A 72,089-nucleotide genomic window follows, 5' to 3' on the forward strand; every position below is an offset into this window, starting at 1 on the left:
AAATTCATTATCTTTATTAGCAATAAGATTCATTACTCATGATGAAATATTTAAAACCATTAAAATAGTGACAAGAACTACACTACATGAGATATCTAATGTCAATAGAGAAGTTTCAAAAATTAAAAAAATAAAAAAATAAAAAAAATACAAACCTATAATTAAGTGCTTGACCACCAGTGAAGTCTGAACTAATATTCCATATAGTATGCTGTCTTGGAATCGGAGTACTCTCTTCATAGAATGAAGGGGGCCTATTAAGCTGAAAAAAATTCATCAGTTTCAAATCAATTGAGACTCAGGAAAATATCACAATTCACTAACCCTATATTTCATTAAAAATTATGAAATTAAGAATGAGAAACTAACCTCAATTTCTAGAACTCCAGTACCATCTTCCATAATTTTAGCTCTAATCGCTAAAATATCAGACCACTTTATTTCAATTTTTTTCTTCAAAGATTGCTTTCGAGAAATTTCCCAAGCCAGTTTTTCCTTTGCAAAGTAACACCTTACAATCAACCCTTCTACCTGTTCAGCAACTTCCTGCACATTTTTAATCAAAATTAATTATGATTTGTTTTTCTTCATCATCATAATATTTATTATTGCTATTCAGATTATGGATATTACCTCCCATATGCCAATTTTGAGTAATGATGCTCGAAAGTTTAAAGCCTTCAACTTCTTAGAAACCTTTCTAACTTCGGCTTGAGCTTCATTATGATTAGTCTCATCAATACATTTAGTGTTTTTTTCAAATCTTAGAATCGCCTCCATCAAATCATTGAAAGTGTCGGACTTTGTAATTGCTATGTGATCAAAACAACCCTTGTTCGTAACAGTTTCACCATTTGAATCATTCTGCAAATTAGGTATTGACAAAGAAGAAAAAAAAAATCAACATTAACTAATGCATGCATCATAAAAAACATAGAAGATCACATACATATATAGGCCTTAAACCGATACACCGAAAAAGTGGAAATAATTTTAAATCAATGCTTTAATGTCTAAACTTTTGAAAGTTATAACACACAGTCACGCACATTGTTTAAAGCCTTCAACTTCTTAGAGACCTTTCTAACTTCGGCTTGAGCTTCACTATGATCAGTCTCATCAATACATTTAGTGTTTTTTTTTTTTTTTTTTTTTTTTTAAGATCTTAAAATCGCCTCCTTCAATTCATAGAAAGAGTCGGTTTTTGTAATTGTTAAATGATCAAAACGACCATTGTTCGTAACAGTTTCACCATTCGAATCGTTCTGCAAATTAGGTATTGAAAAAAAAAGAAAAAAAAATCAACATTAATTAATGCATGCATCAAAAAAAACATAGAAGATCACATAGATTGGCCTTAAACCGATAAACTGAAAAAGTGGAAGTAATTTTTAAAATAAATACATTAATATCTAAACTCTTGAAAGTTATAACGCACAGTTACACACATCGTACTAAAATATTCATGCACATACAGGAAACAAAAATTCATTCAATAACATCAATCGCTCTAGCTAAAATATACAATAAGAAGGACTGACATCCTGACATTACCCAACAGAGAGAGAGAGAGAGAGAGATTATGGCTACTACTTATATGTACTTAAACGGTTAAAACCCCAGGCAAACACCAAAAATCAATAATGCAAGCACTTCTCTAATATATATATATATATATATATATATATATATATTGGAGAAGTAAATATAAAATAAGGTAGTAGGTACGTGATAGGGAGACATATGTATATCAAAGAGTTGACACAGTACATACCTCCAAATCAATAATCTCTATAGGTTGTTGTATTTGTATGTCACTGTTATTAGTGGCTTCTAAGATTTGAAGCCCATGATAAAAGGCATAGCCTCCCTGAAACTGAGAAGTAGAGACACCACCACCACCGCCACTGCTCAACCACAAAACCTGCTCGAGCTCCATTGCCAATTGTTTTCTCTGTTTATTATTTGCTGTTTTGTTTGTTTAATTGTCTGAATGTTAGAAAACCTTAAACTTGGGTCCTTTTTATATATGGAAAGGGAAACAGTAACACTAAAAATTAATAACATTTGACACATAAAGTGATAGACCAATGACTTAACCAAAATTTAACCTTCTTAGCTATTATGTTGTTTATCCTATCTACTACTAGTGGGATTCGGATTCAGTACTCCGTAGTGTCATTGGGTTGGTTTATATGGTTTTGACAGACTTAGATTATGCCGGCGTATAACCCTTTTTTTTTTTTTTTTTGAAGTGTATAAACCGCCCAAAATCTCTCACGTTTGTTTATGTATAATTGTATAAAATTTGTCCATAATTATTATGGTAATTATGTAAATTTACACTAGCACTGTTATTATGCTATTATTTTTTATTATTTCTTTATGTATTTTGAGAATAAAAGAAAAAAAAATGATGGTTATTATGTGTGAAAAAATAAATAGTTTAAAAATTCAAGAAAAATCGATATTTTAATGAAATAGAGTTAAAAATAGGTAATTTGTTGTGAGGTTTTTTGGAAAGTGATTATCTAAAATAGAAATAGAAAGAGTAGATATTTATACTAAGATAAATATGAATTTTTGGAAGATTTAATGTGAGTGCTCTAAGCCTTTTACACTCTGATGTTTCACATGTATAATTATCAATAACTATTCAATATAATTATCAATAACTATTCAATAAATCTCTGTTTTGTAATATTTTTACAAACTGTTATTGTGGCTAACTTCTTATTAATTCTCATTTTGGCCTACTAATAACATCATTTTTTTATTTACCAATAATCACTCACCACATTAGAGTATCCACATCAGTGGAGCCAAATCTTTAGCTTTCTAGCACCACAAAAAATCACTTTATCTATTTTACTTTCTTATATCCAACAACAATGGTTTTATTTTAACTTTTAACACAATAAAATAATATTTCATTCAACCATCAAAACACAACCACAACCACAACCACTATCAAAGCCATAGAAATCATTGCACAGAGACACGGAGAGAGGAAAAGTAGTGTGAACGCAAAATAAAATGTAGAAGAAAGAATAAAAAAAATAAGAAAAGTAGTGTGAATGCAAAATAAAAAATATATATATATATATTTATATATTTTACCTTTCAGCTACCGTACACAACCAAAAATAGTTGTGCACTGTAGTTGTGGAGCCAAAAAATATTGCTTTGGCTCCACTATTGTAGGGTATATTTTGAGTTTTAGTGGTGCTAAAAATATTTATATGCCTATTTAGCACTACTATCACTCACCACATTAGAGCATCCATAGCAGTGGAGCCAAATTTTTAGCTTTTTAGCACCACAAAAAATCACTTTATCTATTTTACTTTCTTACATCCAACAACAGTGGTTTTATTTTAACTTTTAACACAATAAAATAATATTTCATTCAACCATCAAAACACAACCACAACCACAACCACCATCAAGGCCATAGAAATCATTTCACAGATAAGAAAAGTAGTGTGAACGCAAAATAAAATGTAGAAGAAAGAATAAAAAAAATAAGAAAAGTAGTGTGAACACAAAATAAATTTTTTTTTACCTTGCACAGCCAAAAATAGCTGTGCACTGTAGTTGTGGAGCCAAAAAATATTGCTTTGGCTCCACTATTGCAGGGTATATTTTGAGTTTTAGTGGTGCTAAAAATAGTTAAATGCCTATTTAGCACCACTATTGCTAGTGCTCTTAGTTGTTTGTAAAAAAGTTTGTAGTTCTAGCATTTTCAAAAAAAAAAAAAAAAAATTGTGAAAATTTGACAATGTTCATGCTTCATCGATATTGTCATAATAACTTCATAATTCCCTAAAAAAAAGGGTGGTATGATTAGGATTATTTCGAGTGGTAACATGGTTTAATCAAAACATTAATTGAATTGGATATCTAATATTTAGAATGTGAATATCATGGAAGAACATTTTATTCTTATTTGATGGGGGAAAATCCATAAGAGAGGCTTCAAGTTCAAGAACAAATCTTTTCCCCTGGAAATCTGTCTCTATGGACCTTTTCCTCATCATGTCATGCCAGTTATGGATGCACAAGAATGGAAAACCAATGGGATAAAAGCAGCTACAACCAGCCACTCTGGTAAGCTGTCACACTCACAAGACAAAAAAATTTGGTAGCCAAGTTCATATATGAGTTTCTGTAGAAAACATATAGTCCATCATTGAAGCCTCCCCCAATTACCAAGTCTATTGTTGCTGTCCAAAAACTTCAAGATGACTCTGGTTATGGGATAGGTGCAGTGATCTAAGATGTTAAAGGTAATTTTATAGCAGCAAGAGTGGATTTGATACAGGTGCTAGTGCTGGTTGGAAGCTCACTTTGCAGTTTTTTTTGGCATGTCCTACACTTCTGTCATCAGCAAGGACTTCAGGAACTGCAGATTTAGAGCAATTACAGTGTCGCAATTGCTGCTTTGGACTCGGATTCCCACCAAAATGTGAACTACAATCATCTTTTCAATGAAGTGAAATATACTGCTTTTAGTTTTAGATGTTGTAAATTTATTCTTGTGGAGATAGGATGTAACAATGCTGCCTTAGTTTTAGTAGAGCTAGCATTCTTGTAAGACTGTTATTTTGGATTGAGGAAAGAAAAATCAAACTCTCAGAGATTGGCAAGCGAAATCTTCATCTTGAGGAAGTCGGGCAATTCTTATTAAACCAATTGCATAAGTTGTGCCAATATACACAGTGGCTGCCATTAAATGTAAAAAGCATTTATGTGATAACCTGCATTCTATAGTACGTGAGGAGATTTTAGTGGCAAGCTAAACATAAATAGAGGCATCATCTTGCCAACCAAAAGAAGAGAAGTGATTTGGTATAGTGTGGTTGTGTCTGTTCAATTCTTGAAGGGATATATGACTCATTCGATGACAATCTTTTATGTATAACATTAGAGCGTGTTCCTTCAATCTTCATAATTCATATGATCTCCCCCAACAAACTCAATATCATTTTTTTTTTTTTAAAGTACTATGGTGATTGGTGAAGCATAACACAACGTTACAAAGCTCCATTGAGGAACATTTTTACTACACTAGCCTCTCTTTTTTGAGCTACGCTACACTAGCCTTTGGTTTGGCTTTTTTGGTGTAACTTATAAGTTTATGGATCCAATTAACGAGTGTTTTAGGGCATTCAATAAATAAGCATTTAATGCAACATAATGTAGTTTTACTAACTACTGTTACTTTTCTATATTTTTATGACACAAGTGTGCACTAGCCACTCTTTTTTCCTCAATCTCATAAAAAGTAAGAGTATTTTAGTATATTTAATGCAATTTAACAACTTTAAGTATATGTTAACATATGTCTTAAAAGGTTTGGTTAATAGATATCTTAAGACATTTTAATAAGAATGCATTTAATGCAACTTGCTCTAGTATTGCCAGAGACACTTTTCTATGCTTTTGTAACATGTACACTTGCTACTCTGTTTTCTCCATCCCATAATAATTAAGAATAGTTTAGAATGTTTAAAACACCCTTAACACCCTTTGGTACCCATTTAACAAATGGCTTAGTTTATAAACAACTTTTTAAAACTTCAGTTTTTGTTTTAGGTACAATGTTACTTCTATTCACTTTTAGTAAATTAATAAAAAGCTAATCCAAAACATCATACTCGATAGTAAAGTGATTGTATTCAAAGTTTAGGAAGAAAAAAAAAGAGAGGTCATACTCATACCATCAACACTTAAGGGCTTCAAAGGGATGAATTTGAAAGGCCGCCTCATTAATTTAGTCAAGAATTAACAATAAGTACCAACCTATCCTGCCCTACTTTTCCAACTTATAATTAAGATGTTTCCTAATTTGACTCTACGTGTTCGGTAGAATTCAAAGTTGGCAGGAATGAAATATAATAATTCACATATAATATAATAATAAACTAGTTAATCATGACATGTTGTCCATGTGTCATGAATAGGCAGTATGACTTTTCTTCATTGTAGACGACAAACTAGTCTTACCGATAAATGCATTCAATGAAGGCAGATTTTCACTATGCATTGCCTGCCATGCCAGTACATTGTACTCAATTTTTGCAAACGTGTGCAAATACCATATGAACATTAAGAACCACAAGCCGCAGCATAATAAAGCAGTGTGATGTTAGATTTGCCAGTACTGGGACTGTTATATATTCTGCTTACATGGAGATTTAATACTTTCGATTCACATCGCTTTAATGCTGATCTCTAAAATACAAATGGACCATACACAGGTTGAATAGAAGAAGATTCGAAAGAGCATTGGGTTTCAGCCAAAAAAGAAAAGAATAAACACTGGAGAGCAATAATTGTTTCTTGCATGTATGCATTTTCCTTTTGTGAGTCGCATGCTATGAGAAGAACGATATATATGCCCTGCATGAGATGATTTCTTATTTGGGCAGGGGAAAAGAAGTAAAGAACATACAAATTTCTATAAATATAATTTGCATTCTGGATTAGAGAAAACTAATTGAACTCAGTCAGACTGGGCTTTCACTATCTACAAAAGAGCATCCTCTCTTCCATCATGTTGAGGGATGTGTAGGTGGAAGGACCACATGTTTATCTTCTATATATTGTGTTGAATCACCAACAAAAAAATGAAGAAAAAAAGCACCAAAAAAAAAAAAAAAATTTAAAAGAGAAAAAGATGCACATTATAGACAATCAAAAACCTTCAACACTAGCTCTCCGGATAGATGATGATGATGATTTTCGGCTTTCCTGTCGTTCAAGCTCCTCCAACGAAAGGGTGGAGGAACACGCACGTGGAGGAAGAGACAATGGCAGAGCTGGTCGTCTAGTAGGGGAAATCGATGGTTGGGCTCTTGATGGCGGAGATGGCGAGAAACTTGACCTGGGAGCTGGCATAATGATTCCATTGAGACTCGGTGACCTTGACATTTGCTTTCCAGCAATGGTTGCAGGTTCTTGTAGAGGAAAACGACAGGAATACTTCATGTCTTGTATGATTTTGAGGTGTTCAACGATGGCTCTCATGGTGGGTCTTTCTGATGGATCCTTCAGAAGACATCTTTGAGCTATGTCAGCGACTGTCCTGGCTGCTTTGGTTGGGAAACGGCCTTTCAAATGAGGGTCCATGATCAGTGATAGTCGACAGTCATCAGCTAGGAAAGGCCGGCTCCATTTGACTAAATTCCTCTCTTCCTTGGGATGACGGCTATCAAGATTCTTCCGGCCAGTAAGTATTTCTAGAAGAACAACTCCAAAACTCCAAACATTGCTTTTTGGGGTGAGCAATCCTTTCTCCACTGTTTCCACTGAAAGGTTTGCCACTGCCTGTACACATGAGAAAGAAGAATGTTAATTAACAACCTATTGGCCCAAACAGGGCATGCAAAAAAGGAGGATTTGTAGAGAACGTGCATGTGACTACAGCACATATTATTTAGCTATGAGTCTTTCTTTGAAGGTTAACACAAATAAGATGAACTTAGATATGGAAAAGGGACGTTATCACAAAGCAACTTAAAAGAACTTACAACAGAATTATTAGAGATCTCCATCTCAGGAATGTGGCCAACACAACCATATCCTGAAAGCTTTGCACTAAAATCTTTGTCAATCTGTATGTTGGAAGTTGAAAATTCATTGTACATGGCCTGTATAAGTACAAGGGAAGCTTTTAGCAAACGCAGAAGGCGTAGTACCCTTAAATTTTCTAAGGTTCAAATAACTGAAATATTAATTTTCTTGTCCAAAGAAAAAATAAAGCCCTGCTAATGCGGTCGAATTATGATTACCTGGAAAGGCCCTTCTTCATGCAAGAAAGTAAGACCTTGTGCAGCGCATAAAGCAATTTTCATTCTTGTATTCCAATCAATGGGAGGACCATCTGATCTCCCATAGAGTAGCCGATCCAATCCTCCATGAAAGAGCCTCTCATATACTAACATTCTTTGTTCGGAACCATCACGTGCATGGTAACCAAGCAATTTACAAAGATTAGGATGATGCAAAGATGCAATTGTATTTACCTCGTTAATAAAATCCTTTAAACCCTGGAGGAAAACAAACACAAGGACACCATATTACAAAGCGGTCCAGCATTTCTAATATTTACAAAGCAAAATATCTAAGGCGTAAAGTTCTCCTACATAGGTGAAACCATAATTTGTATGCCTTGTTTGATGTCATGATATACATTTAAACATGCAACCAATATGGACAACAAAAGGAAGAATGTGTACTTAAAGAAAGGCAGTTACAATTCCACCCCAAGAGCAAGATTCACAGATAGGTAAACTTTCATTTACTGCATCTATGGCTGAATTCACTTTACTAGCTTTTAACACCAACCTAGAGATATCCTAAATTCCAATTACTATAAAATTTTGAATTCTAGGAGTTGTCTAAAAAATCACATGTTTCTTTTAGACTTTGTTATGTTTGTTATAAGAAAATTATATAGCCATACCATTGCACACTGGGGTAATTCAGAAAGGGGATGCAAGATTAAAACACTAACAATTATGTAGAGCAGCAAAACAACACAGTTTTCCATACAACTGTAAAAATAACAAAATGATGATGGTGGAATTCATCCACTTTTTTAAAAGTTAGCTAAGTGCCAACAATTATTGGCCTGGGAGATACCAAGAAAATGAAAAAAAAAAAAAAAAAGGTTCACTCTATGCATCCTAATAATCGTGATATGCATAAGTTACCTGAGTGGATGGGTGAAGGCGAGTAATAGTTGCTTCGAACTTTTTTGAACCATCATCTCCAAATGAAGCTTTATAGATAAAGGAAGAAAGACCTTCTGAAACACATCGATCTGACGAGAAATGATGGCAAGCAGCAGCAATTTCATCAAATGAAAAGTTCCTCAGAGTTCCTGTAGGAGGCAGTGGCAATGGTCCAGAAAAGAGAGGGCCACTACTAGTAACTGACTTGAAGCTTCCGGTAGTTTTTAGTGCAGCAGTGCGTTGCGATGGTAGAGGAAGAGGTTGAGGACTTGGTGAACGTTGTTCCTTTATTGATCCAGTTCGATACTTGGACTCATCCTGTTCATCATATTCAACTGATGAAAGAGCATCTTGCTCTGCAGCATCAAGAGTCGACGGAGCAGATAATGCCCTTGTTCTATTACTGGTGATTTTGTTAACTGGTTGAATTGGTTTCACTCTGGTCCTAAAACTTGGGGGTGCAGACTGTAGGGACCGGGTTTGGATTTGGGGTTCCGGCAACACAGTGGGCGAATGATCGTTATGGCTAGCACGTTTCATATAAACATTGTGCTCAGACTTTTTCTTCTTACTCTTCAAAACTGTGAAACACCCCATCTTACTATACAAGTATCTAAGGATGTTATATGGTTTTCTGTCTTTCTGCAAAGAAAAATAAAGAGCAACTATCAATTAAAACCCTTAAACTTGGTAAGGTCTTAGAACTTCATTAAGACCAAAAGTTAAAATAAAACGATAAGAATTTCATGTGGTGACACACCTTAGAATTCATTTGATCGGATTGGAAAATATCACCACCACATGAATAAAAACTTATAAAAGAAAAAGGAACAAGAAATTGCCTAATGACCAACTCTAAGTATCAACAGTTAACCCCCTCCAACATCCTTTTATAGAAGATTTCAAACAGTTGCTCATACATGTTATTTTCAATAGATGTATCTCAGGAAACCTCTGAAATCAGTGCCAATCTCAATTCCCCTTATCACAACAATACCACCTAAATTTTGGGTGGGTCATGGTCCACCTTTTCATCACTTGAGGGATTGATATTCCACCTAAAATTTGATAATTCATTTCCATACAATGAACCTTTCTGCAACCAAATTGCTAATCAATCAGTGAAAGACCACCCTCCAATCCCCTCCCACATCATCTACTACACAAATCTATCAAACTTCCAACTTGGCAACAATACCTTAGTAATGAACTATACCATAAATCCTAGCTACTAAAGGATCAAAATTTATTTATACATATTAAAAAAAAAAAAAAACCCATATCCACTAATGCCTCTTCCTTAAAAAGCCACGAACCCCATGAATCAGAATCCATTAAACTTGAATAAAAAGCAACCCAGATCCATGACACCCCCAAATTTTGCCAAAAGAAAAATAACCATTAATTTACAAGGCCTAAAATATCATTATAGGATAATCTTCTATCCCATAAATCACTGCAATTAGACAATACCCATATAAGTGCAACTGAAAGCACAACAAACCATTAAAAATCAAAAAAAGAAAAAAAAGAAAAAAATCCCACAAATCTCTCGAGAAAATCTGAATCTTTGAATGCCCACCACGAATTATCCCAAGAATCCAATTAGAAAAATTAAAACTTTATAAAAAAACAAAACAAAAAAGAAGAAAAACTAATCAAACCTGGAAAATTGCAGCTCATGAAACTCTGAAGAGATTGCCCAAATGGGTCTAATTTGAATCTGTGGTCTTGATTTGATGACAGGAAAAAAAAAAAAACCCTTCTCAAGTCAAAGAAAGCAGATGGTAAAGGCTGGGGAAGTGAGAAAGATTTTATCTTTGTGAGAGAGAGAGAGAGAGAAAGAGAGAAAGTAGACAAAAATGAAGGAATACTAAGAATAATAGGGAGAGATAGAGAGAGAGAGAGAGAGTCCCAAAGAGGAATGGAGCCCAATGAGCAGTGGTCAAACCTACCAAAAACCCAGATTTAATTAACCATTGAAAGTATCATTATTATTATCATATAAAAACAACAGAAAAATTGTTTCTTTTTTCACTTTCTGACATCTCTACCCTCAATATTTTTCTCTATTACAATTCAGTTTCTTCTTTTTTTATTCATCAATGTCAGGTTCTCTTATCCTGAAAATGACTTAGAATGCCCTTTTGTACTTATGTTTGAACATGGAATCTTCTGTGTCTTGAGACTCCCCAACCCAACCGTGTACAAGCTGGATTTGAATTATTAGTTCCATTTTGACTAGTAATCCTTAAAAAAAAAAAAAAAAAAAAAGAGTTTGTTTGTGTTTTACATTTTTTAGTAAGAGATTTGTGTACTCTAATCCGAAAATTTTGGTCAAAGAATAAAAATTTGACCCCAGATAATTTCATTCAAGCAACATGCCTACAAGATTATAGAGTTGTATAAATTTTTGTTGATATTGGAAATTTGAACTATATAATGTATTTATTGAGTGTTTATATAGGGTGTGTGTGTGTGTGTTTTTTTTTTGGGAATAAAATATAGGGTGTATATTGTGCAAGAACATTTGATTTTGGTTTTATTAAGAATATCTTGATTTCTAAGATTTGTAATGTTGAGACTTGAGAGACAAGTTTTATAAACCAACATATAAAAATAAAAAAAAAAAGCCAACTTTTTTATTTTCCTTACATGCTACGTAAGGGAAAGCTATAAAATAAAAGAAAGAAAAGTACAAACACATAGTTCATATTTTTAATTTTAAATTATTTGATATGAATTCAAATCATGAACATAATATAAGCAAAACCAATGAACAATAAAGTTGAATTATTATCTTTGAAAAATTTAGTATCAATTTTTTATTGGTCAACACAATCATCTAGTATCAGCATGGGAAATGCCCACGTCTTGTCGTAAGGCTCATTTTGAATTGTGGAGTTTAATTCAATTGAAAATTTTAGTATACACACTTAAAGAATCATGCTTTTTTTTTTTAAAAAAAATGGTAAATACTAGATAATAGATGAGGGGAGAGGTAAAGTATGAACCACACCATTAGAGCACCTCAAAGAATACCATTACTATTTGGATATCTATTAGATCTCAACTATACTTAAAATTTTCCCCACTTAACAAAGTGCAATGAGATCAAAATGTTCAATTTGGATAGGTTTATATCAAATAATTAAATATCTTTGCAAAATGAACCATAATTTTATCTAAAGAGGGAAATTAAAAAGTCAAGAATAAATTAATCTATTTTGGGAGGTCCAAGTATGAATGTATCCATTTGAGGAAAGCTTCATCTTCAATTTGCTAATATAGAAGTCATAGGTCCTTGAAGTTACGGTTGGCAATAAGGGAATGGATGAAATTTTCATATTGTGAATTTTTAAATAAATAAATAAATTTGGCCGGTGGATAAGAGGGACATTTTGGACATTGAGGAGTAGATAAATAAAAAGGCAAAAATAAAATGGGTTGATGACCAAAATGGTAAATTCAAAAGGGCACCTCGATTTTCAACGAAGAGCGCCTTGATTGAGGTGACAAGCCAGTCAAAGTTTGGAAAATTAATATTTTAAAAAAGATTAAATCATGTTTCCAGTGTGGTCAAAGAGACCTATCAAGACAGGTATTTGACTCTCAATCTACACCGTCAGATTTGCGCGTGGCCAAGTGATGGACGGCCCTGATTTTGCCATTCAAAACCTTCGTGGGACCCAACAAACATCAACAATTTTGTCTTCATAAGTTATTATACTCGAAATACTATTGACAATAAGTAGTCGGTCCTTCACGCGCCATCTGAGAGTGGACAGAATTTCCCATCATCAGCAGCAACCGTGGGTCCTATTCACCTCTCACTTTATACTGTTCAATTTTGAGTGCTTTTTTTTTTTTGGTTGTGGATAAGAAAACAAAGAGAAGAAAAACTATATAATATGTGCGTTTTTGCCTTTGGTTATAAACAAATATACAAGGTTGTTGAGGATGTATTCCTTTTTTTTATTTTTCTGCTTTAGCTTAATCATATGGATTTACCTTTTTTCTCAAAAAAAAAAAAAAGTTGTTGAGTTTTTTTATTTTTATGGTAAATAGGGTGTGCATATGTCAGGTTTGGATCCACAAATATAAGTGTTTGTAAAGTGTAGGGAGTAAGGATCGAGATTCAAGTCTCTAGGAAGGAGTTTCACATACATATATATTTAGATTAGAGTAGACTAAAATTTCTATCTTGTATTAAAAAAAAAAAAAGATCTCAACCCAAGAATGGAGTTTCACATACATATATATTTAGATTAGAGTAGACTAGAATTTCTATCTTGTATTAAAAAAAAAAAAAAAGATTTCGACCCAATTTTGTTGGTTGACAAAGACAAGACCTATTGTCAATTGGAGAACAACAATAAATCGAATCGAGTAAGAATTCCACAAGTGGAGTTGGTTTAAGTCGAATCAAGAGAAGTGGTGGCGGCCGTGGCAATCAAGATTTCGGTGGATCTTCCTCGAAATCTAATTGTAAAGTATAAGGTTAAAGTGTAATGTTTTATTTATAAACTAGGCCAGATGACCCAGATCAAGGTCTAGACTGGTCAGCCCAAATTTGAACTTAGTTCTTCTCCCAATTGGATATTTAAACTCAATTTAAGGTAGTACCCGAAATTGGGCCTAAAAACAAAAAGGACTTATCTGGGCTGTGACTCTCCCTATCTCAGACAATCCAAAATTTCTTCTTCCATGTGTCATTTGCTGCAAAGATTCAAAAAAAAAAAAAAAAAAATCTTCCATGTGTCATTTGCAGCAAAGATTGCTACACTTCATGGATTTAACCTAAGAGCACAATCTTACCTTGCCAATATAGTTGAGTTATCCCGACTTTGAGGTATAAAACTTAAATACTATGGAGTGGGCCCAAAATTCCAACATATTGAATGGGTTTATGCAACATTGCATATGAGGTGCCCTATGTCACCAATTTCAGGGTACTTGCCTAGTAACTTGTTAGGTAAAATTTCTTTTCCTCTCAAAAAAAGAAAAAAAAAAAAAATCTGCAAGACGTTTCAAGCACTAATAATTTGCTCAAATGGGTGCGTATCTCACTTTTCTTTTCAAGATAAATATTTGAGGCCTAAATTGGACCTTTTGATTTGTGATCTACACACAAAATCCAACAGGTCACATGGAGAGCCAGACTGGTGCTCTGTTAAATCTTTTCATGTACCAAAAAGAGAAAAGCCCATTTCAAGAAGTGGAGCAAACCAAGTACAAAAATATTCATCAATGCAAGTACATAACTACATATTGAGTCATTGACCTACTTGTCCTAGGTTCCTAGCATCAACACGAACATCTTGGGTCTTGATTACAGACCTACGTACCTCCCAATAATACTAAAGGCCTGTCTGTTTGGATGGGCCAATAATTGCTGTAAGGGGATTAAAAACTCTTTTTGTTGAAATTGTTAAGCGTTTTTGATAATTTACCGAAAAGTTTTATGACTAAACTAAAAATTCGAATCTCTAGAAAAAAGTTCTACCATTCATTGTTCATACTTTGTAAATCTATAATTCTAATGTACCATTTACTATAATTTTTCCTAACACTCATAAGACTAAAAATTCAGCTAAACTTTATAGTTAAAGCCCTATCAAAAAAAAAAAAAAAAAAGTTCTATTTTCGTAAGGTGGCAAAATTGGATACGACCCGCGAACCTGACACGACACGACATAAAATTAGTAGGTTATAGGTTTAGACTTAACATGTTCGTGTCATATTTGGATTGATAAGACTGACCCGTTTAATAAATGGGTTGAGTTAGTGTTGAACATATAGAACTCATTTGACTCATCTGACACGTTTAATTAAATGACATTTTACCAATATACCTTTCAAACTCTAGGCATATAAACTTATTAATTGTTGTGGTTTATGTTTTTTGACATATTGTGATTGATTATTTGTGATATTGTGATGTGTTTTAGTTTTGAATGATTTTTTTAATTTTTTTATTTTTTGGTAAAGAGGCGATATATTAAAGCTCAAAGAGAAACAACAGAATCATGACAGATCCTATTAACATACAATCCATTCCTATCCTCCTGAAGAATTTGCAAAAAATCCACAGGTGGACTCAAATAATTAAGAAAATCTATCTCCTGCTCCACTCTTATTTTGGCCAACAAGTCTGCACATCTGTTAGCTTGCCGATAACAATGCTTGATCTGAATTTGCTGAAAACAAGATACCAGCTTCCTACAATCATTCATTATAGGAGATATAATAGTGTTATCATAGTTGTAGTTCCTTAAGACAACAACCACTGCTTTAGCATCCAACTCTACAACAAGGCATGAAATATTTAGAGAAAGGCACAAGCTAAGACCATCCCTTAAACCCCAAAGTTCAGCTGCAAAACAATTAGTAGTCCCTATATGCCTTGTGAAACCCGCTATCCAACTCCCATTATCATCTCTAACAACACCACCGCAGCTTACTTGTCCAAGTCTACCCAAAACCGATCCATCCGTGTTCAATTTCTTCCATCCCATTGCTGGCTTCTCCCATCTGATGCTTCTTGTCACTACTTGGGTTGGGCTCCTAGGAGAAGCTACATAACACAGAAACTCCACAGCTTGGTTCACAATTTCATTGGAAAGATTCAGGTTTTGGCTCTTCCTCTTAAAAATAAGCATGTTTCTGCTCATCCATAAGTTCCAAACCGCTACTGGAAATAAAATATTCCATGGAGGATTACCTTGAAAATAGCTTCCCCTATCTTTGCTATTGATCTTGATCCAATCTTGTAAGTTGCTAGTCCAAAAAACTCAGTCAGTCCTTTGAATTCCCAGCTGCCGCCATACTTCTTTTACCTTATGGCAGTCCCTAAGAGCATGAAGTATTGTTTTCGAGGCCCTTTGGCAGATTAGGCATGACTCCTCCTCAACTACTCTTCTTTGCACAAGACAAACCTTAACCCCTATACTTTCATGAGCACATATCCACAAGAAGGTCTTGATGCGGGGCAAAGTGTTCAACTTCCAAATCCACCCAAAATCATGCACACCCAAGTCAGCTTCCGCTCCCATGGCAATAGAGTAAGCACTCCTTAAATCAAAGGTGCCTCTTGGATTGCCCATCCAAGAGATTCTCTCCCTTCCTTTACTAGTGAAGGGTGTAGGTATGGCTTGAGTCAAGGATTTTACATCCAAAGGCAATTCAAAAGGAATTTTTCTCCAATCCCACCTCGTATCTGTAAGAACATCCTTAACTTTCAAGTGAGTTGCACCTTGAGTTAGAGGCCCTTGAATCAAATTCCGAAGAGGGCCTTTACTTAGCCAATTGCCCCTCCAAAAACTAACATTACTATCCCTGCTGATCATCATCAAACTACCCTTCTTAAAGGTCTCCCTACCTCTTTTTATGGTTGTCCAGACCTGGGAGCATGGTAATCTGTCATTGCAATTACTTGTCAGTTTTGAATTTTATATTAAAAAAATTTATTTGTTTGTTTTTTCATAAATTTTTTTTTTCATTTTGATAAAATGTGATAAATAGGTCAACACGACTGACTCATTTAATAAATGGGTCATGTTAGGGTTGAGGAATCTTGACCCGTTTAATAAACATGTCGGGTTAGTGTTAACCTATATCGTTGAATACTCACGAGTTGACACGATACAAACCCAATCGACATGCGAACACAAATTGTCACCCTTACTATTTCCTACAAAAATGCCAAATGTGCATTGGAGTTCTAACTCTAAATAGGCACTATAGTTAAAGCTCCATAGTAAGGCTTATCACTATGGACATAAATAGGGATGGCAATTTCTACCCGACTCGCAAGTACCCGGCTCGGCCCAATAAAGAATAGGGTCGGGTTTGGGTTTAAAAAAAAAATCCAAAACGGATCCGGGTCGGGTTTTGTTAAAACCCAGACCCAAACCTGACCTGATTATATACTTATATCCTAAATTATTAAAATACTCCAATCCCCATATATATATATATATATATATATATATATATATATCTATTAACCCTAAAACTAAAAGTTCAACTCACACTCACTCACAGCCACCTCTCTCTCTCATTTCACTCGGACTCAGTTTCATCTCACAGCAGCCTCTCTTCTCTCCCACTCTCACTCACTAACAATCGTACCACCGGCCCAACTGCCTAAGCTCTCACTGTCGGTCTATTCTATTATCTACTTCTTCTTCTTCTTCTTCTTCTTCTTCTTTTTTTTGATATTGATGTATTTGGTATTGGCTACATGTACCATACACGTACCAGGACGTGTCCAGTGATGAGTTAGACCGTGACTCGGGGTCGATTCAGTAGCAATTGGTTCATTTTTGGCCCACTCAATCTGTTGAATTTTGTTTGTTTTGTATTGGGTTTATGGTATTTGTTGGGTTTGGCAATGTTTGGATGGTTGGCCATTTTGCTTTGGAAGCAGAAAATTTTGTTGACTTTTGCTTTTGAATGAAAGAGAAGAAATATCTTTGTGAAGTGTATGTATTTGAGTGTATGTATTTCTTTTTAATAGCTATAAATAAATCATGAATTTTTGGTAACTAAACAGGGCCCAAGAGGCCCGGCAGGGCGAGTCTGGGCCTCGAAAAAAAAATCTGTTTAATAATCGGGCTGGGTTTAGGTCGCAGGTTTGGACCCATGGGTCGAGTCCAGGTATAAAAAACCCAACCCAAACTCAGCCCATTGCCATGCCTAGACATAAATCAATAAGCCAAACTACATAAATTCTCTCTCTCTCTCTCTCTCTCTCTCTCTCTCTCATTTTATTTTTCTGCTTTTTACTTTAACACTAAGGATCTGTTTGGATACCGATTATTGCTAAAAATTAAAAACTGAAAACACTGTAGTAAAATAATTTTTAAATGTGTGAATAGTGCCGTGAGACCCATTTTTAAAATAAAAGATGTGCTTTTTTGTACTTGCAGGTCCCGTGAACAGTACACATGACCCACATAAAAACACTAGACGTGCATTGAAATTCCTTTTTAATGCAATCCAAACAGAGGCTAAGTATTATACAAAAGAGTTGCTTCACCACTAATTTCATCTTTGTTACTCAAAAGTTAAATGAACCCTTCAGCTTTTTCTTCATCTTCTTCTTTAATAAAAGCAACATGCATATTGTATTTTATTATACATCCATAGCCCAAAAAAAAAAAGAAAAAAGAAAAAGAAAACAAAACAAAAACAAGAAGTTAACACAAGCATATCCTTCCAAGCTAAGCCAATCCAACAAAGAGTTCCTCGTTCCGTCAAAGTAAAATCCCTCCCACCTCTTTCAAGTTTCAAGTGTACAAACTGATATACCAACCGGGAAAGAGGCGCCCAAACATATATGAAAATCTGTACCATCTCATAGCATCTTTGTCAAAATCTCTCTTGGAGGAAAAAATTGACGACCAGCACAAAAGATTTTATAACACAATTGCAATCAATCCTATTGTTTTCAACAATTTGAACAGTCGAATAGATGGAATAAGAAGGTACAAATAATTTTTACAATGTGTTTCATATCCCAAATCTTGGTTTGGTTAAATAGTTAAGATGTTTAGCAATCCAATAAAAAGCCTCACCTGGACCCCCACAGTTTGATAAAACCTTGAAACATACCTGAAAATGGCAATTTATTTTCTTAAGAACCCTATTATCATTCATGTTGACATTTGAAATAACAAACAAACAAACAAAAACAACCACAACAATGTTTTTACCTGGCAAGCTGGAGGAAACAACATAGTTCCATGGCATCTGAATATAACCAATTTTCAAATATTTGTCTAAATCAAACGCTAGTGAACAAACCACTGATGTACCCATTAGAAGTATGCAGAAATTACTGATTTTTCCTGTCATATATTTCTTGAATAACAAAACAAAGTATAACATGATAACACAACCATGAATGGTAATTCCCCACCAATCTTTGTTGCATATTGTTTGAGACAGAAATGCAAAAATCCCAACCACCAAAGAGCCCATACAGATTAGCTCCTACAAATATATACACAAAATCACTCTAGTAAGTTCAAAGCAATAATTATCTTATCCAGCAAAATAACAAATATATGTATTACCCCTCTCACAATGTGTGAGCTGAAAGGCGTGTGAGATTCACACCCTGTAAGAAAAATGTGCATATATCCAATATGCAAGATACCTTTTCAGTTCATAGAGTTTAAAAAGAGACAGTAGTAACTGGAAGCGAAAAATATACTATACAAGAGTAACATGACCAATCAAAGAGTAAAATCATATTTATACCTTATAAGCAAGCCGTCCCAGATGATATTTTCGAAATCTAGCTTCTGGGTGTGGGAGATCTGATTTGTGCTTAAAGCCAATGGCTCGGTTCTTGCTCCTTCGAAACCGAAACTTTTTAAGAAATCCAATAAACTTGGGTCTCAAAGTTTTGCATTGTGGTTGCTTGGGATTAATGGGTGTTCCATATTCGGACTTCAGTCTAAGAATACATTTGCCAAGCTTTAGTAAAATGGAGCAGTGATGGAACTCCCAAGTGGGTATGATACTTGTTGCTTTGAGCTTGAAATGAAAACTTTTGGCCTTGGCATGAATGTAGATTTTCCATGATTTTTGCTTTTCTGCTTGCATTGTGCACAGATTTATGGGCCAAAAAAAATAAAATAAAATAAATAAGGCACACTGTTCAGCAGAATATGATAAATGTAGTTACGGCTTATGCGGACCCAAGATGAAGTAGCCGTTGAGTTCCGAAGGGATTGCCTCATTGACCAGAATTTTGAAATAAAGAAATCGTCTTTTTTGAGATGTGAAGAGCTAGACTGTAACCATGCCACGCCACGCCACGTGTTCAAAATGTGCAGTTAAAAGTGGGAAAAAAAAGGTGCAAAATATGATTTATTATATACTAGTATCATGCCTGTGTGATGCACGGTTTAATAAAAAAATCACATGTGAATTAAATGTCTTAGATAAAAAATCATATATAAATTAAAAAATATATTTTGATGTTAAATATAGATTATAAAAAATGAAAACTTATTTTAATTAGAATTGAATGTAAAAAAATGGGGGTTTATTTATGAAATACTCTACTAATTAAGTAGTAAGAAACTTGAAACTCTAAATTAATTATCCTAATACATAATAAATATAGTGTGTTTGAATAAATTATATTGTACATCATTAGGTAACCACCACAACATGTGTGTATCTCTCTCTCTCTCTCTCTCTCTCTCTCTCTCTCTCTCTCTCTCTCTCTATATATATATATATATGAGAATTATTTATCAAAAGAGAATAACTCATGATTTAGAAAGTAAGCCAACATATGAATCTACATTTCTTAAAAGAGTTTAAAAATTTGTCCTTCCAAACTCATAAAATGCAAATTCTAGGTTTCTAGCTCATAATAAGAGTAAGACAACACAAAGTATAGAAAACAAAAGGTCCTATAAACAATATAAGATGCAATATATGTATACACGTACCAAAGACATACACCCATAGAAAATAACATTTATAGATTTACCAAAATGCTCTATTTATTATTATCATTGAATTTATTGCTCCTTACTCATGAATTAGAATGCAGCTTTGTGAAAAAAAAAATGGAAAAGAAAAGAAAAGAAATACATACTTTTGTAGCTAGAGGAAGAGGCGTTTCCTTGGGGATTCGGGGATTCACAATTTGGCATGATTTTTATTTCACAAAGAAGAAGATATATTACAAAAGGAGAAGATAAGAATAAAGAAAAACCTAAAAAATTTCATATCTACAATTAAGCTTTTGTATTTATCTAAAAAATTAATAAAACAATAGAGAAAAAGTTGATAAGAATAACTATATAATTTTTTTTGAGAAAGTTGATAAAAATAATTAGGTTGTGTTGTTTCTATCTAAAAAAATATATTTTTTGATAATATAATAAAATCTATTAAAAAAAATAGTAAAAATATTTTAAAAAATTAAGTTGCATGGAAAATGTATATTATGTAACTTTTTTTTTTTTGCAAAAAAGATATTATAAAATATTTTTAAAAATTATGATAAGTTTTAAATTTCTAAAAGCTCTTAGTAGTAAAATTGTAATTATATATATATATATATATATATATAGCACTTGAAAATATTTCCATTATACTTGCTAACATGTATGCATAGTAGCAGAAGTGCTAATCATATATAAATTTCTTGTATAAATGACCAAAAACAAATTCCATAAATTACAAAAATGTAAGTATTTAGATTGCAATGTAAATGTTTACCTATAAATTACCAGTTATAGTCATTTTAATGTGGCCATAAGTGAGGAAATAATCTGCCTAGTCAATTAAGAACACCAAATCAAAAAATTATATCAATAATCAAGTTGAATTGCATTATCTAAATTTTTTAAAAATCATATAATTTAAGAAATTATTAAATAGATACTAAAAAAAAAAAAATGAAGATATACCTTCTCACATAAATCTCCTAATTTCATATGGTAGATGAGTTCCATCTCAAATAGATTCAATGAAAAAATTTTGACCAAAATAAAAATTCCATAAATTAAAAGATATTCATCATTATTGATGCCAGGAGATAGCATACTGGATGTTGCTTTCTGTGGAAGTACTGCAAATCTAAAAGAATCTAATATACATTACCATGAGACGATGACATACTCTCTAATGACAGCCAAAAATCAAGCTTCAAATCATTTACAAAAACACCTCCAGTACTATAGATGCGTGTGACTAAAGATTTCAAAAGTAAATACATCATCCACTGGGGCTTCCGTTTAACAAATACAAATAATACTAATAATTAATTCTTAAATAGTAGAGTAGAGTAGACTTAGTAGAGTTTTAGTTTAACTTAATTTCTCTTGGATTCAAACTTAATTTGTGGAGGTATAAAAATAATCATGTTAACTCAATTAAGAGGCCGTTTGGATTCAGCGTTTTCCGCTGAATCCAAGCTGCGTTTTGCCCCTTTTTTTTTTTTTTTTTTCTTTTTTCCTCACTTCACGTGTTCAGGGACAATAAGCACTGTAGTGCACTGTAGCGGTACTGTAGCAACACTGTTTGTTACTGTTTACGTACTAAAAAATATTAAAAATGGGTCCCACGGTACTTTTTACACATTTAAAAATTATTTTGCTACAGTGTTTTCAGTTTTCAGTTTTCAGTTTTCAGTTTTCAGTTTCAGTAACAATAAGCTCAATCCAAACGGACCCTAAATATCACGTTGCAGTTTTAGTTATTTATTTATTTATATATACGTGTAGCAATAGATGTAGTAATTTAAAAGAAAAAAAAAGGATTAGATGAAGATGAAGATTTTGGATTGTAATCAAATTAAAAGAAATAGAGATAAAGAAAAGAATTTGGATTGTAGTTAAATTAAGATTTTTATCAACTTAGAAATAATAAGAGAAAAAGATAAGGAAAAAAAATTATATCCATTTAGTAGACTTAGAGTTTTAGCTTATCTCAATTTCTCTTGGATTTAACTTTTCAATATCACGTTTTTGTTTTTGTTTCTTTTTTTTTTTTACGTGTAGCAAATAGGTGTATTAATTTAAATGAAAAAAAAAAAAAAAGGATTAGATGAAGATAAAGATTTTGGATTGTAATCAAATTAAGAAGCTTTTCAATATCACGTTGTTGTTGTTGTTTTTTTTTTTTTTTTTTTTTTTTTTTTTTTTTTTTTTTTTTTTTTTTTTTTTTTTTTTTACGTGTAGCAATAGGTGTAGTAATTAAAAAGAAAAAAAGGATTAGATGAAGATGAAGATTTTGGATTGTAATCAAATTAAGAAGAAATAGATGAAGAAAAGAATTTGGTTTGTAATTAAATTAAGATTTTTATCAACTTAGAAATTTTAGAATAAGAAGATAAGAAAAAAAAAATTATATCCATTTTTTCTTTTTAAAATCTAAAAATCTAACAAAATTTCTTCAGTTTGGTGCTGTCACTTGGCGCAACCACGGCGTCTAAGCCCAACTTTTATTATATATGATATGATTTTGTGAAACATGTGCATTGATTCTTGAATTTTTTTTGGGGTACAGTACAATATTGTATTGTAAGAGTTAATTAAATATAAATCATTTATACCACTTTTATGTTTCACTCTTCAAATCACAATTTGTTAGATATATTTTTAAGTTTAAAATTGAAAAAAAACAAAAACAAAAAAACACATAGCATGCTACAAAGCCTACAATTGAAATTCACCAATAAAGTTTGTATACACTATACCATGGCTTGGAAAGCTTTGTGTAAGGACTTAAATATCAATCAGCCTAAGCCCCCTTAGAATAGTGAGGTTGGAACAGTTCAACTAGGCCCAAATCAATATATATTTGTAAGAGAGTGGATTAAACAAAAAGCAGGGGTTAACCCGAAGATAAAAACAGGGAAAAAAGACTAAGGATTACAAATTGAGTAGATAAATGGCATATTACAGGTTCGCCCAAGGAGGCTAATGATACTCAGAATAATATACTGTTCATGCGCTTCTCTTAATGTTCTTGTTCTAATGCCTCTCCCCCTTTTATCTGGAAGTTTCCTTCCCTTATATACTTCTTAGCACTTCAAATCTTGACCCCTCATCTCCACCTACCCTCTTAAGCTTTTGATGAAGGTGATAGAAGGAGTTGCTTAGCTGTGAAATCTATTGTTCAGGTCACTTCCTCATCAATGCAGTTAATAAAGCTGTTGCCAACCATTTAATATGGAGGCAGTAAACTACTTCTTACTGGAAACTTCCCCTATCCCCTATGATTCTCTTTCCACACTCCATCCTTCCCCATCGAAGCTCCCAAAAGTCTTTTGTCTCTTTTCCTCCTCTCCTTGTGCGGGTGGATTCCCTCTTCGGGCTTATGATGCCTCAATGATCATATTAACAGCTCAACGACCCCTTTCTTGGTCCTTGGGCCTCTACACTTTGTTACATTCATTATTATTTAGATTACAACTAACAACATTTATTACATTTAGTGATATGGTTCGTGTTCACGTGCTTATAACCATGGTTGTGAGTATTATAATTTGCTCCACATGCTCTTAACAATTACTGTGATTTTTTAGTGGAGTTTGCATGTGTATTTGTTTCTCCAATATATATATATATATATATATATATATATATATATAGTGAGCTAAAGATAGAAATGATTCTTTTATATTTGTGTTAAAGTATAATAGTATTTTTAAAAAGGTAAAGTTAAAAAAAAAATTGTATGTCCAATTTATTATGCGGGTGTAAAGAGGCTAATTTTATTTAAAGTGTTTATTGTGTAAAAATATAGTTGAATCTATAAAAATGAGACTTAAAAAGATTTGTTCCTTCTATTTATCTCAATTTAATAAAAAATAAATAAAAAGGTAACACCTTAACAATTCGTAAATAGTTGTCTTTTTGGCATTCCTCTTAATTTGAAGTTTTGAAAAAAGAAGAAAGGAAATAGGTTTGATTTAGGCTGACCCTACTTGATTGTGGGTCTCTTATTCGGTAGGCTTAATATATTGGTTGAAGTTTGAACTCGGACTTTATTTTTGAACTTTCGTTTGCTTATCGTTTTCTGAAATGAAAGTAACATAAGCCTTTGGCTTATGAAAAAAGATAAAAAATGTAACATAAACCTTTGTCTAGAGTATAAAAGTCGGCAACATTTTGTGCGGTGAGATTGTCTTTTATCTTATATTTCAATTATTACATAAGAAAATCGATTTAAAAAAACATTGTAAGATTAGCTTTTACGCAAAATCGACTTGCTTGATATTGTGATTTATGTGCAATTATTGAGTGTGCAAAACTATGTTTTAAGTTTAAAATGAGCGTTTGTAAAAAGTTATTGTTAGAAATACAAAATGATTATATTGTATTTCGTAATCAAAGAATATACATGTGTGCCTTTATATAAGAGGCATATGTGTGTAATACAAGTAAGCCTATGTGTGCAATACAAGTAAGCCTATGTGTGCAGTACAAATAAAGTGTAGTACAAGTACAAGTGTGCTAAACAAGTAAACTAGCTGGGCCTAAAGCCCATAACATAATATACATTAACAGCCTCCCTCAAACTCAAGGTGGATGTGAGACTAGCTTGAAGTTGTCAACCAAATTACGAGTGTGTCCCTTAGGAAGTGACTTGGTGAAGATATCTGCAAGTTGATCTTTGGAGAATACAGAGAACAGCTTGAGAGCACTATGAACAAGATGATAACAGATAAAATGACAATCAATTTCAATGTGTTTAGTCCGTTCATGGAAGACATTATTGTGAGCAATATGAATGACATTCTGGTTGTCACAATAAATGGGAGTAGCAGAGGATGTGGACACACCCAAATCCTTAAGAAGCCATCGTAGCCAAAGGAGCTCAAATGTGGTATCAGCAAGAGCACGATATTCTGCTTCAGTACTGGAGCGGACCACGAAAGTTTATTTCTTACTTCGCCAAGAAATCAAGGAAGAACCAAGGAGAAAGCAATAACCTATAGTGGACCTGCGATCAATGGGATCTCCTGCCCAATCAGCATCAGAGAATGCACGAAGTACAAGAGGAGACTGAGTTGAGGAGACTGGGACTCAGCTGAAATGGAAGCCATCGGTGGAGTAGACTCAATATTAGCAACAGCAACAGTAGATTTGTTGCGACGGTAACAAGTCTCAATGGTATGGCCAGGACGTTTGCAATAGTTGCAGAACTTTTTGTTGGTTTGCTTGCGACGATTGCTAGAGTCAGAGGAGTCACCTGAGTGCTGAGGTTGCTCTATGGGCAAAGCAGAAGGAGTAAGAGCCAAAACATTGAGCTTATTCTAAGCTTGAAGGGTTGCAAGACGAGCTTCTTCTCTAACAAACTCATTCACAGTAGTATCAAGAGAGGGAGCAGGATTGCGATTTAGAAGTTAATCTCGAATGGGCTCAAAGTCCTTGTGAAGGGACATCAGGAATTCATAGAGGCGAAATTCATCTCTGATGAAAGCATATTGCTGAGCATCCTTTGAGCATGCCCAAGTTGGATCAGAAAGGTCAATTTAGTCCCAAATGAAGCGAAGCTGATCATAGTAGTCATTGATGGATTGCCCTGGTTCTTGCCTGAGTTGATGTAATTCAACCACTAACTGATATTTCATGGAGCCGTGAGTAGTGGAGTACCTTTTGGCCAACATATCCCATGTTGATTTTGCATCATCAAAGCTGCTCAACAGATTGGAGATGGACGGAATGGAAGTGTTCCGAATCCATGTGAGGATCATGTGGTTGTGACTATCCCATTCAATCATGCGACCAAGGAAGACAGCATCTTCTTCACTTGCTCCTTTGACAGGAATGGTGACTGCACCAGTACAGTAATGCCAGAGCATGTGACCCTTAAGAAAACTACGCATAGCTTGAGACCAAGATAAGGAATTCTTGTTCCCCTCCAATATAGTATTGATGGGGCGAGGAAGAAAAACATCCTTTTTGTCCATTTAGAGACACAATATGCAAAAACAGACTGCAAAAATGAAATATACGCGAAAAACTGGGTAAGGAGAACCTAGACAGCAAAAGTCAACCCTGGAGAAAAGTCAACAGTCAAAGTCAACAATCAGTCAAAGTCAACGGTCAGCAAATGACGTCACATGATGACGTGGCGCTGACATCAGCAGATGAGTGGATGCTGACGTAGCTAGGGCTGACGTGGCACTGATGATAACGTTAGCGGACCGAGTTCTGGTGCGTGGAAGCGCATGGAGGCGCGTGACGGAGAGGGGAGGCGCGTGACGGCACGTGTAGGCGCGTGCCAGTAACGCCGAGAATTATAGTGGCGCGTGGAGGGTCCGATGAAGACGATATTTCACAGAAAGGCAGATCGGAGAGATTACTTTCCGATGGTGCAATCTGTGGTCTGATCGGAGAAGCGGAAGCGGTTGTGGCGGCAAGGCAATGGTCTTTGATGTACTGAAGTCGCGGTGAAGGCAGCGATGCTGCTTACAACAACGGCTGCAGATGACACCCAAGAAGACAAGACTGCTTAAGAGCGGCATACCAAAGGATTAGAGCAGTGGCTCTGATACCATGTTAGAAATACAGAATAATTGTCTTGTATTTCGTAATCAAAGAATATACATGTGTGCCTTTATATAAGAGGCATATGTGTGTAGTACAAGTAAGTCTATGTGTGCGGTACAAGGAAAGTGTAGTACAAATACAAATATGCTAAACAAGTAAACTAGCTGGGCCTAAAGCCCATAACATAATATACATTAACAGTTATGAAGAGTTATTGTTATGAAATGGAGTTTTGAGTTTAAAAAACACACTTTTAACTCCCAAAATGTCTAATCAAACAGACATATTGTCTCTATATTCCATGTTATCAACATATCATACACTTAAAGTTAAAATCTTAAAGGGAAAGGGAAAACCCCCCATCAAAATCTTTTTTTCAAAATTATATTATGAATTTTTAAGGCTGATAGGTGATAACCCCCCTACCTCGTATTCAACTTTGTGCAAGTGGTGCATTCTTGAAGGATCCTTATTAGAAATAAAAAATAACACCTTTATTTTCTCCCGTAAGTCCCAACTTGCCAGCAAAATTCAAAGCCAACTCTCCAATTGAAAAAAGATCTGAAACGATTATTTTAGGGACCAGCCACTTAACGAGGCAGATAGTGGGTGGTCCAAGGTCCATTTCATGATAATGCTTTTGGAATGTGATCAAATCATCAAAGCCCCATGAAACATTCTCTTGTCTTGAAATGCGAAGATTGGTGCAAGTGAGATTGTAGTTTTGCTTGGCACTAAGTATATATTCGAATTTGGAACAATTGGAGCTTAATTTCAAGCTCTAGCTTACTGACTTTCCATTAGCAATTTTCCAATCATGACTGCAGGCCCATTGCACATACATGATAAGAACAAAATAGCAACAAGCAATAGCATATTGACTGAAAATTGCATCATAGAGGATGGGGGGACCTTAATGCTCCATTGATTGCTCAAAGTGTAGAACAAAAAATTTGATAAGAATCTTACCACCGTTGAAGATAGAAAAAAATTAATCCAAATGCACACATAAGATGTATGGATCCGTAAATTCTAAGATCCAATTCTAGGCGTGAATTCTACGCACATATTTCTTTTCATTCCAAACCAACTATTATTTTATGTAAAAGAGATGATGCATATATTTAATACATGAAATACCCTACTTTCTAAATTTTCTACCACCCAACAAAAAACACGTACCAACCTTGTTAGGATTTATTATTTAATGTAACGGACTAAACAGTTACTTAGGGCATTCTTATCAAACATGTTAAAAAATATAGCATTTAGCATCTTAAAACCCAATTTTATAACATATAACACACCACTTTACAATACCATCTATATCAAAACTTCTATTTTTTTTACCATTTCATTTAAATAATGTTTCTTTATTATTTTTCAATAATTTTTTATTTCTCCTCTCTCTCCTCTATTTCTCCTCAATGGGCCCCATTGAATAAAAAAATAATATACGGTTTACAATTGATGAAGAGTGCAGTCTCAAATATGAGATTGCACTGTTCATCAATTGCAAAAATTATACCATTTAAAACATTTGATGGAGCAAGCTTTTGGGTTAAAAATGCTAAAAAAATAAGATTTTTAGCATTTGAAAGGTTTGATAAGAATGCTCTAAGAGCCCCTCTCTATAGGTGTAGTCACCGCAAATATGTGAGATCCATTCATTCGAGAAAAACGTTAGGCAACTACCGTTACACAAGACACCACATTTCATGTTAAACCTTGTACGGATACCACTTGGTCGCTGTACCTTTTGAGAACCCCTTGAAGTTTGGCAAGCATAAAGCTAGATAGGGACAAAGCTTTAGTTTAACGCACCACCCTGTTTATAAAATACAACAAAACGGACCACTGTTTAACCTACCATTAGCCCATAGTATAGTAATGGTAAATAAACCAATACAAACAGTAGTGAGGGGCACAAGCACTGGTGGCAATTCCACATTCAAAATCTGATACCACCAAATTAGCTTTAATAAACTCATAAAAAAGACTAATGCACTAAATATCTCAACAAAGTCCTTAAAATAACATATACATATTTGATCCTAGCTTATCTCCTACCCTACATAATTAAACACTCCGAGAAAAAAGAACCACCTCATAACGCTAATAATAATAAATCTTCAACATGTTGACCCTAAAATATTTAACAGAGATCTTTGCCCAATTGTCAAAATCTAATTAACTTGCTTCGTTTACAACTATGACAACACTACCTTGGCTCCTAGACCCAGTTGTAACCGGTTCTGGCTGTGCTGCTTGATTTGCACCTGAAGAAGTAGCAGTAGTAATTGTTGTTTTGTGCTCAGCCTCAAGCAATGAATGCCGACAATTTGGGCAGGATGAGTGTGACAAAAGCCATGTGTCTATGCACCTAACATGGAACCCGTGATTACATTTTGGCAAGATTCGAACTTTCTCACCATCTTCGAATTCCCCGAGGCAAATGGGACATTCTGTACCTTTAAAAACATTATTACTACTATTCAAATCGGACCCATAAACCGCAATGGGAATCTGACGCAAATCACGCTTCTTGAGCCCTGTAGCAGCTAATCTTGCAGCGGTTTGTTCAGGGGTTTCCAACGCAAACCTTCGACTACAACGCAAGGCACACCGCACGATTGAGTTGAGCCCGAGTGCACAAATCAGTGCACACAACAAAGCTGCTAATATGATCACCATGTTGGTGTCAAAATTGGCCTCGTTAATGTAGTTATTAGAATCACGAACCTTGAACCCATAATTTTCCGGTGGCAAACTCACCTGTGTCCCCAAAAGGTGGCGATGCATGTTTTACTATGAAAACAAATGGATAAAATATGAAAAAGGGTCTTGTAGAATTGTGCCAATAACACCTACAGGACTAGTTTTTTTCTTTGATGGGGTTGTGTTTTTTTGGTTAAGTAAAAAGAGAGAGAGAGAGAGAGGGACTGAGTGAAGTTGTTGAAGAGGATTCTAGATTTGTTTTCTTGGGTTCATAGGTGTTGTTTCTTTTGAGTTACAGTAATGTTGTGAAGATTCCAGATGGAAATTGACATAGAAGGAGCATCTTTATTCTTTCCTTGTGTCAGCAATAAGGCAAGAGACTTGGTATTATTGTCTTTGTGGATGACTGTTATCCAAATTGGGGACCGTTTGCTCTGCAAGAATCCCGGTTCTTAATCAGAAATGGTCCTCTATACACTTATTATAGCAAAAGATGATTAAGAATATAGGAATAGAAAAAAAAAAGTACTTTTACCCTTACCTTAAACTTGTTATGGCTATAAAATTCTTCGTCGTCGCCGGTGGCGCCTAAATCGATCAGAATTCTTTTTTTGAAGAGTTATCTGCATATTTGAAGGATGCCCTTTTGGAATTTGAGTGGAAGACTAATATATACACAAATGATTGTGGCCTGTAGTCAAGGCTTAGGAGATGCACATGAGAGCAAGATACCATGTCAAAAAAGCAAGATATAATTGGGGTAGCTTTGCCTACCTAATTATGGTTAATTACTAAAAGTGAAGCTTATATTATAATTAATGCGACTACTTGCAGTTGTACCAAATCTAATCATAATCCCTAAGTTGTACAGTTGTTACATGGCTAAGCAAGATTTCATATTTGCTTGGATTTACCAATATTATGTAGATATTTAGATGCAAATTAAAGCATAGTGGAAGTTTTGCTGCCACAATCTTATTTGGAAATACCTTGCTTTTGACATCATGCTAGGTAGATCTATATCATAGTTAAGAAAAAGGAATATATCTTTATCAACCACAAAAAAATCTCCCTAACTTTTTCTCCATTGCACTGGCTACAGATCAAAACTTGAGGTCACGCAGTGTAAACTTACTGTTATCCATTTTGTTTGTATGGGAGGGAGGCGTGGTCTGTCATTCTATAAAAGTGACTTTTTTTTTTTTTTTTTTTGAGAAACTATAAAAGTGACTTTTACTTACTCTATTCACATATATCCCCTTAGTTGGGTTCAAAGACATAAATAATCTTATCTAATAAGATTTTCTCTTTTTGTTCCGAAATTGAGAGAATCTATTTACGGAAAAAGATTGAAAAGATTGAATGTTTCACTAATCTAAAAGGGTAAATTACTTCACATAATTTAACAGACTAAATTATAAATTTCATTATTTAACTTTAATTTGTTTTCAAATAATTTTTTTAAGTTTTATTTTATTTTTCATTTCAAACATTTCATTTTGAAATGTTTACAATTCCTTTTTTTTTTTTTTTTTTTTTGAAATTGAAAGAATCCATTTTACTGTAAAGATCAAGTGTTTCATGAATTATATTGCTCCCCAAAATAGCCTAAATTTCAAATGATACATTTTTACGTTAACATGTTTCCAATCAATCTTTTAAGTACTATTTCTTTTTTGTTTTAATCTTTTAACATCCATTAATTTCTAACATAGTTCTTTCGAATAATCTACACCATTAAGGGTGTATTTGGATACCGTTTATTTTGCTGAAACTGAAAAATTATTGTTGAAAGTACTGCAGATAAAAGTAAAAATTAGTTGAAATAGTACAGTAGGCCTCATGAATAACACCAAAAAGTACAGTGGGGCCATAAATAGTAACAAAAATAAGCTGAATAGTGAAATTATTTTCAATTTTTATCCTAACCCAAACACACACTAAGTTTGTTTGGATACCGCTAATTGCAAAAAACTGAAAACTGAAAATATTGTAACAAAATAATTTTTAAATGTGTGAATAGTGTCATAAGACCCAATTTTAAAGAAAAATTTGTTGAAATCCGTGCTTGCAAGTCCCATAAACAGTGTATGAGACTCACAGAAAAAACGCAGACGCACGTTTTGTTGCTTTTCATCGCAATCCAAACCCAACCTAAGTCTATCAAAATGATGTTGTTTTGGAAAGTGAAAAGTACAGGTTAGATTGATTGGACGGAACTAAACAAATGGAGTAAATTGAAATCAAATTAAAGTTAAAAGAATTAAAATGTAAAACGTAAAACTTAAAAGATGAAAATAAGTCAAAAGTAAAGGTGTGTAATTTTATAATATAACTTTTAAATTATCTATCTACCCACATGATTAGTGACGAGATTAAGAAGATGAATTTGCTCGCAGGTCTCGTAAACAGTGTATGAGACTCACAAAAAAACGTAAACGCGCATTTTGTTGTTTTTTATCCTAATCCAAACCCAACCTAAGTCTACCAAAATGTTGTTGTTTTGGAAAGTGAAAAGTACAGGTTAGATTGATTGGACGGAACTAAACAAATTGAGTAAATTGAAATCAAATTAAAGTTAAAGAATTAAAATGTAAAACGTAAAATTTAAAAGATACTTATAAAAAAAAAAAAAATTTAAAAGATGAAAATAAGTCAAAAGTTAAGGCGTGTAATTTTATAATATAACATTTAAATTATCTACCAACCCACATGATTAGTGACAGATTAAGAAGATGAATTTGACAAGCAATAATAACGTACATCAGAGAAGCTAAACACTGTATTTTGGTCGTAGTACCTGTTGTTTGTTTTAGGCCCACAAGGCACTAACTCCATGTTATATATGTAAAGGAGAGATGGTGACAATGGCTAATCCGAGGCCAGAGGATTGAACCGTGACAAAAGGGGTGACACGTTGATGGATCTAATCATGTTGGCATTACGTATTTACGTGTTTACACTTAGCTTGTGACTTGTGTCACTAGCAATGGCCCTCAAAAAAGATATGTGCTCCATTAATGGCTATGGTGGGTTTAGATTCTTTTGGACTCAACCCCTAACCTCATTTTTATATGAATTATGAAGCTATATCAGACAAAACAAAGAAACTGTTGGTAGTTGAAACAATCCTAGGACATGTTGGGTTTTAAGAGCTTAAACTATGTGAATCGCCTCAGCAACCACAACCAAACCAGTGAGCTTTGTGTTTAGGTCTGGCTTGGTTTTCTTTTAGATCAAATCAGATAAGCTAACAAGGAAACTAGGGTCATTGGGTCAAGTTCTTGGATCACCTTATATAAAGTCACAGCTAACAGAAGTGTAGTAAAGTGTTTAAAATAGTGAGCCATATGAGTCATTTGTGGGATTTATCCTATATGTATGTATTAAAGAGTTCAAACCTACTATTTGTTTATAAACCTACTAACTACTAATAGTCATGGATAGTCCGATCTAACATATTCAATATTTTTTGAATGAGTTTTAAGTGAAAAAATGAAACTTGCAGTAGCAAATTATCTAAATGGTCATATTTTTAATGGACCAGTCGGTTTTAGATCACAAAAAGATCATGGAATGAGTTAATTAAAGGTAATTTGCATGTTATTTTATATGCATGACTTCATAAAATGGAAGATTTTTTTGATTGGTATTAATTAAATGAGTTTCATTCTTAGTGTTTTACTTTATGTTCCACTAACTTTAGTACGCCATTTGTTTGAATTTTTTATTTTCAATTTAACTTTGATTATTTTATAAGAAAAAATAAGATACATGTTAGATTATAATTGGTAGAACACAAAGTGAAATAGAAGAATTTTATTTGTATATTCTTATAATATATGGTATATATGAGTACAATAAATAATAAATGTTAGACTGCATTTAATATAAATAATAAATGTTAGGCTGCATTTAATGATGATAGCTTCTCAATACGGCTCAACTGTTGTAGAACTTTTTGAAAGAAATTAACTAGCATGCATTATGCATTTGACTAATGCTTTTATCATAATCTTAACATTCGTTAGTGATCTCAAGCTTTAAATATATCAAGAAAACGGAAGAATATCTTGCACAACAAGAGAAAAGCAATTTACGTTTGAATGGACCACTTATTGGTACTATAGACATTTTTTCTATCAAAATTAGCATAAATGCATAACCATGAAGAAGATACATTCAACTTGAATAGCTTACATTTTATATCAACACTGACTTTCTGTAGTTTAGTGTCATTATTTTCCTACGTTAATTAAGTTTGTTCCATTGTGTGAGGAGAAAATATTATCTTATGTTAATTAACCTATATATAATATAACATAATTCGAGAGAATGTTAAAACTAGATCTCCACAATTTGGGATCTCCTAGATTAAAAGGACGAAAAGTATATGTACGGGGTATGGCCTCAGGCCCATTGGGCCTTGGCCTGAACATTCTCAAGGACCAAAACTGAGCCCAAGCCTTATGGTAAGTCCATGTCGTTATGGGTGTATGATAGACAAGCCCGTGTCTGTTCCATTATGACTTGCTCGGGAGTGCGTTTGCTCGGAACGGTCCACGTCCCCGGCAGCTCGGTATTGCCTTGGGAAGTATCGCTGCTGGGCGATCTTTTGGAGGCAGATATCAGTTCCAAATTTCTAATGCCATTACCATTGCTTTCAATGGGGCATATTCCTTGTTAGGAATAATCATATTGGACCCCACACACATGAGTGAGACCAAAATGTAATTATGAAACCCCTACCAACCTACTATTTGTTTATAAACCTACTAACTACTAATAGTCATGGATAGTCCGATCTAACATATTTAATATTTTTTGAATGAGTTTTAAGTGAAAAAATGAAACTTGCAGTAGCAAATTATCTAAATGGTCATATTTTTAATGGACCAGTCGGTTTTAGATCACAAAAAGATCATGGAATGAGTTAATTAAAGGTAATTTGCATGTTATTTTATATGCATGACTTCATAAAATGGAAGATTTTTTTGATTGGTGGTGGGCAATTCAGAGAGAGAGAGAGAGAGAGAGGAGGAGGAACTCAAAGAGGAAGGAAAGGGAATTCGTGGGAGCTAAGGGGTGTCATTGGGTCACTTGGCAAGGAACCACCCTTAGTAGGAAACACTAAATCCACTATACAAGTAAATTGTAAACCCAATTCTAAGCCCGTTCTATTAAATAGAATCTGGGTACGCACAGTTTAAAATTAAAAATCCAGTTGGGATCAAAATCATTGACGGTAGGCTTCAAGAGTCCTCATATAATATGTATAGCCTAATAATCGATCTATTACCAAATTTTACATAAACCCAATAAGGACATGCCCACCTAAGCTAGAAGAAACTTGCACAATTTTTCGGTCAAGATGAACAAAATTCCAAATTAAATATACATTCTTATGATCATAGAGTGATGGAAGCATTGATTTGAAATCTAAGCGAAAGCAATGCCCTCCTAAAATTTGGTGAAATTATCATGTGCATCCAATATATTACGCCATCCTTTCATATAAAGATGAATTTCATCCATGGATCCTATATGTAAGGGAACAATATTACATCAAATGTAAGGACTAATTTCTTATAAATCTTATAATCCCATATACCCATTTGTATACATGAAATGATTCGAAAGATAATTAAAGACTAGGCACGGTTGTTCTGTTTTATTTATTATTATTATTATTATTATTATTTTTTTAATCTCTCGATTCATCCCTATGGTTGGAATATGATTTATCATTTATTTGGTTGTTGAGAAAATGAACAAAAAAAAAAAAAAAAAAAAATTCTATGTAATTTGTTTATGTAGGTAATTTAGCCCGGCTACATTGGAAAAAAGGTTGCATTCTAAATTTATTTTTTATTTTTTGGAATCAACATTCTATAATTGTGATTCTTATTTCTGATATTCTTTTTCCTAGCTAGGATCATGTTGGTAGTTATTAATTTGTATTTGCACTGCCTTGAGCTAGCTAGCATTGTAATTATTCAATCTTCAGTATCTAGTAATGCGTTTATTGAAGCCAACAGAAAAAAAAAACATGGAGTTGTGGTTGTAATTGTTTGTCTTTTTAATTCTGAAACCTGAAAGCCGCCAAGGTATTTAATTATTGTGTCTCAACTTTGAACCCCCATATAGTACCTTTGTGAATGTATGAACCTGCTGTTATAGTGTTATATATACTGCTAGTTTTCTTTCTTCTGGATGTAACTATGTCTAATATTTCATATGCAAGGTGATTTGGAAGCTCCAATCAACTTCTGGGTGGTTAGAAAATAATCGATGAATAAATGTTAAGGACCTACTACAACACTATTCAAAGTTCAACCTATGTTCTAGTTTTTCTTTAAAGTTTTATGCTGAAGTACTCATGAAACTAGTTACAGTATAGTGTCTTGAGATCGATTTGTTGTCTATTCTTTTGAAGTTTACAAGATTGATTTGTTTCTTTCTCATGTTTTTGGATGCTAAAATTATTAATGCCTTGGTATTTAGTCTCAATTTATATAAATCTACAATATATTCCTCTGGCTTGCATGGAGTTTTCAAAAACTTGCGGCTCCCACTGGCTTAAGCCAATTAAGCTTGCTATGATTGAGGATCGATGATGACTAATTCTGGAAGAGTAAATATATAGCTTAATTCATGTAGGCGAAATCACATGCACAGTGAAATTCATTGGCGGTTGTAAATCCAGAAATGAATCATTATGGCCTGTTAATTAGATTAGCTATATATGTGATCTCTTGGAAGCAAATAGTTTAATCTCATGAAGATTTCAAACACTGTTTGTACTTTTTACTCAAAAAATAAAAACCACGTCAGCATGGCTTTTGTAGGTGACAAGTGGAACAACCTCAAAAGAGTGTTTATCACCCATGGAACTGGATAAAGCCAAAACAGTTTTGTGAAATTTAAAGATTATAAAAGGAAGATAGATAGGAAGAAGAAGAACAAAAGGTGGATGGAGAAAAGGAACATTCAACGTTTATACTTTATTATCCTTAATTTAGTTTATCCTTAGCATTAGGACCAGCGTTGCAGTTTGTTTGATCCTTGCACTTAACAGATCAAGCTGGATCTCTTCTCGATCGAGTTTGTATTGTTGGAACCAATTTAATGCAAGTAAATTTCATTCTTGCGAGTGTGAATTTTCTTACTTGTTAATTTATTGTATTCCAAAATCCTCTTGATTGAGGCAAATATGAACCCACAAAAACAAATTTATTATTAACTTGTTGACGTAACGCTCTATTATGTTGTTCTTCTCAATGCTCCGCCCCCTCACATAATAACAATATACTAATTAAATTAATTCACGATGTAATTGAATGATGGCATGCCTGTATATTAGTAACACTAGACTAGAGCGTAGTCCATAAATCACCTGACATGTTTTGCTGATGTAAACTACTATTCAGTGATTCAGTCATTGGTATTTTGAAGCATGCACCCACTTGGTCATCCACATAGATTGTGCTTGCAATTGAGCATATCTAGCGTAAGAGATCGAATCAAATGCAATTCTTACGGATCTTGGATAAAGTGGGGGTGGATCTTTAGATAGATATATAGAACTGACATTAAATACACCCACCAACTTCAACTCCTCGCTAAGCCAAGCATATAGAAGCTAAAAGCAAGACTGACTAAGGCATTATAACTTGATGACATAGAAATAGTAGAAAAAGACATTATAAACAGTACAAAACACAGTCCAGTAGAGCAACAGGAGGACTAGCTAGAGCACCCATTTATTCTCACGCTACTAGATCCTGCATAGGCAAACTACTCTTCCTTGATCATCCTCACTTCACGCTGCAACATGGTTAAAAGCAAGAGAAATGGAAAAAAGTTAGATGCATTCGATTAGGTAAGATGTAATTGATCATAGAGCCCATGCGCAAAAAGTATCTTATGAATCAATCCTCTCATATATTGATATATACATGGAATCCAAACATATGGATCTGCATGTATTTTAGGGTAATGGCCTAATGGGGTACATGCTTGTTATATAAGCTATCTTCTTCTCATGCCTGCATCACAATGCTCTTAATTTCGAGAAAAATGAATGAATCCATTTAATGGTTTAAATTAATTTTCAAGATTATGAAAATATATGTAGTCTGATATCATTTAAAATTTCATTTAATTAACTAAAGAATAGTATCTAATTTAGAGGAAGTAACTATATTTACATTTAGATTTGATAGCTACTAAATCCAACTATGAAATAGTCTCTTTCTATTTTAAAGCAAATAAATAACTTTAAAATGGCGTTGTGTCATACCTACCTTTCTGCATGAAATAGAAAATGAAGATAATCTATTAATTTTAAGGTTAAGATTTTATTTATTGGATTTGTCATGTCATTCAAAATTTTAAATGACGTGACACTCGATATACTATTAAATTTGAACCATAATTAAATCCATAAGTATATGAATGTACCAAGTACAAACACACAAAAGGGAGGGAGGGAGAAAGAGATATAGAGTCATACTTGCTGCAGTCAGTAGAGGGGCTGATCTTGTAAGGAATGTTAACTCCGCATTTGTTAGGAAGTCCAGCTGCAAGACCAAGATTGAAAGCAGTGTATGGAACCCCACTCACAGCTTGCTTTAGACACTTGCAAACGCTTTGGCGGTCTGCTGTGGTCTGAGCCAAGCTGTAGAGAGACTTGATTCCACTGCAGCATTCAGCTGGTACAGTGCCACCATTGGCTACATAAGAAATGCATGGGGTTAAGTACCTCACCACTTGGCCACATTGTATTTCTGCTTCGGCCATTGGTGCACTACTTACCACAATGCACGCAAACACAAAGCATGCCAGCTTAGACACAACAGAGCTAGCCATAATACCCAATTGGAACAAAGAACAATATACCTATTAAACTTCCAAAGTGTTTAGCCACTTACTGATGAGTCTGAGAGCTTCTAGGTTGGTGCTTATATATATAAAGTGTGCATAGCATAGTGTTGTAGTAATTAGTATGTGTTTCATAGGTAGTTGGGCTTATTTAATGTGTTTTTTTTTTTTTTTTTGAGCATTTATTTAATGTGTTTTGTTGGGATGTAGTTGAGCATGTTAATTGCTACTATTATAAAAGTAGGAAAAAATGGGTCCCTTAGGAAAGGAAGCAAAGAGCTTTTAGATCAACCCAGAAGTAGAAATTAGTGAACTGCTACTCTGCTAGTCTGCTACCATGTGAGAACTGCACCAAAATTTACTCCCATCAGGGGACAAATTTAAGAACAGGAGGTGACTGGTGAGCAAGTTTCAGACGCAATTTCTTAATCATCAATATATGGACTAGGGACTAAATCATAGAAGCTTTAAATAAGGCACAACCAATTTTTATATTTGAAATAAGGCCGGTTATATCGGTTGATTATGTTTAATTGGAGTTCAACACAAAAGGGAAAAAATGACAAGATTTTCACTTAAATTCAATTACGTAACTCATTGGACAATGAGACATAGTTGGTATTAATTAAAATTTTTAAGTTACTACATATATAGAACGGGTCATGTTAACGGATGTCTTAAAGTCAATTGTTAATAATTCAATTTAGGAAAAATTTGACTTTTATGAGACATATAAAAAACTATCCAAATAATTAAATTACTTTTTTATTTTTCCATAAAATTTTTCTAAAATAAATATATCTACTCTTAGAATATTCGTTAACTTTTCCTGTACTGAATTATAACTAAATTTTGTTCAAAATAAATATATTTACATATATTTTGTTCAAAATAAATATATTTACATATATTTTGTTCACGAACCATTTCACAATGGAAGGAAATTGTGTTCTTCTTCATATAATCTACTCTCATGCATGCATCCTCCGTTATGATGTGAAAGGAACAAGTTAAAAGTAAAGAAAAACAGAAAAGAGGAAGGTATGCTTATTGTTTAGCTATCTAATATTAATATGGGAAGTTTGCACTTCGCTTTTGGACATAAATGGGGTGAAGGGGTAAAGGGTTTTCACAAAAAAATCATATTATTATATTATTATATATAATAAAAGTTGGGTTTAGACACCGTGGTTGTGCCAAATGGCTGCACCAAATTGCAGAAATTTTAATAAATTTTTAGATTTTAAGAATAGATATATACATATTTTTTGGATAAATATGACAAATCAAATAATGAAAGAACTTTCTCAAAAAAAAAAAAAAAGTAATGAAAGAAAATAGTATTTGATTTACAACTATAACAGTTGTGTTTATTTAAAATGTTATCAACAAAATCTAAAATCAATAGAATAGAATAGAATTACCTAAGGATAGAATTTAAATAAAAGAGAGAGATAAAAAATGTAAAATAAAAAAAAAAGATCGAAATTGCATTTTTTTTCCTACGTTTCTTTAAAAAACGTAAAAGGAAAAAAAGATAGAACTTGCATTTTTTTTCCTACGTTTTTTTTATTATTTTTTATGTATATGGATAAATTTGCATCTTATGTCATCTTTTTCCTAATAATAAAGTTAAAAAAAAAAAAAAAAGTATTTGAGTTTTACCTAAACTACTTCTTTTTATTCATATCATCTTCTTCACAATCTAAAATTCTCACTGTATATATTATTTCTACTATGTACTTTACAATTATTTGCTATATTTTTCCTTTCTCCTCTCTGCCCTACCTACAACCTTGCAGGTCTTTTTTTTTTCTTTTATCAAATTGAATAGATTTTGTGTATTTATTGCCTTTTTATTTGGAGCCTTTTGATTATATATAATATGATTTTGTGAATCCCAGCAACACTGTCTATGGTAAAGTTTCTTATATGACATTTTAAAAAAAAATTTATTTATTAGAAAACGACAACGGTCGTTTTGATGTAGTGAGATTTGATTTGTAGTGGATTGTCATGTTAAGGAAACTATGATTTTGGAATGGTTATGTAGGTTTTATTCTCTGGGTTTTTTTTTTTTTTTTTTTTGTGTATTTTTTTCTTTCTTATTAGATGAAAAGAGAGCTATTTCTATGAGTCTGTAGAAGTTATGTAACAAAAGTTCTTTCATTTTTGGGTTTATTATTATTATATTATTTTTTTAGAATTAGATGCGACAATTTTAGATTAATTAGAGAAAAAAAATTGCTAGATTTATGTTGTTTTGTAATCTAATAATCTATATCATATCATATTATATATAATAAAAGTTTAAATTTTTAGATTTTAAGAATAGATATATACATATTTTTTGGATAAAAATGACAAATCAAGTAATGAAAGAAAGTAGTATTTGATTTACAACAATAACAGTTATGTTTATCTAAAACGTTATCAACAAAGTCTAAAATCAATAGAATAGAATTACCTAAGGATAGAATTTAAATAAAAAAGAGATAAAAAAACGTAAAAGAAAAAAAAAGATCGAATTTGCATTTTGTTTCCTACGCTTCTTTAAAAAACGTAAAAGGAAAAACAGATAGAACTTGCATTTTTTTTCCTACTTTTATTTTTTATTTTTTTATGGGTAAATTTGCATCTTATGTCATCTTTTTCCTAATAATAAAGTTTAAAAAAAAATGTATTTGAGTTTCACCTAAATTACTTCTGTTCATATTATCTTCTTCACCACCTAAAATTTCCAATACATACACACAGTTTTTTGGTGTTTCATTATTTCTACTACGTATTTTACAATTATTTGCTATATTCTTTCCTTCTCCTCTTTGCCATACCTACAACCTTGCAAGTCAAAAAATTTTTTTTTTATCAAATTGAATAGATTTTGTGTATTTGTTTCCTTTTTATTATATATAATATGATTTTTATCAACAAGTTTTTCAGATAGGCTGAAATTGGATATGAGAAAATTTATTCGTCCAAATTTCTATGTAAGTCTACCTTTACTTAACTCCATTTTTTTTTTTAAGTTCAAAAATTTTGATATTTTTTCATTAATGAATTGAGGTTTTGGCTTAATTTTGTTTTCAACCATTTCAATTATTGAATTAATTATTTTTTCATGTATCTGTGTTTTTTTTATGATAAAGAAAATAATATATGTGTTCTTAAAGGCTAAAACACAATACAATTACAAACATTACTTTAAATTAGGGTTGATATAACTTATAACCATTTGAATGAAATCAATACTAAAGCAAATAATTTAAATATCAAAATAAGAAATAAAAATTAAATTTCTTTCAAGTGTACAAGCACAATTTATTTTTTAATCTTAAATTTTGAATTAATTCTTTTTTCATTTTATTTGTTATTAAATTTAATTATATTATCAAATATTTTTTTATTAAGTCGTGCATCGCACAGGTATAATACTAGTCTTACAATATTTTCATAAAAAATTAGGTATCATCCCACTACAAATCAATATATATATATATATACCACAAAACAAGATTTTTGTTAAAATTTGAGGTTTTTTTATTGTATCTAAAGACTTTCTAATTAAAAAAAAAAAAAAGAAGAAGTATATCCTAAATTGGCGTAGATTATTATTGAAAAATTTATGAAATCATATCACTTGCAATTCCCCAGCTACAGTCCCTGCCATCTGTACACATGGTCTAATAATAATCCAAAACAAACATCCAGAAACATAGATGGTGACTGGTGAGCAAGAGGAGTAATAGAAAAGAAGAGAGAAAATGTTCCATTCCATTTACCTATTTCTTTAAATGAATTACTATTTTTCAATAATAATAATAATAATAATAATATGAATAATAGATTAATTGATATAATTATAAAGTAACGTATTTACATTTTTTTTTCCTCTTAACATTCAAATCAAGATTTATTCGATACCATATCCATATTTGTTAAATCACCAAAAAAAAAAAAAAAAATCATTCTTATCTTCTCTTAATTTAATTCTTCACTGTATTAACTTTTAAATATAGGCGAAAAGTACATTTTAGTCCCTATATTTTCAGGCGATTCCCATTTTAGTCCCTAAATTTTATTTTTACCGCTTTTAGTCCCTATTTTGAAAAACGCTTCCCGTTTTGGTCCTTGTCGTTACTCATTTAACAGAATTATCCTACGTGGTAAACGGTCCAACAATAAATACTGATGTGTTCATTAAAATAATATTAAAAAAATTATTTATATTTTTTAAAATGCCACATCAGCAATTTAATTTTTTTTTTAAAAGCCACGTTAGATAAAAATAATATAAAAATTTATAACCTAATTATTTTTTAAAAAAAAGAAAAGAAATTAGTTAAATTAATTTTTTCTTTTTTTTGGAAGAACATGAAGAACTCAGAACTATGTGTTCTTCATTTTCTTTGTGTTCTTCCCCCAAAAGATTGACTCATATTCTTAGCAAATTAACCCTTATTTTCTTCCCTTTTCTTTGTCTTCCTTTTCTTTTTCTTTTTTTTTTCATGTATTTCCTTGGCATCCAAACCCAAATAATTTTCACACGCTCAAAAGAAAACCTTCAAACCGGTTCCCCTCCCTTCTAAATCTCAAACATTCCTCTCTATTCCAAAACTCTCACAAATCTTTCAACCTCCATGGCCAGCCTCCTCTACTCATCGCCAATACCACAACCAGCAGTGGTTCTCTTCTTTTCTTTCTCTGAAACGACCTACTCTCTCTATCACGATTCGCTCAAACTCAAACCCAAATGGCTCAAACTCTCTCTAACTCATAGATTGTTGTCTCTCTATCCCAGATCGGTAAGTCTCTCTCTTTCATCTCTCTATCTCTCAGCTCAGTGGTGTAGATCGTGGTGGAGATGTGCATTCCGATGGTGGGTTTGGGGATTGTGAGTTTTGTTGATCTGGGTTTGTGGTGTATGTTGATTTTTGGGTTTGTGGTGTATGTTCTATTCCGATGTTGATTTCTGGGTTTGTGGATAAGGATAATGATTGCATGGATCGGGTTGAGTTTGAAGTGAAAACCCAGTTCTCTCTCTCTAAACCCATGGACGAAAACCCAAACTTTCTCTCTCTAAATTGATGGCCGAAAGCAGTGGTGGCTTTCTCTCAAAACCCATAGGCTAACTAAATCGACGGCTTCAGATCTGGGGTTAAAGGTGTGTAGGTTGTTGAATTTAAGGTTGTGTGGTTGTTTGTGGTTTGGTTGTGCATTGAGGCCGAAAATTTGGGTTTGAGTTTTGTGTTTTTTGTTTTTGGTTTCAAAGCATAAGAAAATCTTGTTGAATGTTTGTGTTTTGTAAATTTTTATGGGCATGTCTTTTTATTTTGTAAATCTAAGTGATTTTATGGGTTTGGTTGCTAAGAAAATGCAAGAAAAGAAAAGTAAATTTTTAATTTTTAATTTTCTGGGCAAGCTTAGTTGAGGAAGAAAATGAAGAACACATGGTTCTGAGTTCTTCATGTTCTTCCAAAAAAAGAAAAAAATTAATTTAACTAATTTCTTTTCTTTTTAAAAAAAATAATTAGGTTAGAAATTTTTATATTATTTTTATCTGACGTGGCTTTAAAAAAAAATTAAATTACTGATGTGGCATTTTTAAAAATATAAATAATATTTTTAATATTATTTTAATGAATACGTTAGCATTTACTGTTGGACCGTTTGTCACGTAGGATAATTCTGTTAAATGAGTAACGGTAGGGACCAAAACGGGAAGCGTTTTTCAAAATAGAGACTAAAAGCGGTAAAAATAAAATTTAGGGACTAAAATGAGAATTGCCTGAAAATGTAGGGACTAAAATGTGCTTTTCGCCTTAAATATAATAAAAAACTTTGTATCTTAATTAACAACTTTTAATATATCCAAAAAAATCGTACATTTACAAATTTTCCGTCTCTCGAGTCTCGACTATCTAATTATATAGAATAAATAAATAAATAAACTATTAAACATAAAGAGTAGCCCGAAGCCCAAATTAGCCCTGTTCTATAATTCTCATTTATTTAAATAGGGGCTGGAAGCCCAAAAACTTAAAAAGTTATCAACAAAAGCCCATTTACTTGGAAGGTGAGACTTCTTGATTGGGCCAGTCAATCCTCACAGCCAGAAACTCCTTGATCACCATACACTATAGGGTCTCCCAAGTAACTAATTTCCAGAATAAAAGATAAAATACAAGAACCAACCTATATAAACTGACAGTTCTATGTGTGAATGTGATCCCACAACAACAATACGGATCTGTGCAAACCAATTCAGGAAATTAATTGACAACAAATATTTGCTGTACTCGGAGCTGAGAATAAAGATTGTGGATGAGCTTCTTCTTTTGCTATGTTTCGTAGATTGGAAGATGGGGCATAGTCCCATGCAAGGCCAAGTTATGCTTAGCCAGGCTTGAAGGTATTTTTTTCAGAAGAACTACAACGATGGGTCCTGTATTATCTGGCAGACCGCTACCAGTCACCTGCCAATATATTGTTCGATGTACAAGTATGAAGTATCCAGAGTGACATATATGCATGGACAGGTAGTAATTCATGACAAAGAGATTGATTATTCAGCAACAAAGACAGAGATTGATGGGATTGATAACTAGATTATTAAGTGGCAATAATGTATCGAAAATTCTAGGTTGTTAATTGCAAAGAATTTTACAATAATAAAAATGGTGTCAATAATGATTCATAATGAAATTTGTGCAGTGTGGCACCACTAAGAGGAGTAGTCAAGTGATCAAGGTGTGTAATCGCTGTCTTGAAGTCCCACGTTCACACCTTAGTGTGGAGTGGGATTGCCTCTTGTAGATAACCCCTGATTTACTAGCTCTCTTGTGGGGTTAGGGGTGAAGTCAGTGGTCACCCCGACCATAGTAGATATGGCTCAATCCAACATTCTCTAACGAGGAGTGCCCTTATGAAAATTTTATGCGACTGTAATCAAAACTTTCCACCGGAAAAAAAGTTCTAAATAAGGTTCTGATAAAAAGAGAGCATATTCGTAGAATTGTTTTAAATGTTTTGCACTCTGCTCCTCCATTTCGTGCCATCAAACAGTTTGCTTAGTCTACATAGTGAGGGTTAAAAATAAATAAATAAATAAAAACTTCTCAAATTTTCATGATTCAATATGTTAGGTCTTCATACTTTTTCTTTATACTAGTTAGGGCAGCACGTGCTTGTCGTGGAAAAAAAGTACTGTAGTAATTAAGGTCAATTCTAGACTTTATTTGTATTACAAAACAAAGATATGAATCATTTGATTTTTAAAATATATAGAAATTTACATTAATCAAAAGAGACATTAATTTTAAGAATTTTGATAATTATGTCATAAAAATTTAATCTCATTGTTTAAGAATTTTGATCAACCACAAAGTTAGGGTAGCTATTTAATATATAAATATTTATTTAACTATAATAGTTTTTTAGTACCTACTTGCTAAAAACAATATATCTATTCTCTAGAAACTTCTAAGAATGATAACGAATATCATCATCTTTCAACAATAAACAACTAAGTTTTGCTAAAAATTTTAAAATTAAAAAAAAAAAAAGGATAAGAAAAGGCTTGTGTCATTAAATATCATCATTCTAACTTTCTAAGAATTTTTATCATTTAAAACTCAAAATACGTAAAGAAAATTTTTAGGATGTTAAAATTTAGCAAGAGTAATTTAGACATTACACAGTAAAATATTTTAAGAATCATAAATTTTTATTAGGGTTTAATTGAAAGAATAACAATATGATATACTTGCTCTTTTCCAAAATATTAAGGGAAAAATTGCATGATTTTAAAGTTTAAAGAAGAATTGTAAACTACCCCAAACATAAAGGACGGAAAATGTTTTTTTCCTAAGTTCTTGTTTTTGTTTTTGTATGCAAAACTACGTGTTTTTACTTAAAATAGTGTGTAAAGAAAAAAATATACAAAAAGTCAACTCAAAAAAATTGTATGTGGAATAGTTAATTTTGGCTCAACAAAGTTGATTAAACCAACTTGGTACTGTGGCTACTGTTCAAAACTTTAAAAAAAAAAAAAAAAAAAAAAGACAAAGTGGCTCAACAAAATGGCACTATAGATATACAGTGCAAAAACACTGGATAAACAGTGCAAAAACACTGTACGCACATTCGCGCTTTTATATAAAAGAAAAAAAGAGCAAAAATCAATGATTAAAAAAAAAAAGTACATATTGAACAAATCAAAAGTACTGTAGCTTTTACTCATTCACTTAACAAGTGTCACAATATTTTCACAAAATATTTATTTTCAGTTATGGTTGGTCACAGTTTCATATTTTATTATTTTATTTTGACTTATAAAAAATTTATATATCAATAATTGTGAAATTTGTTGTATTAGTATAACAATATATATATAAAAAAAAAAAGTACAAACGGAAGACCCAAAAAAAAAACAAAAGTAACTACTGTAACTACAGTGCCACCTAGTACTATAGCTACTGTTTGAACAGTGGCAGGAAAACGTTGTATGAACGGTAGCAAAATACTGTAGCGGCATAGCCGCTTTTTTATATAGTTAATAGATATATAAGAAAAATGAGCACAAATCAATGATTGAAAAAAAAAAGTACATAACGAACAAACCAAAAATATCGTAACTTTTACACATTCACCTAATAAGTGCCATAACATTTTCACAAAACATATATTTTTAGTTGTGCTTGGTCACAGCTTCATATTTTACTATTTTATTTTGACTTATAAAAAATTGACACCTCAATAATTGTGAAAATATTGTGAAATTTGTTGTGCCAGTATAACAATATATATAAAAGAAAAAAAAATACAAACAGGAAGACCAAAAAAACTGTAATTACTGTAGCTATAGTGCCTCCTGGTACTGTAACTACTATTCAAAACTTTAAAAAAAGTCCTCACCAAAATTCACTGTAGATGAACAGTGAAATAAGTGGTTTGAACAGTATCAAAACACTGTAATGGCATAGCCGCTTTTTATATAGTTAATAGATATATCCCAAAATTTTGATAAGATTGATTGATGGATTCTTTATTCTCTCTTTTTCCATCTAATCTATTGGGGTATTTAATGCCATTTTCTCCCCTAGCTTTATTGCTTACATCTTGACAATACATTAATTTGGAATTTCCACATAACACTCATGGTGCCCTAATGCATGTCATCTCACAGAAGGAGTCGACATATTTAGAATAGAGATATCAAAAATGGACCAAGTCGGCAACTTAGTATCGATCACCACACACACACACTCAAAATTTGAGTGAAGTTTATGCCTGTGGTACTGGTAGCAATTTATTTCAAGCATTTGGAAGCAACAAAAGCTTTCAGCTTAATTTGGTCTTGGCCCCATTTTTGAGGGACCTTTGAAGCTCTAACCATTGCAACAAGCTGTAAGGGCAACCCCACTGTCTCTCACATTTGATATCGTACGCAAATTTCCACGATCCTTAACACTCGGCCACATGTTAGGGCTTAGGCAAGGAGTGCACCCACCACCTTGTACGTACATTTGTGTCATGCAATGCCTTGAGGTCGAAGGAACTATAGCCACATTGTTAAATTTGAAAATGAACTATTTATTCATTTTCAGCACTGTTGAAAGTACTTATTAGCCTGTGTAATTTACTTTGAAAGCTTGTGGGGTTTACTAGTGATAGGTATAGAAGAATATATTTGGTCGTGTGAAAAGAAATCTCAAGCGCAATAAATGGGGTAACTGAAGGTTGGCATTGGGTGATCGTTGGGCTTAATTCAATGCTTTATTTGATAATGAAACTCTTCTAAGTTCTTTTCTTGGATATAAGATAGAATTTCTACTCTAATATAATCTAAGTGTATATATGTGTGAAACTTCTTTCTGGAGACTTAAATCCTGGCTCTTACCCCCCAAACCTTACAAGCATTTATACTTGTAGAGTGACCTCCACACTCTTCTAAGTTCTAACTATGCATAAACTATAAAAACAAAAACTCTTGTTTTATCACAGGCTTTAGGTATAGAAGAATATATTTGGTCGTGTGAAAAGAAATCTCAAGTGCAATAAATGGGGTAACTAAAGGTTGGCATTGGATGATCGTTGGGCTTAATTCAATGCTTTATTTGATAATGAAACTTGTGGGGTCCAATAATTTGTGGTCCTGGCCCACTTTTACATTGGGGCCCAAGGCCCGAGCCGAGGAGGGATATAGCCGAGGACGTATAATAAAAGTCCAAGTAATCTTGAGACATAGCCAAGGATGATTCTGTCCTCGGCATCCCCAAGATCCTCCTGAAAAAAAGGGCAAGAACAGTATAGGAACAGTCTTGGGAAAAACCTAAAATATCTATGTTGATAGAGAAAGGACCGCTGGACAGTATGGCAACCAAGGACAAAGGGAAAGTTGTCATTACTGCCATTGAATACTCTGCACCTGACAGAACCATGCTCTTCAACTTTTACAACCACCCCCAACCACTTTGGGTATGGGCTGATGGGACAAGTATCAGTCCTGGAAAGTCGAACCTACACGTGGACGTTGGATAAGGGATACAAGCTAATATAAAAGGAGAAGCAAGCAATCCGGGAGGGAGGCTGGGAAAAAAGGCCAAGAACGAGAGCCTCCTAGACCGACTCAAGGAGAAAGACTCCTCGAGCGAACACGATTTAGTTCTGTATGAACACCACAACTATCCACCGTACGGTGACCAAGGCCTAGCCTTTCAAACCCACGCTCTACAAATGATATTGTTTGAGCATTTTTACGTGCGAACCCAATATCATTTTGGGTCGTTACAAATCGAGTCCTTACAATTGGCGCCGTCTATGGGGAAGGCTTTTGTGTTGGCACAGGCGGTGGGTCAAGAAAGTCCCCCCATCACTTCCAACAGCCCGTTGTAGCGCCTTAACACAAAGTTCCACTAGGGGCTATGTTTTTCCATTAGGGGCTACGCTCCGAAGCATCAGTAGTGCGAACGTTTCTAAGGGCTTGGCCGAGGAGCTAATCCCCCCAAACCAATGGCCCACGGCTTGGCCGAGGGGCTAACCCCCCCCCCCCCCCCCCACTACTTAAAGAACTAAGTTTTGGACGAAACCAAGATATTGCATGGTCCTCGGACTCAAACCTATGGGGAAACCAACTACTTAAAGTTCAAGTTTTGGACAGAACCAAGGTATTGCATGGTCCTCGAACTCAAACCTATGGGGAAACCAACTACTTAAAAATCAAGTTTTGGATAAAACCAAGGTATTGCATGGTCCTCGGACTCAAACCTATGGGGAAACCAACTACTTAAAGAACTAAGTTTTGGACAGAACCAAGGTATTGCATGGTCTTCGGACTCAAACCTATGGGGAAACCAACTACTTAAAAATCAAGTTTTGGACAGAACCAAGGTATTGCATGGCATGGTCCTCGGACTCAAACCTATGGGGAAACCAACTACTTAAAAATCAAGTTTTGGACAGAACCAAGGTATTGCATGGTCCTCGGACTCAAACCTATGGAAAAACCAACCATTTAAGGAGAATTCTGAATTGCTCAGTCCTACAGGATGATTATCTACTAAAAATTGGATTACGTCCTAGATGGAATGAAGGTCCCAATCTGTCTTCAGATTCTCAGTTCTAAGGGAACTGGTGAAAACGAGCGTTTAAGTTCGATAAGATCGCACCTCGGTCCTCGGACCGAATGCCAGAAAAGACTAGGGTTATGAAGGTCGTTAGGAAGGTGGCGAAGCACCCTAGTACTTGGCGACCCGCATGGGCAGTTCATTTTGGGTTACACATCCTCGGATGATTACCTCCTGCACAGCATCGAGCATTCAGCCCTCATCTCGGTTAGTTCGGGGTATGCAACCCTTTTTCATGTCGGCATTATTGTGCCGAATGGTTTCAATAAGCTCAGAAATAATATCTTTTTCTTAATAAGGGTTTCTGCCCTAGATATCGCTTTTTCATGTCGGCATTATTGTGCCGAATAGTTTCAATAAGCTCAGAAATAATGTGAACGTTTGCTTTGGACGTTTTGCTGCTGAAGAGCGTCTGCGTTTTGGGCATGGGACCCACGCTACAGTAACACAGTAAACGCCTCCCCTTTTTTTTTTTTTTTTTGGTTTTCTCGCGTTTCAAGAGTGATCAGTTACTGTGCAGTCGTATATGTTGACTTTTCCACTGTGAACAGTGCATTTGTGCACTGTTCACGAACCCACAAATTACACTTTTTACTATTTTTTTATTAAAAATGGGTCCTACGGTACTATTCACATATTTAAAAAATATTTCGCTACAGTGTTTTCAGTTTTAGTTTTCAGTTTCAGCAAAAATAAGCTCAATTCAAACGGACTCAATATCATTTTCTTAATAAGGGTTTCTGCCCTAGATATCGCTTTTTCATGTCGGCATTATTGTGCCGAATAGTTTCAATAAGCTCAGAAATAATATCTTTTTCTTAATAAGGGTTTCTGCCCTAGATATCGCTTTTTCATGTCGGCATTATTGTGCCAAATAGTTTCAATAAGCTCAGAAATAATATCTTTCTCTTAATAAGGGTTTTTGCCCTAGATATCGTTTTTTCATGTCGGCATTATTATGCTGAATAGTTTCAGTAAGTTTAGAATAATATCTTTTTCTTAATATGGGTTTCTGCCCTAAGCATCGTTCAGAATATAAAAATAAAAGGAAATCATATGATAGCACATTTATTTACGGCATAACCACTGCAGAAAAGAAAGAATACATAGAGTAAAATAATGTCAACTTTTATTGATGTAAAGAAGCAGTACAGCGTACAATGAGGGACTTAAACAAGCCTATGCAAGAAGCTAATTACAAAAACAAAACTAAAAAGGTACAATGAAATGACAAATCTTTCTAAACTCTACTCCAGTGGCGATTGTGTATAAGAGGGTGACCCCCTTTGATGGATGAGGAGAAGAAAAGGAAGAAGTAAAAGCACCAGGATGGATCCGGTGATGGGAAAGAAGAAGAAGGGGAGGCAAAAGGAGGCACCAGTGAAGGAAGAGAGGAAGAAGTAGGGATACTTAATCCCTGTGTCAACCTTGACTCCTAACACGCTGGTACCATATTAGCTATGCTCGAAAGAGAGCGGATAATAAAGTTGATAAGCAACCCCAGCTCAGTCGCACCAAAAATTTGATGCGATTAAGACCTGTTTCGAATTTTGGCTGAAAGAAGATGAAAAATATCTTGAGTCTCTGCCAACCCTGTCCTGACCGAGCTATCTTAAGTTTCGGAGGGACACGAAGCTTTTGGAGAGGGTGTGGTTCCTTCACCCCCGCTTTTGCCTCAGACATATCACACTCTAGGGTTTGATTGCGCGGATAAGGAAAACTTTGAAACACAGCTGGAGATTTAAGACTTAAGAAAAACTAAAGGGTCTCTATTTAAAGGAAATAACCTCTTGCCTTGCTTCTTATATGGAAGGCAAGTTTAGCGGCATTTAATCCGTTCAGATTTCCAAGAAGAGCTGCAAACGAGATAGCGTCCATTCAACTTCCCAACGCCGTTTATAACCGACATATTTGATTGGCCTCGTAAAGGGAAGTTATTAAAGACGCGCTTCGTACACGGAAATGGCAGGAGCGCATCGTGAGTAAATCTAAAAGACTGTCTCGTAACCTAGCGCATTTCCTAAGCAGATGAAGAGACACCAACATTAATGAAGGGCAGAGCTAAACGAACTGTAATAAAGGCTTGGCATCACCAAAACCCTCCTCTCTAACCAAGATGTCGGACAGCAGGATTTCGAGGGGCTATTGTGGGGCCCAATAATTTGTGGTCCTGGCTCATTTTTACATTGGGGCCTAAGGCCCAAACTGAGGAGGGATATAGCCGAGGACGTATAATAAAAGTCCAAGTAATCTTGAGACATAGCCGAGGATGATTCTGTCCTCGGCATCCCCAAGATCCTCCTGAAAGAAAGGGTAAGAATGGTATAGGAACAGTCTTGAGAAAAACCTAAAATATCTATGTTGATAGAGAAAGGACCGCTGGACAGTATGGCGACCAAGGACAAAGGGAAAGCTGTCATTACTGCCATCAAATACTCTGCACCTGACAGAACCATGCTCTTCAGTTTTGACAACCACCCCCAACCACTTTGGGTATGGGTTGATGGGACAAGTATCAGTCCTGGAAAGTCGAACCTACACGTGGACGTTGGATAAGGGATACAAGCTAATATAAAAGGAGAAGCAAGCAATCCGGGAGGGAGGCTGGGAAAAAAGGCCAAGAACGAGAGCCTCCCAGACCGACTCAAGGAGAAAGACTCCTCAAGCGAACACGATTTAGTTCTGTATGAACACCACAACTATCCACCGCACAGTGACCAAGGTCTAGCCTTTCAAACCCACGCTTTACAAATGATATTGTTTGAGCCTTTTTACGTGCGAATCCAATATCATTTTGGGTCGTTACAAATCGAGTCCTTACAAAACTCTTCTAAGTTCTTTTTTTGGATATAAGATAGAATTTCTACTCTAATCTAATCTAAGTGTATATGTGTGTGAAGTTTCTTTCTGGAGACTTGAACCCTGACTCTTACCTTTCACACCCTATAAGCATTTATACTTGTAGAGTGACCCCCATACTCTTCTAAGTTCTAACTGTGCATAAACTATAAAAAAAACTCTTGTTTTATCACGGGTTTTAGTTAGTTTAATTGATAAAATTTCTTATTATTGAATAAAACATTTAAGGTTCAAATCCTGTCAATTCCAAAAATCAATTAATTTGTGTCTTAAATTGATAATTAAGAGCAAATATCATAAAACTCTTATATTCTATTCTTTTTTTTTTATCAAAAAAAAAAAAAAAACTCTTGTTTCATCTAACTATTATGTTATATCCTTGCAAGTTGCAACTTATACGCTTAAAATTAAGCTAGCTCTTGAAAAAGAAAGAAAAGCATTACCATATTTGCACATACACAAAAAAAATGACTAAATTAATTATAAGACCATTAGTAATTTAGTAGACAGTTCTTGATGTAGAGGAGAAAACATAAACAGAAAGTGGGCCATTAGTAGGCAGTTCCCCCTCCAAACCATTTGCAAATGTTATTTCAAATTTCAAATTTGGATTTTTTTTTTTTTTTTTTGACAATTTCACAGTTGGGGGAGAGGAAAAATTTAAACACTAAATACCAAATACCCTTATCGAAAATACTAAAAGATGCGAGGTATACAAATTTCTTTGGTTTTCAAATTTGGAAATGGAACCAACAGGAAAAACAATTGTGGTGATTATTCTTTGCGCAATTGCCCTGTCGATCTAGATAACACTATAAAGGAAAATCAGACAAAAGCGCTACTTTTTCTTCTTTTTGTCAAAATAAATCCTAAGAAATCATATCAAAGCACTGCTTCTTCTTCTTCTTCTTCTTCTTTAATCATTCATTACATTTAAAGTGTGATTTGATAGATGTGGACCTAGCTCCGAAATTCCACAAAAAAGTTAATGTGAATCAAAGTTTCAAATTCCTATTTCTAACTTTTCTGGCTTAACTTTCATAATAATGGTTTATTAGTGGAAGAAAAAAGATAAAACCAATGGTGTTTGAACCTAGAATTTAAGGTATGATTGATACATGTGGACCTAGCTCCAAAATTCCACAATAAAGTGTTCCATCAAAAAAAAAAAAAAAAAAAAATTCCACAATAAAGTAAATGTAAACCAAAAGTTTCAAATTCCTATTTAATTTAGCTGGCTGAACTCTCATGATAATGGTTTATTGATTGAATAAAAAACAAAGGAAAAACCAATATTGTAACCTAAAATTTAAGGGTAAAGGACACTTTTCCCCAAAAACTAAAGCGATGGAGACCACTTGTTCAACTCAATATAAAGTAGTCATGAATTTAGGAAAAGATGTTGTACAGACTGTGAGTACTATTGATTGTAATTTCACCCAATTATGAAGTGGTGAATTTAATTTACAATTTCGTGCATTGCAGAAAAATAAATAGATGGTGGTACTGGAGGCGTTGCACCTAAAAGGGTACAGAAATATTTAAGTACTGTCTGTGAGTGTAAATGAATCACATAGACCCAGCTAGTCAAATAAGGGATACTGTGTGTCTCATATATGCCAAATGAACATGTGAGAGAAATAGAGATGGATGCAATGGATACAAAAAAATTGCCAGTGACATGCTCCCGCACTGCCAGTGCCCACATGATGACTTTGAAGATTGGCCTGCAAATTACCAATCAGATTTCTTTTTAGTTTTTAATTTCCACCCCACACAACAAGTTGGGAGTGCAGCACAAGATTCTAGATTTGACTGTATGGCAATTTTCCAATCTTGGGAACCATTTTGTCATAAAGGGAAAAATTGTTTCTATTGCTCTAAATTCAAAACTTTGAATCCAAATATATTGCTTGTTGAATGGTAATAGAATATTGGAAAAGTTAACGAAAGTTTTGATTTAGGAATCATTAACTGAATTCACTTGATTACTTCGCATAGGTTTTATATACTTATGAAATTAAGATACCTAATTGGGTTCAAAAGTCATAGGTTAGGTTAAGTTTTGAGTAAATTAGTGACTAATTGTATGTTTTACTATAGTTCTTTATTATCTTCCTCAACAAGTAGTACCCATAATTGATTTCATTCATCACATGCATTCAACTGTTTGAAACGAAAGATATCAAGAACTCAGGATTTTGCTCATTTCTCCTGATTGGGGCAACTCGATTTGAATTATCCCACCCACCCACCTTGACTTGCTGTAACTTTAAGTCTTTAACTTAGACAGAGGGGAAAAAAATGTAGAGAAATATAAGTCCGACAAAATAGTACCAACACATCAATCACAACCACAACAACATGTGTATGCAGTGGTTCTTGATGATAAAAATCAGAGTACTACTATGGTTTTTAATTAACTCCATGATTAATTACCATATCACTTAGTCGAGATAATCCCTTTAGAAAGGAAAACAAATTTTAGTTTGCCTGTTGCTCTAAAAAAGGAGATGATGAAGAAAAAATAAAATTTGGAACAAGGGATTGTCATTTTGAGAGAGAGATATATGGGTAAACCGTAAATTTTTAGATATATTTAGATGTGTTGGATACCGTAAATATTTTTTTATAACCCATGGAAAAGTGCCACACGTTTTTCATCGCTTGACTGGTCTATAAACAGTGCTATAGGACCAGCCAAGTAAAATGCAAACGCAAACGTACACAGAAAATCAGCTTCGCAAACGCATACTTATCATAGGATATAGCTGAGTACATGAGGAAATACAACTACAACAACAAGAAGACTCCCTACAAGAGGAGCCCCATATATGGGCCCAACCCCATTTTATTTCTCATGCTAGTTTATTACATTCTGCGGCTGAAAACTGCTACTCCAACATCGACCTCTCACTTCACGCTGTGACACAAAAAAACAAACAAATTAAAGTCAGTACTTCATTACACACAACTTTTCAATGCTGGACCAGCTTTCGTTTACTTAGTCTTTCAATTTCTATACAATAATGCTAAGAATACGACATTTTTCATAATTACTGTCATGATTTGTTATGATTAGATTAACTTTACTTTGATTTGAATTCATCATTACCTCTATTTTTATAATGCCCTAATCATAACAGGCCATATTATTAATAGTAGTAACAAAAATTGGTGCTGATCTTGTAACCAAATAAAAAAAAAATGTTAAAACCCAACGATTAAAGTTGTGTAAATATGCAAGCATAGAGACATAGTTACTTTTTGCAGTTGGTGGAGGTGCTGATCTTGTAAGGAACATTGACTCCACACTTGCCAGGGAGAGAAGCAGCATTAGCAGGACTAAGTCCAGAGATGCTACCAGCAGCTGTTTTCAAACACTCACAAGCGGCCTGGCGGTCAGCTGTGGTCTTAGCAGCATTGTTGAGGGACTTAACCCCATTGCAGCAAGCCTGTGTGGGAGACCCTCCACTCCTCAGGTAGGGAATGCAAGCAACAAGGCTGCTTTGGACTTGGCCACATGATATAGCGGCTTGGGCAACTGGTGCACCAATCACCATGCACATGAGTGCCAAGCAAGTGAGCTTAAGGACCAAGGAGTTAGCCATTACTGAGTTAAGGAGAGGGAGTAGTGTCTGGAGAGTTGAGATAAGGAGTTGGCTATTTGATTTGATTGCTTGAGTGACTTACTTTGGCTACTGAGCTCGGGTGCTTTATATAGAAAAATTGGACGTATGAATGTAAGCCAGCTGTGGTTTTTTGGGAGGGGAGGAATTGGTTGGTAGATGGCATCATTTAATGCTTAATTTTGATTTCTCTTGTTTTCCCACGCCTTTTTCATGGACACGGCAGTTAGGCTTAGAGCATCTTTAAATGCAACCAATCAAGCCATAAGTAACGTTAAGTAAGAAAATTCAATGACGATATTTACGGCTTAACTCACACCTCTTCGTATTTTAAATAAAGATGTTTATGATTTAAATCTTACTTCCCAACTATCAATTTATAAACATAGGCTCTTAAAAAAAAAAAAAAAAAAATTGTAGGGATGTCTCCATCAAATGAAACCTGGGTTGAAGAAGGCCCGTTAGAACAAAAATTAAAAAGATCTAGGTCCAGCTCAAATCCTACTGTTAAAAACCAGAGGACCAAAGGGAGTTACAGAGGAAGGGCGAGTTTGGTTCAGCTCTTTAAAATTAATCTTTTTGAAAAAGTAGAGTTTTCAAAAAGTTTGATATAAAATTGAACCTTTTTAAAAAGTTGAGTATTTAGTAAAACCGGTTAAAAAGTGTTTTTTAAAAAAACTGAATATTTGGCCAACATTTATAAAAGTGATGGTTTTATTGGTAAATTACCAAAAATGACAAAGGAGTTTATTTCATACTTAGGGTCCGTTTGGATACCGTTGAAAACTGAAAACTGAAACTGAAAACTGAAAAATACTGTAGCAAAATAATTTTTAAATGTGTGAATAGTACCGTGGGACCCATTTTTAATGAAAAAGTTGCTGAAAAGTAAAATTTGTGGGTCCATGAACAGTACACGATATGCGCTGATTGGCTGAAAAAAAGTTTGAAAAGTCAAAATTTGTAGTTACTGTTCATTGAACAATACATAAATAGTAACCGCAAATCTAAAAAACGCGTGAAAAAAAAAAAAAAAAAAAGCTGAAAAACGCAAACGCGCTGGTTTTCAGCGCAATCCAAACGCAGGCTTAGTATCAACTTCTTCTTAATAATAATAATAATAATTACTTCATGTTAATAATAAATTACTCTCTTAATAAAAGATTTTGTAAAAAAGTATTTGATTTTAACATTTCTTTTTTCAAAAAGTGTTATGTTCACGACATTTTCATAATAAATTTTCACAATATTATGAACTGCAGTTACTTGAATATATCCTATTCTTTTAATATATTTATTGGCATGCTCCCACATCCAACCCAACCCACTTCCCTTTTCTTTTTTTTCTTTTTTTTTTCCTTCCATTTTTCCCCAGCCACAAGAGCCAACCCTTCACCTAGCTTTTGTCTTCTTTCTTTTTCCCTTTCTCTACTTTCCTCCACCCCCACGCACTTCTTCACCTTGATCTTCTTTATTCTTTTCTTTTTCTCTAAATTCAACCCCACATAGCTCACACCTACGCACTTCTTCACCTTGATCTTCACAGGTAATTTCTCTTAATTTCACCGAAAATCTTCAATACCTCTCTCTCTTCGTAACCCTAAAACCAAATGGGAATTGAAGTCAGATTGATGCATCAGAGCTCCTCCTCATTACTCAACCTCAGCCATGTCGGAAGATTCAGATTGGGTTGTTGAGAGTGAGATTGGCAGTGGAGGTTTTGGCATATTGTAGCTATTATTTTCTGTGTTTGTCTTTTCTGTTTTCAGTGTATTTTGTGGTTAGTGAGATGAGGATAATTTAGGTTATTTCTTGCATTTCCAACGGTAATATTGATCAAAAGCGCTTTTGCTTTTGCAAAAGCTCCTCAAACCCGTCAACATGTTTTGGCTCAATTCTTTGCATTTCAAAATGCAGTTTTTTTGAGAAAGCACATTTTGAAACATTAACAAATGCTTGACTTTCATTTTTGTTCTTAAAAAGTGCATTTTGGCTTCTAAAAGCCGAAACAAACGGGTACTAACTAAGGTCTTCTTGCCGAGATATGTTGAGAACCCTGCTGTCAAGGATAGAGTCAACAATATAACCAATGAGGAAGATGTTTCCCAAAATATTCACCAAAGACCCCGAAGAGACAACATAGAGCCCAAAGCAATAGTCAATTTCACATTAATTAGATGTTTCAACCTAATATCAGCCGCATTAATCGATAAATGACTAGCCTGAATAGTGGAGACTCCTCAAAAGCATCATTTCATGATAAAATGGAAAGAGGAATTAGGTGGCTTATGTGACAAGTATCCTTTGACATTCAGCAAGATAATACATAGCTAGAAAGGGAGGAGTTGGGAATATAAAAGGGACCTTCCCATGAGGGAGAGGGATCTCGGTTTTGGGGAGCATAAAAGAGAGAGAACGAAAGAGAGCATTGTAATACTGCATAGACCATTGTATATCTCAACAAAAGCCAATTTAAGTCAAATAAAACTAGATAATTCATCTGATTCCTAACTACTTCTATTCAGTTTTCTCATTGCGGGTAACCTCCTTGTTCCTGATAAATTAGTTGTATCAATTAATTACATTGAGATTATCTTTTCTTCTTAGCATTTTTTATCCCCACAATAATAATAAAAAATGATGAGAAAATTTGATGAGCAAAAGTTAAATCTAGTAGATACATCATACATAATAATGTACAATGTTTCTGTGGGGCCTGAAATCTGAGGTCCCAGCCCACTTTGTATTAGAAGCCCAAGCCCAGGCCGAGGAGCCTTACTGCTAAGGACGCGCAATGAAAGCTTCTCGAAGGTCCATGGATGTGGCCGAGGACGACTTTACGCCCAACATCTTACAGAAAGGCCTGAAGAAAAGGACAAATTCAGTACAAGATAAGCACAAGGGGGAAGGCTGCCAACGCCTTAATGTGGAGCCCAGCGCCTGACAAACCCACACTTATATCCTGCTATCCAGCCTTCTCCAACCACTCTGACGTGAGGATTGATAAGACAAGTAACCACCCTGAACAATGAGAAACGGACACGTGGGTGAAGAGTGGGAAGGAAATACTAGTATAAAAGGGAAGCTCGTCACATTGACAAGGGGGCTTCCCAGGAACCAGAGAGAAGGGGGAGAACGAACTCATAAAAAGGAGGATGGTGAGGACGAGACGCTCCTCGGACCAATTCCGAGGAGATAGATCTTCACACCCTATCCGTGTAAGGCTTAGCCACTCAGGCCAAACCCATCTTCGAATAGGCCTCCATGAAAATCCCGACGAAACCGTTGCCCAACGACCAAGGTCTAGCCTTTTCCAAACCCACTCTCTACAAATCGTATTTTTTGGACCCTTTACACACAAGCCCAATGTCATCCTTGGGTCATAAATATCGTGTCCTTACAATTGGCGCCGTCTGTGGGAAGGGCTTGCACGTTGGCGCAGGTGGCGGTGGAGTCAACTCTCTAGCAAGCAGAGGTTCGCGGAGTTTCCTCCATCTCCGGCGACATGCAGTTGTTGCCTTGACATAAATTTCTGCCAGGGGCTACGCCTTGCAGTGCCAACGGCGCGGACAGCTCCAGGGGCTTCTGACCTCAAGCCGGCTCTCCCTCCCTGGCCTAGGGGCTCACGTTCGAAAAATAACAAGCAAAAAAGAAATCTTACAAGTTTTGGACAGAACCAAGACCTTGCATGGTCCTCGGACTCAAGCCTATGGGGAAACCAAGTACATAAAAGAAATCTTACAAGTTTTGGACAGAACCAAGGCCTTGCATGGTCCTCGGACTCAAGCCTATGGGGAAACCAAGTACATAAAAGAAAAACCACAAGTTTTGGACAGAACTAAGGCCTTGCATGGTCCTCGGACTCAAGCCTATGGGGAAACCAAGTACATAAAAGAAAAACCACAAGTTTTGGACAGAACCAAGGCCTTGCATGGTCCTCGGACTCAAGCCTATGGGGAAACCAAGTACATAAAAGAAATCTTACAAGTTTTGGACAGAACCAAGGCCTTGCATGGTCCTCGGACTCAAGCCTATGGGGAAACCAAGTACATAAAAGAAAAACCACAAGATTTGGACAGAACCAAGGCCTTGCATGGTCCTCGGACTCAAGCCTATGGGGAAACCAAGTACATAAAAGAAATCTTGCAAGTTTTGGACAGAACCAGGGCCTTGCATGGTCCTCGGACTCAAGCCTATGGGGAAACCAAGTACATAAAAGAAATCTTGCAAGTTTTGGACAGAACCAAGGCCTTGCATGGTCCTCGGACTCAAGCCTATGGGGAAACCAAGTACATAAAAGAAATCTTGCAAGTTTTGGACAGAACCAAGGCCTTGCATGGTCCTCGGACTCAAGCCTATGGGGAAACCAAGTACATAAAAGAAATCTTGCAAGTTTTGGACAGAACCAAGGCCTTGCATGGTCCTCGGACTCAAGCCTATGGGGAAACCAAGTACAAGTTTTGGACAGAACCAAGAAATCTTGGTTTTGGACAGAACCAAGGCCTTGCATGGTCCTCGGACTCAAGCCTATGGGGAAACCAAGTACATAAAAGAAATCCACAAGTTTTGGACAGAACCAAGGCCTTGCATGGTCCTCGGACTCAAGCCTATGGGGAAACCAAGTACATAAAAGAAATCTTACAAGTTTTGGACAGAACCAAGGCCTTGCATGGTCCTCGGACTCAAGCCTATGAGGAAACCAAGTACATAAAAGAAAAGCCACAAGTTTTGGACAGAACTAAGGTCTTGCATGGTCCTCGGACTCAAGCCTATGGGGAAACCAAGTACATAAAAGAAAAAATTGTTATTTAAACATTAAATTTTATCTGAGGAGAACTCCCCGTTAACAGTTGGGTTAATCCCTAAACTGCACGGATCCCCCAGTCTACCCTCGGATCCCCAACACCAAAGGGATTGATGTAATATAGTGCAATATATTACCCAAAAACACAGTCGAAGTCCCTCGCTATTCGGCTACCCTCTCGGACGAATTATTCAGAGTTCATTGATCTCAGTCATTTGTTTTGCATGCATCGCTCAGTGCTCGGCCGTTATTCTGGTTAGTTTCCAGAGTTTAATTTACTGATAATTACCATTGTGATACTTGATAACATCGATAAGTTTAAAGACGAGCGTGTATTTAATGTTCATGCACTAAGTAGTTGTTGCAGAAAAGAAAAGTATTTAGAAAGAAATAAACTTATCTTTTATTAAGACAAAGAAATAGTACAGCGTACAATGAAAAGCTGAAATAAGTTTATACTAAAGCTAACTACATGAGTAAAAAGAAAAAATACAAGAGAATGAAGGTAAAGTCGAAGAAGAAGCACAGATGAGAGGTTGGCTGCTGTTCCGAGGAGTTGTGTAAGAAAATCATTCCTCAATACTTTTACATGCCCATAACTCAGGCAGCCAAAGAACCCAACGTGGGGCCTGCACCGTTGAAGAAAAGGTGCAGAGAGCACCTGGCCTCGGGCTAGCGCCGCTGAAGAAAAGGTGCCGGGAACCCAACTTGAGGCCTGCACCGTTGAAGAAAAGGTGCAGGGAGCCGGAAGTTGAGGAGCCCCTGCGAAGGTTTGCCTGCTACAAGGCAGACGACGATGATGGCGGAAATTCCTTCTTCTGACATACCAAAAATTTGGCATGACCAGAACCTGCTTCGGATTTTGACTAAAAGAGGGAGGAATACCATCTTCCCCCTGTCAAAACGGAGAACTGGCTTGAATCTGTGCCATCCTTGTCCATACCATACCACCTTGAGGATTCGGTGCCTCTGAAGCGTGCGGAGACCTTTCATCCCTATCCACGCCTCGAACATCTTGCTTTGAGGTAGAATGACACTAGAAATGAAGATCACGAATATGAAAGAAGAAGTATGATCCTGAAGAAAACAGGAGAGTTCATGTGCAGATGGAGTGACCCCCTGCCCTATTTATACACAGAAGTAAACCGGTGGCATTTAATGCATGCAAATTTCCAAGGGATGCTACGAACGAAGCAGACTTGGCTCAATTTCCAACTTCATCCTCAGCCGTAGGATCTGAAGATCCTCGTGAAGGCGCGCCTCGAGTACCAAAATGTCAGAGGACCCTGTGTGAGCGAAAAATAAAGGAATGACCCTTATCTTGACACACCTCCCATGTAAATGAAAAAATACAAATAATAGTAGAGTACTGAATTTGGGCGAGCCATAATGTGGGCCCAACGTCACCAAAACCCTCCTCCCCAACTAAAAAGCCGGACTGCAGGATTTTGAGGGGCTATTGTGGGGCCCGAAATCTGAGGTCCCAGCCCACTTTGTATTAGAAGCCCAAGCCCAGGCCGAGGAGCCTTACTGCTAAGGACGCGCAATGAAAGCTTCTCGAAGGTCCACGGATGTGGCCGAGGACGACTTTACGCCCAACATCTTACAGAAAGGCCTGAAAAAAAGGACAAATTTAGTACAAGATAAGCACAAGGGGGAAGGCTGCCAACGCCTTAATGTGGAGCCCAGCGCCTGACAAACCCACACTCATATCCTACTATCCAGCCTTCCCCAATCACTCTGACGTGAGGATTGATAAGACAAGTAGCCACCCTGAACAATGAGAAACGGACACGTGGGTGAAGAGTGGGAAGGAAATACTAGTATAAAAGGGAAGCTCGTCGCATTGACAAGGGGGCTTCCCAGGAACCAGAGAGAAGGGGGAGAACGAACTCATAAAAAGGAGGATGGTGAGGACGAGACGCTCCTCGGACCAATTCCGAGGAGATAGATCTTCACACCCTATACGTGTAAGGCTTAGCCACTCAGGCCAAACCCATCTTCGAATAGGCCTCCATGAAAATCCCGATGAAACCGTTGCCCAACGACCAAGGTCTAGCCTTTTCCAAACCCACTCTCTACAAATCGTATTGTTTGGACCCTTTACACACAAGCCCAATGTCATCCTTGGGTCGTAAAAATTGTGTCCTTACAGTTTCTTTTTATTTTTCAATGTTCAAAACTCTGCAAGAACTAAATTGCTACCTCGGGTGTTTAATCTCCAGTCCCTCTTATATATTCTTACAATAAAAGGCTAAAGCATTTAAAAAAAAAAAATGAAATCTTGTACACACCACCCGTCACACTATGGGTAATCAAGTGCTTTAAGCAAAAAAAAAAAAAAAAGGGTTTAATCAAGTGCTCTATTGGGCAACTATAAGTATATTTATAGAGAAGTACTACGTCCACAACATTTTTATAATACTTTTACATTAAATCATAAGTGGTAAGTTGTTATTGGTTCTAATTTGAATCTACTACTAAAATTGCTTTTTTGTCCATTTAGTAACAACTAATAACAACTTACCACTTATAAGAGAATTCGCATCAGTAAATGCATAATTTTTGTCCATTTTGCAAGAAAAAACTTGTTTTTTGTATTTTACACACCCACTTTTACAAAATACCCACATCAATTTGTTTATTTTATACATTTATACAAAAAAATATTTATTCTTGACTCAATACCTAGCCACCATCAATGATCAGAGCAGCGACAATCATCAAGCCACACAACTACCATCATCAAGCCAGCCTCCATCATTAACCCACCCATCAAAATCCCAAAACCACTAATCAAAATCATCAAAGTCCACTAATCAAAACCCACTGATCAAAAATCACCAAAACCCACTAATCAAAATCATCAAACCCACTAATCAAAACCCTCAAAATCCACTAATCAACGGTGATTAGCGAGGCAGCGGTGATCGGTGTGAGCTGCGGCGAGAGATCAAGCGCAATGAGAGATTAGGCACAACGAGAGATCAGTGAAGGTTTAATGGTGATGATTTGATCAGGTGATCGATGAGAGATCAGGGTGGTGATGATCGGCGACGATGGCAAGAGATGATTTAATCAGCAGCGGTGGCAAGAGATGATTTGATCGGCGGCAGTGGTTTGATGGTTTGATCAAATGAGAAAAAGGGAGAGTGAGAGCAACCAAAGACAACGAGAGAGAAATAATTACTAAAATATTAAATGCAAGTGCTACAGTAACCATGCATATATGCATGGTTACTATAGCATTTGTGCATTTATGCACAATTTTTCACTCACTGATGTGGGCGTTTTTTGTTTAAAATGTGTAAAATGAAGGGTTTTTTGTATTTTGCAAGACTTTGCATCCACTGATGTGGATGCTCTAATTGTGAAAACATTGTGGATATCGCATTACTCTTATTTATATAATAAATGTTACGATCATAATATTTTTACAACAAATCATAAGTGGTTAATTACTATTAGTTTTAATTTAAATCTATCACTAAAATTATTTGTTTTCCCATTAATAACTACCCATAACTTATGATTTGTTGTAAAAGTAATATGGAAATAGCATTTCATATTTATATAGACGCATTGTACAAACATTTCTATTAAAGCTAATACAGATTACACAGAATTAACCTACACCTTAAACAGCTGCAACCAGAAAACCGGAGTTTTGCTGAAGTTGTGTATTTGTCTTATTCAGAGAAATGTCGGTAGTAGGTGTATCTGCCAAAATTTGGGTTTGGGTCCCTTTAATAAATGATTGAAAATGGTTGCTTTACAATGACTGGTGGTGGTGGTAGTGTGGCACCCAATGTTTTATTCAGACAATTTACATGGTCCAGACTTTTGGGTAAGCAATGAGTGGATACAGACTCATCTTAGAACAGTAAAGCTGCCTCTTCTTTAAGTGGGGTTGCCAGTGGCGGAAGGACTTCTAGCTTGATGAATTAATTCCATTATTGACTCACGAGGAAACTAGGACGTAAAACTGCAAATGAAAATGATTTCTAAACCCATAAAAAAACAAAGCATTAATTAAAATATCAAAATTAACCAATTTTTCTCTTCCTTGTATGTGTGTTTGTTTCTCAACAAAAAAAAAATGTTAATTTCCTTAACTTTCCGTACTCATGCCTAGGGATAGCTATTCGTGTTCGTGTGTCGGGTTTGTGTCATGTCGACTCATGAGTATTCAACTATAGGTCAACTCTAAACTGACATGTTTATTAAACGGGTCAGAATTCCTCAACCCTAGCATAATTCATTTATTAAACGGGTTAATCGTATTGACTTGTTTATCAGATTTTATCAAAATGAAAAAAAAAAAAAAAAACTAATTTTAGTATTAACCAAATTGATATGAACTATGAAAAACCAAACAAATAAATATTTTTAATATAAAATTCAGAACTAATGAGTAACTGTATCACAAATAATCATTCAAAACTAAAGTATATCTCAATATTACAAATAATCAATCATAATATGTGAAAGAAAATAAACTACAACAACTAATAAGTTTATATACCTAAGGTTTGAAGGGTATATTGGTAAAATATCATTTAATTAAATGGGTCGAACGGATTTCATGTGATGGACACTAATCCAATCTGTTTATTAAACAGGCCAGTCGTGTCAACTTGAATATGACACGAACCCATTAGGCCTTAACTTATAACCTACTAATTCGTGTTGTATCATGTCAAGTTTGCGGATCATGTCGAATTTTGCCAACCCTCATGCCCTTAAATTTAATTCTTTGTTTAGATGTTAGCTACTTTTATTTATTGGGACAGTTACTAGTTACCCATCAATTCTTTAATGTCTACATAACCAAAAATTATAATCTACTAATAATAGAAAACATCAATGATCTTGTTAGAGTAACTTTCCTCTTACAAATTATATGCAACGATCACGCAAGATATCATTAAGAGAAAGATAAATTTCCCAAAAGTCAATAAATTGGCTCCTAAAATGTTCAAGTGATTAGTATAGGGCCAATTAGCCAAACTACTTAGCGAGAAACCTCAAAGGGGTGCCCCATGCATAAGCCCAAAGGTTTGCTAGAGAGATTTGCTCCCAAAAAAAAAAAAAGAAAAAAGAAAAAGAAAAAAAGAGAGTTTATTAAAGAGAATGACATTTTTTTTATATAAAAAAAAGTTTTATTCTTATTTTGACAATTTTAGAAAAATTTCGGTATCACTTTTATAAAAAAATATTTTCCTTTTTCTTTTCTTTGTAAAAAGTTTTTAAAAAAAAATATATATATATATATATTTTTTTTGACAAAAGTGATAGATTTAAAAATATTTTTTAAATCAAAATATTCGTTAACTTTTTCCATTATATTAGTTTTTTTTTTTTTTTTGAGAAACCATTATATTAGTTTGATTGGAGCAATGTTCTAAGTTTAAATTCTTGGTGCATGGTATTTATTGATTTATGACGCCTACCACCTAAAAGCTACTAGAAGTTATGTGAGGTTGTACTTAAAGTCTACTGTCCGGTCTGTCGCAGACTTTTAACCATAGAGCTTTGTGAAACAGAGCTTTTAATGGAAACACATTTAATGTTATGACCGTTTGGAAAATTACAATTAAAACTAAAAAGTAAAATTTTTTTAGATTAATAAAGCATTAAGCATGAAAAGTAAATTGTAGATATCTTTTCCTTAAATTGCAACAACTCTGGCAAAATACACATGTTAAGTAGTCATTTAGTAAAAAAATAAATCTTGGCAAGGAAATTTTCATTTAAATATAAGTTTAGATATGTGTTTATTTAAGGCGTTGACATGTGTGCATTTTTATAAGAGTTACTGCAATTTAGTTTTCAACAAATCCTTACCCTTCCCTAAAAGCTCTTAATTTTATCTTTTATGTTTCCATATTGAAGGATCATTTTGAAGCTCTTTAGAGAAATTGCCAATTTTTTTGGAAATTTCTCTTGAACACTTCTTGGCATCGTCACCAAAAGACTTGAGCTACAATACTTGAGCAGACCTTTTTTACAAAAAACCAAAAACAAAAGCAAAAACTTGAGGGATTTTCAAAAGTTAGGTGGGCCAAAGATGAGTTTGTTGAACTTTCTTAAATACTTTGTTACAACCGTCCTGTATAGCAGAAAATACATGTTGTTTCTGTTGTATGTAACCTCCCCCTCACATAGGGTGGATCTCACACTTGTGGAGTCTACCTCATGTGAGAGGAAGGATACATGTAACATAAATAACATATATGACCTCGTAATTGAATATTTGTCCCTATCACATCAGTCAGTTTTTTTCTTTTTTTCTATCACTTATAGTCTGCCACATAGGACATTTGTAGTAAATATCATTATTGTTGAAAGAGAGGTGCTAGGTCCACAACATTTTTATAATATTTTTACAACAAATTATAGGTAGTTAGTTGTTATTGGTTCAAATTTGAATCTAACACTAAGATTACTTTTTTGCCTTAACAATAACAACCAGTAACAACCTACCACTTAGGATTTGTTGTAAAAATATTGTAGACATGTCATTTCTCAAGTTAAAAAGAGGCTTCTGTCGATATTTTTGAGTCAATGATTGTTTACATGGCCTTGACTAAACTTGTTAGTTTGCCGGGCTAGAAAAGCCCAAAACGTGCCATAAAAATCATGGATTTTGTGAAGTGTAGTCTGCCATTTTTATTGGGTTTTTAGCCCAATGTGTACTGTGCTTTCCATTGAATGCCATCAGGCTTCCAAGCCCATTTTACGCGCTTCCCAGATAATTTTTGGTAGTATTAATTTCTTTCATTTTCTTTTGGAGTGGTAATATTTTGCTCTTTCTTTTGGCTGAAAATATTTATATATATAAAAAATTCTAATGTTCTGTTTTGTTGGGAGGATGGAAACATTGGTGGATAGAAATGTGTCCTCAGCTTGGGTTTTTGGCTGAGTTTGAAATGTATTTCAAACTTGTCTTTAATTTGCAATGGGTCTTTTTACCATGTTTAATTCAGTATTTTACTCAGGTTTTCTAATCAAATTCAATTGTATTTTATATTGGCTAATAATTAATATTGTTGAATTTAATTGTTTTTTTTTTGGTGAAAAATAACACTACTTACACATCATTAATTAATACAACCATCTGATTGAAATTGATAAAAGAAATCTATGGTAAATAGAGTGGCAAAGCTAGAATTTTTTTCCCTAGGAAGCCAATAAGTAAAATTATATATATATATATATATATATATTTTTTTTTTCTATACAAATTGAAAGAGGGAGGAGGGGATTTTTAAAAAAAACCCAGGAGGAAATTGTACTAAGCTTTGATGTATACTTCATTTTTACTACCCAAAACAAAATGTATACTTTCATTTTTCAATCTTTCAAATACTATTGACTGCTTAAATCGATGTTCATCTAAAGTCTCTAGGTCCTATTTGTTTATATGTGCCACTTGAAGGTAAGGGTGTATATCTAACCAACAAACTCAACGAAACTAACTCCTTAATCCAACCTAATGCCTTATATAGGTTGGTTTTTTGTGAGTTGGTGGGTTAAATTGAGTTGAAATTTTATTTGAGTCTTGGTTAGGATCAAGCTCAAGTTGATAGTTTTTTCATTCTATTCAACCCAACCTAGTGTAAGATATGTACGGCACCGAGGTACCTAGACCTAATTGGACCCTGGGTTTAGGCCCAATAGCATGGCCCCATTTTTCAAATCTCTGCTTTAAACTACCTTCATAAACAGCGAGTTTTAATCTCGTCCCCTAACTGATGCTCGGTATAAAATTCTCGAACAACTAAGAAAGTCTTTTATCCAGACGTTCCATAGGGTGCTCGGCAATTCCCAGGAAACATCACTACCGGGCATATTAACTTGAGTTGGAACCAAGTTCCAAAGCCATAATCTCAGCATTCCACTCTCACCTAAACACTCACTTACAACAGATAATATTGGACCTTGGATTGCACTAACAATGGCAGTAATCATGACCTCCCCACTAACTTAGAGCTGTAAATAGTTGAAGTTGGGGAAGAAATGGGGGTTCAAAAACAAGGAGAAAAAACTAGAGAGAGAGAGAGAGAGAGAGAGAAAGAATATCACTTTGAGTCTCTGTGCCGAGAACGACCCAAAGTAAAAAATCCTAAAATCTACCTTATAAATAAGTTGTGAGCCCAAGTGAAGTTAGATCCAATAATTTCATTTCCGCCGCACACAATTGGTGCCCACCGTGGGGCCATCCTATGAAACTGTGGTTCGACTGAGATTCAAACAAGGGAAATGTCTGAGGGGCGTTCGGGAGGCTAAGCCGAGAGCGGGTTGATAGGATCTTCTCGGGGTTCCACATGGCGGGAAAGAAGATAGAAAAGACATGAGGATAAGGAACGTGTGCGAGGAGAAGAAGAATCTGGCCTGGGGGAAGGATCAGACTAGACTCACTAAACGATGTCGGGTGCCTCGGGACACGGGCAGCGTGATGGTAGAGATCGAGAACTAGAGCAGTTGCGCAGACTGGTGATGGATCTAAAGTTGGAAGCAAGGGGTCGGTGTCAGGGAAGGAACCGAAACAACCGAGAAGGTAGAGATGTTGTTATTCCTTTTGCAAAATGTGGATGTCTTTACTTGGAGTCCGTACAAAGTGCCCAGCGTAAATCCCGAGTTCATTGTCCATAAACTCAATGTGGACCCATCATTCCCCCAGAAAAAGCAAAGGCCGAGAAGAGCATCGAAGGAGCATGTTGACGTGGTAAACTTGGAAGTCCAAAGGCTGAAGGAAGCAGGAGTGATAAGAGAAATATTCTTCCCGGAATGGTTAGCAAATAGAGTGGTAGTGAAGAAAAAGAATGGTAAATAGAGGGTTTGTGTGGATTTTACGGACTTAAATCGGGCATGTCCTAAAGATCCGTTCCCAATGCCCAAGATTGATCAATTGGTAGATGCCATATATGGGCACTCGAGGATGAGCTTCTTGGACGCTTTTCAGGGGTATCACTAGATCGCCCTGGCACCCGAGGACCAAGAAAAGACAGCATTCATTTCCCCGGGTGCAAACTATCACTAGGAAGTCATGCCATTTGGGTTGAAGAATGCCGTAGCCATTTACCAGCGGATGATGACAAGAATGTTTAGAGAGAAAATTGGGTGCACGGTAGAAGTGTACATTGACGATATGGTGGTAAAGAGTAGACAGGAATCACGACATACAGAAGATCTCTGGGGAGTATTTGAGGTACTTTGGCAGCATAAGTTGTGCTTGAACGCCAAGAAGTGTACTTTTGGTGTGGGGGTTGGTAAGTTCTTGGGGTATCTGATCTCTACTCGAGGGATAGAGGCCAATCCTGACCAGATAGAGGCAGTGAATCACCTCAGACCACCGAGCAATCCCAAGGAAGTACAAGTATTAACCGGGATGTTAGTCGCCCTAAATCGATTCATCTTCAAATTTGCTGATCGCTGCAGACCATTTTATCAACTTCTGAAGAAGTGGAAGGGGTTTCAGTGGGATGAGGAATGTGACAAGGCCTTTCGAGACCTGAAGGAGTATCTGACGCAAGCGCCCATGTTAACGGCCCCGGAGTCCGGAGAAGGTTTGTTCATGTACCTCTTGGTGTCCAACTACGCCGTGAGCGCTGTATTGCTAAAGGACCGAGGAGTGCAGCAGCCGGTGTATTACATAAGCAAAACCTTAGTAGATGCTAAGACGAGATATCTGCCCTTGGAGAAGTTAGTGTTGGCTCTGGTGCACGCAACGAGAAAGCTGTCGCATTACTTTCAGGCTCATACTGTGTTCGTCCTCATCGAGTATCCCTTGCAGTCATTGTTAAAAAGATCAGACTTCATGGGCCGAATAGCCAAGTGGGGAACTCGGTTGGGTTCATTCAACATAAGGTACAGGCCGCGAAGCTCGGTGAAGGGACAGGTTCTCGCTAATTTCATTGCAGAATTTACCCCCAAGAACGATGGGAAGATAATCTGTAATGTAGAGAATCGCCCGTGGAAGGTGTTTGTGGACGGCGCTTCGAATGCTATGGGGGCCGGAGCCGGTATTGTCATAACCACCCCGGAGGGCATACGATTAGAGCATTCCTTCAGATTGGGATTCAAAGCCTCTAACAATGAAGCCGAATACGAGGCCTTTCTATCCGGATTGAGGGCCGTGTTGTGCTTGGGCGCAAAGGATGTGGAGATTTATTTAGAATCTCGGCTGGTTGTTTATCAGATCCTAGGAAGCTTTGAAGCTTGGGACTCTCGGATGAAAGCTTATCTGTAAGCAAATCATTAGCAAGTTTGGGACAGTGAAGGTGGCCCAAGTAGGTCGGGCACAAAACAGACACGTTGACTCGCTGGCCAAGTTGGCCTCGTCGACTATCGAAGAGATTCCTCGGTTGATCAAAGTAGAACTTATAAGGGAGCTAAGTATTGATATGAAAGATAACTATAACCCCGCCGGGGTTGATGTGGCCATGGTATAAATAACCAAGCCGTGCTGGATGAACCCAATCATAGACTTCCTAGCCGAAGATATAGTCTCGGACGACGAAAAAGATCCGCTGAGTGGCTCCCTAGTATTGGCTGTCGGCAGATCGCAAATTGTACTGGAGGTCTTTCGCAGGCCCGTACCTTTTATGTTTACATCCCAAGAAAGTAAATGAACTTCTGACCGAGTTGCATGACGAAGTGTGTAGTGGTCATGTTGGGGGGCGATCTTTAGCGCACAGGGCGATGACCTAAGGATTTTGGTGGCCACAGATGCAGAAGGATGCAGCAGAATATGTCCGAAAGTGTGAACAATGCCAAAAACA

At 34.9% G+C, this 72,089-nt stretch overlaps 6 protein-coding genes across 6 annotated transcripts in view; all 6 read right to left on the minus strand.

Moving 5' to 3' along the window:
• The window catches only part of LOC115951920, a 2,297-nt gene extending 358 nt beyond the window's left edge, over positions 1–1,939 (minus strand). The window contains exons 1-4 of the mRNA XM_031069042.1: positions 1,775–1,939; positions 634–864; positions 370–546; positions 156–262 (exon numbers count right to left, since the gene is read on the minus strand). Of these exons, the coding sequence (XP_030924902.1) occupies positions 156–262; positions 370–546; positions 634–864; positions 1,775–1,939 (680 nt within the window). The remainder of the gene's footprint in view (positions 1–155; positions 263–369; positions 547–633; positions 865–1,774) is intronic.
• A 4,507-nt stretch (positions 1,940–6,446) lies between these two features.
• LOC115953484 (probable serine/threonine-protein kinase PBL7) lies at positions 6,447–10,690 on the minus strand. Its single transcript, XM_031071165.1, has 5 exons — positions 10,406–10,690; positions 8,721–9,383; positions 7,797–8,054; positions 7,536–7,655; positions 6,447–7,332 (listed from the first exon to the last, which is right to left on the minus strand). Exons 2-5 carry the CDS (start codon positions 9,336–9,338, stop codon positions 6,700–6,702), a joined length of 1,629 nt encoding a protein of 542 aa, XP_030927025.1. The 5' UTR covers positions 9,339–9,383; positions 10,406–10,690; the 3' UTR covers positions 6,447–6,699.
• A 7,094-nt stretch (positions 10,691–17,784) lies between these two features.
• LOC115953819 lies at positions 17,785–19,494 on the minus strand. The gene is made up of 3 exons (XM_031071618.1): positions 19,011–19,494; positions 18,461–18,740; positions 17,785–18,359 (listed from the first exon to the last, which is right to left on the minus strand). The coding sequence occupies exons 1-3, from the start codon at positions 19,356–19,358 to the stop codon at positions 18,319–18,321; spliced, it is 669 nt and encodes a 222-aa protein (XP_030927478.1). The 5' UTR covers positions 19,359–19,494; the 3' UTR covers positions 17,785–18,318.
• Positions 19,495–28,702: 9,208 nt separating this feature from the next.
• Positions 28,703–30,487, minus strand: LOC115952334 (RING-H2 finger protein ATL74-like). The gene is made up of 2 exons (XM_031069492.1): positions 30,042–30,487; positions 28,703–29,934 (listed from the first exon to the last, which is right to left on the minus strand). The coding sequence occupies exon 2, from the start codon at positions 29,582–29,584 to the stop codon at positions 28,973–28,975; it is 612 nt and encodes a 203-aa protein (XP_030925352.1). The 5' UTR covers positions 29,585–29,934; positions 30,042–30,487; the 3' UTR covers positions 28,703–28,972.
• A 6,538-nt stretch (positions 30,488–37,025) lies between these two features.
• Positions 37,026–38,484, minus strand: LOC115953424 (non-specific lipid-transfer protein 3-like). The gene is made up of 2 exons (XM_031071063.1): positions 38,016–38,484; positions 37,026–37,327 (listed from the first exon to the last, which is right to left on the minus strand). Exons 1-2 carry the CDS (start codon positions 38,369–38,371, stop codon positions 37,318–37,320), a joined length of 366 nt encoding a protein of 121 aa, XP_030926923.1. The 5' UTR covers positions 38,372–38,484; the 3' UTR covers positions 37,026–37,317.
• Positions 38,485–55,477: 16,993 nt separating this feature from the next.
• LOC115952876 (non-specific lipid-transfer protein 1-like) lies at positions 55,478–56,554 on the minus strand. Its single transcript, XM_031070206.1, has 2 exons — positions 56,134–56,554; positions 55,478–55,792 (listed from the first exon to the last, which is right to left on the minus strand). Exons 1-2 carry the CDS (start codon positions 56,478–56,480, stop codon positions 55,783–55,785), a joined length of 357 nt encoding a protein of 118 aa, XP_030926066.1. The 5' UTR covers positions 56,481–56,554; the 3' UTR covers positions 55,478–55,782.
• Between the last annotated feature and the right edge of the window lie 15,535 nt (positions 56,555–72,089).

The sequence above is a fragment of the Quercus lobata genome, chromosome 7 (genome assembly GCF_001633185.2).
Source record: "Quercus lobata isolate SW786 chromosome 7, ValleyOak3.0 Primary Assembly, whole genome shotgun sequence".
NCBI classification, from domain to species: domain Eukaryota; kingdom Viridiplantae; phylum Streptophyta; class Magnoliopsida; order Fagales; family Fagaceae; genus Quercus; species Quercus lobata.

Excerpts from the sequence above, each read along its gene's own strand:
- LOC115953424 (XM_031071063.1), bottom strand. The coding sequence starts at position 38,371 with ATGGCTAGCTCTGTTGTGTCTAAGCTGGCATGCTTTGTGTTTGCGTGC.
- LOC115952876 (XM_031070206.1), bottom strand. The coding sequence starts at position 56,480 with ATGGCTAACTCCTTGGTCCTTAAGCTCACTTGCTTGGCACTCATGTGC.
- LOC115953484 (XM_031071165.1), bottom strand. The coding sequence starts at position 9,338 with ATGGGGTGTTTCACAGTTTTGAAGAGTAAGAAGAAAAAGTCTGAGCAC. Across the intron at positions 8,055-8,720 it reads GCCTTCACCCATCCACTCAG|GGTTTAAAGGATTTTATTAA; the intron begins GTAACTTATGCA and ends GTTTTCCTCCAG. Across the intron at positions 7,656-7,796 it reads ATGAAGAAGGGCCTTTCCAG|GCCATGTACAATGAATTTTC; the intron begins GTAATCATAATT and ends GTACTTATACAG.
- LOC115953819 (XM_031071618.1), bottom strand. The coding sequence starts at position 19,358 with ATGCAAGCAGAAAAGCAAAAATCATGGAAAATCTACATTCATGCCAAG. Across the intron at positions 18,741-19,010 it reads TGGGACGGCTTGCTTATAAG|GAGCTAATCTGTATGGGCTC; the intron begins GTATAAATATGA and ends ATATATTTGTAG. Across the intron at positions 18,360-18,460 it reads TGTTTCCTCCAGCTTGCCAG|GTATGTTTCAAGGTTTTATC; the intron begins GTAAAAACATTG and ends TGCCATTTTCAG.
- LOC115952334 (XM_031069492.1), bottom strand. The coding sequence starts at position 29,584 with ATGCATCGCCACCTTTTGGGGACACAGGTGAGTTTGCCACCGGAAAAT.